Here is a 56647-nt window from a genome sequence, read left to right as displayed (position 1 = left end):
AAAATAGTAGTAAAAATACTACTTTTTTCCAAAAAATAGTAGTAGAAACACTACTTTTTTAAAAAATTGTAGTAGAAATACTACCTTTTTAAAAAAATAGTAGTAGAATACTACTTTTTTCAAAAAAAATAGTAGTAAAAATACTACTTTTTGTAAGAATTGTAGTAGAAATACTACCTTTTTAAAATAGTATCAGAAATGCTACTTTTTAAAAAATAGTAGAAATACATACTACTTTTTAGAAAAATAGTAGTAGAATACTACTATTTTTCGCGTTCGGGACATTCGTATTGCTTTCAGGAAAAGGCTACAATTTTGAATTTTAGTACCAAATGTACTTTAACAGCTGATTTTACACCAAAAAAGTACAATTGTGGCTACTCCATCATCACTGCTGTACATACACAAAATATGTATTATTATTATTATTTTGAGTACATACTATGAAAAGCAAAGAAGATACAGCAAAAGCAAAACCAAAGAAAAAAATGCAAAACAAATAAACAAAGCGCAACGTACGATTATTTGCTAAACCCAATTGGAAATTTAAGCCCTGCTGAATGTTTAACAATTTTGAAAAGTTACGAACTTTTTTGTTTTTAAATTTTATAGTTCTGAAACTAAATGTTTTCCTTACTGACCTACACATGCATTTGTATATTTCACCATTATCACTATTCAAAACTATTGTAATCAGTTGTTTTATATATTTTTTTTTATATTTATTTATTTATGTACGTTTCTATTTTTTAATTCCACTTTATAGATAAGAAATCTAAATGACTTAGTTGTGGTTTGCAAAAAAAAAAGACTTGAAAAGAAATCAAGAAAACTATTAATCAGACATCTGGGCAATTATTAAATAGAGCGTAATTTTTCGTCATATTAAGAAATTGTTGTTATAAATATTTTTTGTGTTAAAAATTAATACGCATTAATTTATTTTTACACTTTAAACGTATATTTTCTACCCCCCTCCCACTGCTGCTGCAAGAGTAAACAAAAAAAAATATTTGAAAAAATAGGCCACAACATAGATTGATTAGCGTTATCGTAAAGAAAATATATTCATACCTATATTTATATCATCTAATTTTATTACTTATACAACAAAAAAATTAGCATTTCACATTTATATTTATGTGTTTATGTTCGTTATTAAAAGGTAGTACCTATGAATGCACATTCGTAGTACGTAGATACATCTTGGTGCCTTTGATAAACATTTATATTTTCTAGGCACATACCTTTGTATTTATTGAAATAAATATATTGTACACAAAATATTTATGCGTATTTGGTTAAATTCTCTTTCAAAACTTGTTTTTTTTTTGTTTTTTAAATTGTATGAAGGCACGATCAACATATTTAAAAACTGCGTTACTTTGAAATAGAAAAAGATTCAAAATATGTATGTATGTATGTATGTATGTAGGCGGTTTATATTGAAGGCAAATTAACCACATATTAAATGTTAAATAAAAGCACTTTAATTAAATGAAATTAATTAACATTAATTTAAAAGTTTCTGGAAATTTCCTTTTCCACGATATATTTGCTTTTAGGCTGCCCCTTTATAAATTATTTAGTGAGTTTTTGCCAGAGCATCTGACCTATTATATATGAGGAAAATCAAACATTTTGGAGAAATGAAACTGAATTCAGATGTCTTGTATTTCATTTGGGTTTCGGTATCGGTAGACCAGATTTAAAAGTTATGGCCATTTAAATGTTGAAATTTTTAAAGTATCCTTTGAAACTTTTTTTAATTAATTTGATATCTGTTCTAATTATGCCCTTCACCATGAGTGGATATTTGTAATTTCTACATTTTTCATATTCTGGATCGTTATAAAAGCGGAGTCGATATTGCCATGCCCGTCTGTCCGTTTATATGTTGAAATTAACTTTTTCTAACCCCAAATTAGTTACATACATACTGATGGAAAAAAGTCACCACCATTTCCCTTTAGAATGTTTAAAGGACTACCACGTTATAAATATAATTGAAACACAAAATTTTATTTTTTCAACAAAAACAATAATTCATTTTAATTATACTTCAGTTAGAACAAGTCGTTTAACTTAACCTAATTTACAAAAACGTAGCGTGGCGGTCCTTTATACATCCTAAAGGGGAAATGGCGGTGAATTTTGTCCACCAGTGTACATGATTCATACATCAATATAGCCGCTCGGTTTTATTTAAAATCGAGAAAATCGACCCACAAATGGCTGAGATATAAGGAGAAAAACCAGGACAACCACAATTTTTGATCTATATCTGGATTACAAAGTCATTAATATAGACAATATCTATATCTAATGATAGATATTTCAAGGATCAGTGCAACGACGTATATAATGACAATGAGTCAAAATCAGGACAAACAAATTTTCACCCGATTTTTTTTTTCACCAAAAAAATGTTTGTCATATAATTTTTTTCACTAATAAATTTGAAAAAATATTTTTCTTGAAATTAAAAAATAATTTTAAAAAATTCTCTAATAAATAAAAAAAAATTTAAAATTAAAAACTTTCATATAATTTTTCTGTACGTGTGTTAGTTCTGAACTCCTCCCTGGGCGTGGCACCTCCCATACAAAGTAAACATTTCCTTGAAAAATTATCAGATACAGTCTAAATTTTTTAGTATTATCGCTTCGTTATGACAAAATTGTTAGTGCGTTTGCTCAGACAACTTTGTCTTGACAACAAACGTCATTATTTGTTACGATAAACATTTGTCAAGTATAGACAGGGAGTTAGGTCCGGCCTTGCAGAAAAATTTATTTTCCTCCCATTTTTATTGTTTAAAACGGTAATACTTAGTAATTTAGAGGTAACGATATTTTTGATTATTTCGTTAATGGTGGTTCTGCGGTAAGCTGTAGCCGCCAACCTTGATCAAAGCAAACCATAAATTAAAGACGATTAACAAAATGACTAATACATATTTTTGATGCGTCATAATTGTCTGAACAGATTTAAAAACCCACCAAATAATAGCCAATAACTGGATTTTTACCCAAAAACCGTTTAATAAGAAAAAGAATCCATAAAATGCCATTTTGTTTTTATTTTCTTTTAGATATTATTTATTAATAAAACGATCAAGAGAAAATAAATGTTAAGAATTTGAAATTGCAGTTTTGAAAATCCATACTATACATGTTTGATATTATTGAGGAATTAAAAAAAAAAAAGCTAAAAATCGTTTTCCATTAAAAAATTCCTCTAAACAACTAACATTTTGCATTCAAGTGGCCGGAATTTGTAATAACTTGATTGTTTTATAGCATATTAGTAATATAATTCATTACGATTCCGTTATAACTAATTGAATAAACAAAAGTATTCTTTTTCAAGGTCGATACTGTTCGATTATCTATAACTAGGTGGAATTATGACTGTTATCATGAAGTTGTTTTTCTCCAAACAAAAATAGAATGCGGTTTTTTTTACAACGGTCTGATTAATACAAACATCATGGGATCATGATCATACATGGGTTTCTGCAGTATTTCATGATATTGCAGTTATCTATTACTTCTTACTTATCAAGTACTTTTGTAGATAAAAACAGGACAAAATGTCTGAACTTGACCAAACAGATTTTATATATTTTTTACGATTTCAATAAATGTATTTTTGTCAATTTAAAAGAAGTTGCAGAAAGTTATGAAATTGCCTAAATTCTATTAAATTGAAGACAACTTTCTATAAAGTTGCTAGTACTTCCCTAAATTTATATAAAATGTATTGACGAGTATGAATATATTGATTGTATTTTTGCCAATTCTGGTGAAATGAGTTTAAGTGTTTATTTAGCAAAAGGTCAATGAAATTTATCTAAATAAATATGTTTATATACGTAAATAATAAATCCGGAATTTAAAATGACCTTGAAAAATGTTAAATTTTGTATGCCTTTTGCAAGTTCAATAATTTACCCTGCTTTAAATTTATTATTATTTCTTATGTGGGTATGTTTGTATGTATGTAGATGGCAAATAAATTGTTAAATATATTAGTAAAGAATATTTGTTGATAAGAAGAAATTATTTGAAAAAAAAACAGCAAAAACAAAAAAAACTTAGAAAAAGAAAATCAAACAACACTTACCTAAGATACATACGAGTAGTACGATTATAACCAATAACCACTACTACTACTACGGGTCCGGGTTGGTTGTTGTTTGTGCGATTTTCTAGCCCGATAACATGGTAGACAATCTGACGATTTCATTTTATTATTGTTGTTTTTTCTGCCATTTTAGGTTCAGAAGTGTGTTATTAGTTGTTATTGTTATTTTATTTTACAAATAATACCATTACTAATGCCCATCCATGTACAAACAATCTAATATATTGTAGAAGATTTAGTTCGGCAGTATGAGAGTATTGAGAGATGAACCCAATACTTTTCCGATTTGTCCATTTGCTGATTATTCACTATGGGGTGTTTTGTACCTTATTTTCGAATTTGTTTTGGGTTTTTCTTTTGTAAAATTTATAATGATGTAAAGAGATGGCATTAATATTTAATTGTGGATGAGTGTTTGTGAATATTTATTTATTTGCAGTGTGAGCTATTTAATTAAGGTTCAACATAATAAAAAGAAAGTAAGAAGTAATATGATTTCGTCCCCTTAATAAAACAATTTATAATAATTTTCTTGCCATTTCGAAATAATTGAGTTTAAAATATGTGTGTTAGTAGACATCTAGAACAAAAGTAATATTTCAATTGATCTTTTGACCCTATTTATGGAAGTAAAATTTCACCAAATTTTGACCACATATATAATCAGTTATATAGATTCTTATTATGCAATAAAAAAATAATGGTGTATATTCTTATATTGAGGGAACGATTTGTAATTTGAAAAATTTTAAAAAATCAATTATTTGTTAAAAAAAATTAAACATTTTTAACCAAATAATAAACAGTTTAAACAAATGTTTAAATATTTCATATTGAGGTCATGAGTGGAGTTTTTCTTTTCCCGGGAAATCGGTATTCATTTTGAAATTTCCCGGGATCCTGGGAATTCCCACCTAGAACAAATTATTAAATTTTAAGATGTAGACTTCGTTAAATATCTTAAAAATGTCTTTGGTTTTAAAATGTAAGTAATTTGATACAAATAAAAAAATCCAATAAAAATTTAATATAAAGAGATAAACTGACTCGATTTCTAATATTGGTTAAATACCTGTGTCATTTGTGTCGGAATGACTTCAATTTCCATTAGATTTTGTACTACCTTCGTTAGATTACAATTAATTCAGTTAATTCGCAAAAAATAAATTTGAATTGGCAATGTTTTTCTTATTAAATCAAAAATTAACCCTTTCGCTACAAGTTTTAACTGGAGTTGTTAATATATGTTCTAAGTATATCATATGGTTGTTATTGATATCAACATTGACTGATATTAATATTAAGGTCCTACGTGTCCTGCTTTATTCGTTTTCACACATTTTCAAATTGCTATCAATCGAACACGAATAGCGATAATTCAATGAAATAAATTATAAACATCAAAAAAAAGACTCAAAAACAATTTTTAAATAATATTCATAAATGTCAAAGTTATGTGCAAAAATCCAAAATGTATCCATATGGATACAATGTAGTGAAAGGGTTAAGTAAAGATGTTTATTGTTTTACTCTTTGTGAAAATGCTAAATACTAAAATAATTCCACTTGCGATCGGGGTAGAATTCTTTGGCAGTCCTGAACATTCTCGAGTTTTTGGAATAATTTCAATAATAAACTTGTTATTGATCTATTTGTGTTTAATCTTTTTTCTTGTATGAATCTTCTGCTTTTGTATTTTAGCTTTAAGCATCTTTTAGAGAAAGTCAAGTTCAAAAAACATCACATAAAAACTAAGGAAAATAATTCCCGAGAATTCTCGCACAATTTCGGTATTGAAAATTTTGCGGAATTCCCTTGAATTCCCGTGAAAAACTCTAGCCATGAGGCAAAATATGATTGATTCATTTAATCGTACTCTTTACAGTCTCTAAACAAATAAATGGGTTTGGAATTAATTCCTAGCAGAATTTATTCAACCTTTGAATAATTAAATTTTTTTAATTCAAATCTAATACAAATTGAGTAAAAATATTTTTTCTTCATTCATTTGCTTTGCTTTTAATCATTTACCAAATGAATTGAACAAAATTTACTTAAGACTTTTTGTAATAAATTTGAATTGAAGAAAAATGTAATCATTCAAAGCATTTTTAAAACCATAGCATAGCGATAACGGTAGCCAACCTTGTCCTTAACAGACAAATTACGATGCATCATTGTAACCGAAAGGCAAACTTAATTTTTGAAAAGTCCTTAACAGGTACCTACGCCCTGGAATGTTATTACGGTCTGCTGACGCCCTTCATTGGAAGATTGCCTACATATCGTACAACATAATCCATAGTGCTCTGGAATAAACCTCAATGCAGAACATTTTCCTGTCACTCTCAATTAAGAAAAATTTGAATTGAATATCCACAGACATAAATTCCCTATTAGTCTTTCTTATTAACTTAATATCCTTGCGACAACACAAAATGCACTGCATGAGTAGGAGTGATCCCTGGTTTAAGAAAAAAAAAAACTCACCTGCCTTTAGTTATTTTCCACCGGGTGTATAATTCATTATTTTTCATATATTTAATCTTATTGTAAGAGTGCACACATGCATGGTTCATGTGTGTATGTGCATGCAGTCGCGACGAAGATGTGTGTAAACGAAAGAGAGAGACCGAGAGTTCACTTTAATAAACGAAATGAATTTCGTACACAAACGCACACACATGCTAAAGCACAGAAAGAGTGAATTTTGTTTTGTTATTCTCCTCCATAGAGTTGGTTTGTTTATTTACACAGACAGTGTGTTTTTGTTTTGAATGGTGTTGTTTTTGCTGTTATTATTCTGGTTTTTCGTTTTAAATTTTGTGATTTTTCATTTTATTGTATTTTCTGTTATTTTGGGGGAAACAAGCCCACAATCTTAGCACAAATACGATTCAGTTTTTAGTCTCAATACAAAATAACAACAACAATCATCAACATTACACAGCACTGATGTCTTGAGGAAAATAAAACAAAACAAAATAATAATAATAAATAAATAATAGAAACAACAACAGCAATTATTTTAAAACAAAATACAAACTCAACTTTACTCAGCAACATATAAACGAGCAAAGACAATAATGCTGCTGGTAGATACTTCTTTTTGTTCTGCTGTCATTTTACTCTACTCTACTCAGCTGCGAACTGCTGCTCTACTACTCACTGTAAAATAAATACAACGACAACAACAATTTGTTTTTTACTTCTATACTACAACAATTGACTGGCTGGTTGGTTGGTTGGTGGTATACTGCAGCCAACTGCCAACACATCTGATCATTATTTTATTAGTTTTGAAACAGTCAAGATACAAAACAAAAAAATTCAACAAAAATTAATAAACTGACTAAAAAATATCCTCCTCAAGTTAAAATTAAAAAATACTAAATAAATAAAAATTATTAACTAATAATATAAGAATGATTATACAAAAAATAACATTTGACCACAAGAATTAATAAGATATTTTTGTATTTTAAAAATAAAAAAAAGTTTAAAAAAAAAATAAAATTGCAATAATCAGCTTGAACAAAAAAAAATTTGTAGAAATAATAAATTAATTAAATACAAACAAACAAAAAACTACATAAGAACTTAAGCACTATTAGTTAAACAGAAACAGCTGTGAAATAACAAGAAAAAAATACAACAACAACAAAAGTTTTATATACAAAAACTTTACCAATACATTGAAATAATAAATAAAGAGATACTTTTGCACATAAAGATACAAAAAAATAAATAAATAAATGTAAATGCAGTTTTTAGGTGATGTGATGATGATTATTTCAACTAAAAGTGAAGAAAATTGTTAAAAAAAACAAGAAGATTAATTTTGAAAAAAACATAAACCATTTCAATAAAATTGCGTTTTAATTAAAAATATTATTGAAAATATTTATAAACAAATAAATAAACTACTAAAACATTTTGCGTTGCTTGAAAATTATTATTATTTTATATAATTTAATAACAAAAACAACTCAATTAAAAATTAAATATAAAATAAATTACTATATTATATACCTACCTACAACTACAATTTGTTTAAACTTATATACCAAACAAACAAATGTATTCTTTATATGTTTATAAAATATCTTGTATGTATAAGTGAACAAAATATATAAAAACCAAACAGAAAAACAAAATTATCAGCTGCCAACTAGAAAAAACTAAAATATATAACTACAACAATAATAATAATAACAAAAATTACAACAATTGTTACTACTACCTACAAAAACAAATGAAATGAAATAAATTCAATTTCATTTCATTGCTGAAACAAAACTACCTCAAAGAAAGTTTAAAAATTTAATAAATAGAAACAACAACAAAAATAAATATTTTACTCTAAAAAAACATTTTTTATATACAAAAAAAAAGTAAACAAAAAACCTCAAAATATATATTTTATTTTTATACATACATACATACATATATGTATATTTATACAACAACAACAACTACTGCAACAACTACAACAACATTCTAGTAAAAGAAGAAGAAACAGAAGACGTAAAGAAAAGCAAAAAATAAAAAATAAAAACTACAACTTTTATGTAAAAGATACAAACCAAAATTAAACATTAACAAATTAAATAATAAATAAATTAAATAATTTGGTAATCATATGTAATATACATACATACATACATACATGCAAACACATACTACAACAACTACAACCACAACAATTACCAAATAAAAAACTACACTGACAGAAATTTCGTTTTATAAAATTTAAGGAAATACATGAAAAAAAGTGAAAATATTTTGAATTTCGTGCTAAAAGTAAAAAAAACTAAAAAAAAATTCCTTAATATTACATTGAATTATAACTTTACAATAATTGTTAAGAAATTTTCAAAAAAAAACTCCATATTTACAAAAAAATTTAAAGAATTTTTTTTAAAAAAAGTGTTAAAATAAAAAAGTTTTTAAAACAAATGAGAAAAACAGTTAAAATTTTGTACTTTTTATATGCATAAATCCAACTTTATAAAAATTGTTGAACAATTTTGAATTATTTTAAAACAAGTAAGAGTGCTTATTATTACTATATGTATTCTATAAAAATAAAAACCTATATACCCTTCACCTTAGTAAACTAAAAAGTAGTGCAAAATGTGTTAGTAAATTTGTTTTCTAAGGAAAATTTTTATAATTATATTCCAGTTATTCCTCAAATGTTTTTTTTGATTTTCAGAAATATCTAATAGGAATACAAATGGAAATTTCTAAAATACAAATAGAAATTTCTGAAAAACAATTGGAAAATGCTAAAACACAATTAGAAACTTTTTAAATATAAATAATAAATTCTGAAATACAAATGGAATTTTCTGTAATACATGCAATGGAAACTTTTGAAATATAATTGGAATATTCTGAAATACAATTGGAAATGGGTGTAGTGTTTTTTTCTGGAAATTGCAGACCATTGTCAAAATTATTTATTTTTGAATTAATTCAGGATAGATATTAAAAATTGTCATTAATATTAATCTAGATTCTAGAATAATTTATATGATAGATTGGGATTTTATAAGAAATTTTCATACTTGATAAAATTACTTTCTTATATCTCGGTAGATTTTGATATTTTTCAGCCAACATTTTTATTTGGTGAACTTCTAAAACTTGATATTTGTGAAATAGTTTTAGGTGAATAAAACAAGCAGAATCAGTCCACTATTCTACTTTTATTACGAAATTTATCCATAAATTATCTAGATCGTTTGGAAAAAGTTTGTAATAATCAAATTAAATTTTATCTCTCAAACATTTCATTAATGAATTCATTACGAATTAATTCATAGGCTTAATTCCTTAGTACATACTTCAAAAGTATTGAATTCATTATTTTGAGAATTCATTCTTTATAGAATTAATTCCTATTTAAATTTAAATCCATTAAAAAAATACTTTTGACTTTTAAAACTTAAAAAGTAGCAGATGCAAAACCGCAAAAGCGATAAACAGCTTCTGCTCCTTTTTAAAAGAAAAATATCAAGTTTTAAAAGTCTTTTGAAGTACTAAGGAATTAAGCCTATGAATTAATTCGTATTGAATTCATTACTTACTTTTATTACGCAATTTGTCCACAAATTATCAAGTCTTTGAATGAAGCTAATGAATTTGTTTTGTTGGAAAGGGTTTTATGAAATAAATTGCTGACATTTATAATTCTGAATTAAGTGTTTAATGAATTAAGCAAAAATTTAATTAAATAATTCGATAAATTTGGCTGTGATTTTCAATAAAGTTAACTTAAATTGTGATATGTATATATCGATGGCTTAATATAAAAAGGCCCTAACTCGTGTTTTTTTAAGTCGAGATGTTTTGGTTAATTATGATATATAATCAACCCATTTATCGAAATAAACGAAAATCTGGACTTACAAAAAAACGAGTTAGGGCCTTTTTATATTAAGCCATCGATATAGTTGTATAGAATTTTGGTTACTAAATTTTAGTTAAAGAAGAGGTAATAGAGATTTTTCGCTCATATCTTGGCCATTTATAAAACAATTTTGATGATTTTAAATAGCACAGTTCCTGACAGTACATCGATTACATGGATATAAAAATTGAGCAGATAAATTATGTAGGGGCCTTGGAAAGTTATTTAAAACTGATTGACATCATTATATCCACCACTCTATTATTCTTAGTTGGATATTTATTTAAATTTCTACATATTTTCAAGTTGAAATCTAAAAATCCAAATTAATTTTGAGAAATAACAAATTGAAATTTAGAATAGCAAATTAATATTGAGAAAAAAATAAATTGATATTGAGAAAAATCCAATTGAAATTGAGAAAACGGAATTAATATTAAATATTTGTTTTCTTATGAAATACATACTATGAGAACTAAATTTAAACTGAATAGAAATATATTATTTCTCAAGACCTGTTTCACGATGTCGAAAGAAAAATGATTCGAACAAATTTGTATAAAAACTATTCGAAAGAATTTAAAAAACTGAGTGTTTTTCATACAAATTTTTTCGACTCATTTTTCTTTCGACATCGTGGAAGAGGCAGTCAATATCAATTTATGTTTTCTCAACTTCAATTTGTATTTTTTTTGAATTTCAATTTTCATTTGCTGAATATTAATTTCGATTTCTGAATTTCAATGGGATTTTTCTCAATATCAATTGTTATATTCTCAATTTCAACTTAAAATGGTGTAGTTTTGATGAAGTCAATTTCTGTTTTTTTGTTAAATTTTGTTATTTATATCTCAGTTAATTTTGAATAATTCGATAGCGATTTTCAAAAGATTATAAGAACTGATATTTATTTAAAAATTTTACTCAAAAAAAAGTCTTTCGCTCATATCGTTGCATTTGATAAAACGATTTTTTTGATTTCCAATAGCAATGTTCTTGGAAGTGACAATAAAGCCTTGGAAACCTAGACCTAGATTGACATTGTTATATCTACTTTTCTATTTTTGTAGAAATGTAAATAAATATTGGGGAAATTACAAATGGAATGTCAAATTTACATACATATGTAGATATATATTTAGTATTTATTTGGAATTAAGGTGAAGGGTATAATAAAAATTTGCGACAACACCGTTATAAATATAGTTTTGAATATTTTGAATTTAAAAAATGTTTAAAAACATTTAATTAACTCCAATTAGCTTAACTAATGTAATTCCAGTATTAGTTAGACTTTTTTTAGAGATATTCAAATAATATTGAAATTTTGAAGGATTTCATAACTAAAACCTATGAATCTAACTAGTACTGGAACATAAATATATAACGATTTTAAATTTATGACGGTTTTGTCTCAAATGAGAAAGTGTTTTATTAAAAATTAAATTTTTTCCAATAATTAGATAGAAGATTTGAAGAAAAACCTTAAAAAGAACTATAAAAGAGATAAATTATTAAATTTGAAGAAGAAAAAACAACAACAACAACATCTACAAAAATTTGGAAGCTGAAAGAAACACAAAATTTGCAGTCTAACTATATAGGTACATACATATAAAAAATATTGAAAATATTTAAAGGATTTTATAAACAAATCTAAAATATTTAAATACAATAAGAAGGTTTTAAAATGAAAAGACTTGCTGTGTAAAAATGTTTCTTTTCAAAAAGAAAAAATAACATTGACTTTGGTGGCTACTAACAAAACGCTTATAAAACAATTACTTCTGCCAAAAACAACAACAAAAACATAGAAACGTGTTTAAATTTATTTAAAAAAAAACAATAATTTATTACAAATATAATAATAATAAAAGTGACATTACAAAACCCAGAAAGAAAAAAAAACGTAGAGTTTTTTTTTATTTTTAATTTCATAAGAAAACAAACGATTATTGAGTTTAATAATTTAATTTATTTTATACCAAACCAGAACGTGAGACTTTATTAAAAAGTATTGAAATTAAAAATTTTGAACAAACTACAACAACACAAATCGTGTGTAAAGAAATATAGTTTCCTATTCAAATAAATAAAAAATTAAAAAAAAAAAAATATCAAACATATGAACGTTATGTACTTTTAATACATAATATACTAGATACATACATACATACGAATGTACGTAAAACAATAATAACAACAACAACAAAATATTAGTAAAACAAGAAAAAAAATAGTATTGTGTATAGAAAAAATTATAAATAAATACAAAAATAGTAACATAGATTCACCTTGAAATCGTTTTGTGTTCACTTTGAAGTGCAGTTGACGTTTGGGAGCTTAGAAAATAACAAAAAAAAAAACACAACAAAACATATAATAATATATACAACAACAACAGCAAAAAAAAAACATTAGCAAAACAGGAGGAGTAGCAGAAATAAATAAATAAAATAAATAAATTTACAAACCAGTAGATTTGAAATTTTATATACAATAACTTTTTTTTTATTTTATTTTCAAATCTAACAGAAATTTTAAAACAACCTCATTTTATTTATTTTTTTTTGTATCTAGCTATAAAAACAAATACAATAAATATATGTATACATACAACAGCAACAACAACAACAACTTCAAAGACTCATATATCAGCTGAATTACAACAACAACAACCACAACAAGTAACAACAAAATTAACTGCATTAAACCAGGAAAAAAAGCATACAACACGAAAAAAAAACTCCTCTGGGTCTGACTAATCTTTTTTTTATGAATTACTCATACTTTTTTTACATACAACAGCAACCAAAACGTACTACATTTCTACATACATATATAAACGTAAACGTATGTATATAGTTTTATTTTATATACATTTTCAATTCTCTACAACACTGCCACCAAGGAGACTTTTTTTTTAAATATACAGTTCTTGGTTACACTAGACAATTTTTGCTAAATCGTCAAAAAAAAAGAAAAAGAAATATTTTAGAAAATTCGAAATCACTTAATATCAACGTGTTGCCAACCAACGTCTGTCTGTCTCTCTATAAATGTAAGTGAGTGATTATGATTATTATGAAATTTGAACTTCAAAATCCAATACATTTAACACAAAAGCAACCACAAGAACAGCAAAATTTTTTGTAAAAATTTTATAAGAAAAAAGTTATACATAAATTGAATTGAACATGATTTGTGAATCATTTGGAATCAATGATTTTAAAGCAGACGTTATAGAAGAAGATTTAGTAGAGATACCAATCACAACAACAACAACGGCAGCAGCAACAACTGGCGAAATTACCATAAATCCCTATATGATCACGGATTTGGAGCAATCGTTGATCGAGGAATTAATCGAAGAAGATTTCAAAGAAATTATAGAAGAAGACGAAGAACAAGCCCAAGAAGAATTTGAAAATAACTACAATATAAGAGAACAGCAACTGCTACAGCAGCGGCAACAACTACAACAACAACGTATAAAAATAGAAGAAATAGCAATAACTAAACAAGAAGTGGAAGACGTAGTAGAAGTAGAAGAATTAACACAAAATTCTTATACATATGAAAGATTATTACTACAGCAACAACAACAACAAGAGCAACTGCAGCAGCAGCAACAACAACAAGAAAAAGCTTTAATTATACACTATAAGGAAAATTTAATCAAAGCAAAAACACCAACAACAGCAGCGAAAAAATTTAAAAAAACTTTAGCAGCAACTGCCAATATTAGTCATAATAAAGTTACAGCTGGTAACATATGTACAACAACAAAAGCAAAAAATAAATATAAAAAACAACAAAACAACAATAAAACTGGTACCACCAACAGCAACAACCATCACAATATTTTTAATATTAACAGCAACAGTAACAGCAGTAATACAAGCAATACCAGCAGCACTGCTACAAATAGCAACATCAGCACTAGCACCAGCACCACCAGCAGCAGTAGTAATAGCAATAGCAACTTAAGTTTAACTAAAACCTCAAATCTAAGTACAACATCTACTACAAAAACCCTTAATACCGATGATAAAATAAAAATAAATTTTGAAAACAATTTAAATTTTATAAATTTCAATAAAAACTTTACAAACAGCAACAGCAACAACAACAATAACACAAATATAGTAAATCAAAATTTATATCAACAAACCACCAAATCACCACAAATTATTGTTAAAATGGAACAACAATTGCAACAGCAGCAACAACAACAACAATTGCAAATGCAAATGCAACATCAACAGCAGCAGCAACAACTAAATGTTGTCTTTGGCTCAGAACGTGTTAATTTGAACTCAAGTACCCCGTATTCAGATGCAACTCAAGTAAGTACAACCAACCAAACCCAACCATCCATCCATCCATCCAACCCACCAACACTCACACTCATACTTAAATGTTTATTATTGTTGTGTTTTCAATTTATTTCGATTTTTTTTTTTTTTTTTTTGTAAATACAGCAGAAAACAATATTTTAAAGAATAATATACAAAATTAACAACAACAATAATAATAATAAAAACCCCCACACTTAAAGACAAATATACATACAGACAGACAGACATTCAAATATATATTTATACATACATATATGCATATGTATGTATGCATATTAAGGTGGCCCCCAACTCAAAGGATCCTTACAAAGTGTGTTTTTTTAAATTTTGAAAAACTTTAAAATTTCAAAACAAATGTTTTTGATCAGGCATCGGTGCAGGTTCTTTATGACAGGCGCGGATACATGGGAGAAAAAATAGGAAATTTCGCCCCCAAAACCGAAAAGTTTTAATATAAAAAAGGAAAAAATGTAAAATCAATTTTAATTTATTTAAAACCCTTCCCCACCCAAATGGTTGACCTGGATCTGAGCTTGCTTAAAATGTGTAGCTTTGGTTTGTCTATTTTCAAGGTTCAAAGTTTAAAGTTTATATGAGAATGGTTTAAAATGGTTAAATTTCAATTGTATATCAGCCCAATTATGAATAAAAAAAAAAGAAAAATGAGAAAAGGGAAAAGGGAAAAAACTTCCGGGAAATTTAAGAGTACTAGAGATATATTCGGCTGTGCCGAATCTTATTTACCCTTCACCATATTATACTTCAAAATAAAAATTTTAATTATTTTTAGGTAAACAAAATTAATTTTTTTTTCAATTTTTTTGAGAAAAAAAATTTTCGAATTGTTTTTTTTAAATTTTAAAAAATTTTTTTTATTGTTTTAATATTTAGCGAAAAAAAACTTTTGGTGAAAAAAAAAATTCGGGTTTAAAAATATTTTTTCTGATTTTGACCCATTTTAGGTCCAACTTACTATGGTCTTATATACGTCGTTGGTCTTTGAAATATCTATCATTAGATATCCATATTGTCTATATTAATGACTTAGTAATCCATATATAAGTCAAAAATCGAGGTTGTGCTGGGTTTTTTCCTTATATCTCAGCCATTTGTGGATCGGTTTTCCCCGAGCAACCAAGCCGGAAGACTTCCGGAGATATTGATGTATGAATTGTGTATGTAAATTATTTGGGGGCTCCGGAAAGTTGATTTCAACAGACAGAAGGACATGGCTTAATCGACTCCGCTATCTATAAGGATCCAGAATATATATACTTTATAGGGTCGGAAAATTATATTGTGGAAATTACAAACGGAATGACAAACTTATATATACCCTTCTCACGAAGGTGAAGGGTATAAAAATGATTTGTTTCCTAATATTTCGAAGAATAATCAAAAAACTTCAAATATATCTCAATAAGCATTTTTACTGGAATTCAAGTGGAAAGCAATTGTCATTCAAGCCTTGTATTATAGTCAAGCAATTTAATTATAGTTGTATTACACTTTATATCAATGGAATTCTGCAGTAAAAAGTAAACAAAAATTCAAGCCATTTGTTTTTTGTTTGAAAAATATTTATAATTTTTTCTGAAAATATTAATAAGCACTAAAGCCCCAAAAATTCAAGCACTTGAACATTTTGTTGGAATTTGATTTGAATGCAAATGTTATTATAGGTCTGTTCATTTACTTTCCCAGTATATACTTGCAACGAGAGAATAAAATCAAAATTTACAAAATTACTCTTTTAAATTCTCAATAATAGTAAAAAGTAAATGAACGCTTTTTCAGTAACAATTGTTTTAAGGAGTGAGATCGAAAAATTCTTAACACACGTTTTTCATTACATTTTTTAACCCAAGTATTATTTGAATTTTTTTTTGATCAAGTTACCTTTGAAAAACATGTCAGTTATTATGTGTAATGTCAATTATATTAATTTTTTTGTTAATCTGATTAAAATGAGTGACCAGAAAAAAGTGCGTACTGAAATTATTAAATATTTTCAACAAAACCCAACTTGGTCTTACAAAAAGTTGGCCAAGCATACAAAGGTCTGCCGTCAAACTGTTTCCAATGTTATTAAACAGTACCGGGAGAACTTGTCAGTTGATAGAAAACCTGGTTCAGGTAGAAGGAATGGTCCACATGATGTTTCTAAAGCCAAAAAAATAGAACGCATTTTCAAAAGAGCTCCCAACACATCCGGTAGGAAAGCAGCCCGGTTAGCTCAGTGCTCGGACTATTTGGTACGAAAAGTTAAAGCTAATGCAGGTTTAAAAACATACAAGGCTCAAAAAGTTCCTGACAGGAACGCTACTAAAAATTTAGAGGCCAAAAACAGAGCACGGAAATTGAAGTCAAGTTTTATAAAAAAATATTCTTGCTGCATAATGGATGACGAAACGTATGTTCTGGCAGATTTTTCGCAACTTCCAGGTCAAAAATTTTATGTTGCTGATGCTCGAGGGAATGTTGAAGAAAAGTTTAGGACCCAAAAGCAGACAAAATTTCCCAGAAAGTTCTTGGTATGGCAAGCAATATGCAGTTGCGGCAAAAGAAGCCACTCATTTGTTACAACGGGCTCTATAAATACCGAAATTTACATCAAGGAATGTTTACAAAAAAGGCTGCTTCCATTCATAAGACTTCATAATGTGTCCACTTATTTTTGGCCTGACTTGGCATCCTGTCACTATGGCAAACAAGCCCTTGAGTGGTACAAGAACAATAATGTGGTATTTGTACCAAGAGAGGCAAATCCTCCAAACTGCCCGGAGCTAAGGCCAGTGGAGAGATATTGGGCTCTTGTTAAAAGAGAATTGAAGAGTACAAAAAAGGTGTCCAAAAGTGTGGTAGATTTTAAACGGAGATGGACTACATGTTCGAGCAAAGTGACAGAAAGCACTATAAAAACGTTAATGGAAGGGTTTCCGAAAAAGGTTCAAAATTTCATCACTAGTGATTAAAACTATAAAAATAATTTTTTTTGTAAATTGTAATAATAATTTCAATCAAATAAAAAAAAAATTAAAGCTGTAAGTTTAGTGGTTTCTTTTTTATAAACATATATGTATGTTAAGAATTTTTCGATCTCACTCCTTATACACACAATTTTCTTATTTTATTCCTTTTAAAATGTATAAATACTCACATTTTCTTCAATTTTATTGATAATTCTTTTTTTTGACATTTTTTCACCACAAAAATAAAATTGTAAATAAACAATAATACAAAACATTTGAAATATAAGCTGCTAACTATTACTAGTTCCAAATAGAACTTGTAATAGTTTGCAACGAGAGAACACTCTCTAAAATTTATACGCTCTTTTTTCTCTACTTGCAAGTTTTTTGAGTTAATGAACGCTTTTCCAGTAACAATTGTTACTAACTAGTAACAACTTTTAGTTATTGAACAGAGCTTATATTTCAAACTTGAAAATTTAATTATTTATGCTTCCTTTTTTACTGGAGAATGCTATTGAAATAAAGTGTACAACTGTAATCAATTGTTTGACTTTAATTCAAGGCTTGAATTACACTTGCTTTCAACTTGATTTCCAGTAAAAATGCTTATTGGGTCAAGTTCAAATCAAATCAAATTCCAAATTTTCAAGTGCTTGCATTATTCGGGCTTTAATGCTTATGGGAATGTAATTTTAAGCATATCTTTGTAATTAGTTGTAGGACGTATGACTTAAAAATTCGAGATTTTTTATTCAACTTGTTAGCTTTTATTTTGAATCATTTGTACGACATAAATTTATTCAAGGTATATGAATTCCGAGCCAATAGAACTGCTCATCTTTTGAGGCCAGGAACGAATAAAACCAATGTCGGATACTCTGTTCCGTCGTGAAGAACAAATAGTAGTCGGACGGGGCAATGTCTGGACTATAAGGCAAAACTTTCCAACCACTTCTTTCTAAATACTTTTTAACAGGTATTGCAACACGGGGCACAGTGCTTTGTTCAATGGACAAAAATCAAAAACAAGATTATGTCTTTGATGTTAATGAAATTTATATTTTTCAATAGACAACTAAATAACTCATTCGTGTAAAAAAGACATTTTTATAAATATCTCTTTTTGTCGTCACTAGAGGTCGCTAAAGTTAGTACATTTTCAACATAAATTTTATGGAGAAAAATATATTTTTTTTATGGTTAACTAAAATCATTGTTAAAAGTTCGTTTTAAAAGATATAAACTCGCGATTGGCTGCAAATGAAAGAATATGAATGTGGAATTATGGAAAATTACTGTTTTTGTCAAAAAATTTTTAACAGTTTAATCTGCGCAATTTTTAATAATTAAAATTTTTTTTATTGTAAGCCTGAAATTCTAAAACTTTGTTGGAATATTAGTAAAATACGTGTTAATCTATTTTGATTATGTTTTACTATAGAATAGCCATAAGTATTATCTATAAGAAAATGTAATCATTAGTTGTCCTTTCGTATGAAAACTATTAAAATTTTGTTTTCGTTTAAATGTATAAATTACAATTTCGTAAATTTTCAATTTGATGGTTTTGGGAAATAGCTCCAGATTTTTGGTTTTTTATAAAATAATACCGTTTTTTCTTTTAAATAACTAAGAAATATTGCGTTATTTAACAAAAGTAGTTTAATGGCATAAAGTGTATTAATAGGTCTTTATTTGGTTCATGATGTTGTATGTTTTTTTGCTGAAATCAAAAAAAAAATCCAAAGTTTGATTTAATTTTGAAAAAAAACATGTTAATCAATTTTAATTTTTCTTTAATTTTATCTAATGCCTATCTCTTATTTATTATAATGTGAAATCATTATTTGTCCGTTTTGACTAGAACTTTAAAAAAAATTGGTTTTTGATGGCACCCATAAATAATACATTTTTACCGTATATGTAACTCAATAATTTAATATAACCTACATAGCCTTAGATTGAGATATTAATATGAGCTTCTGCTGATATTAGGAACACTTAAAATATAATCCAACATCCAGTTTCTAATTTTACAGCTGAACCATAAGGCTATCAATACTTGAAAATGTCCGTCCATCCGTCCTTCCGAATTTAGAAAATATATAAACTATTTCAGTATTTTTTTTACAAAAGGATATTTGGCAGTTATGTAAATCCTTGCTAGAATTAAAATATTAATTACTAAATTAATCTGATATTATAAGAGAACAATAATTTCTGAAAATTAATAATTTTATTCAGGTTCATAGGTTTTTTAAGGAAAAGGATGTATGGCAGCCACCCGAATCCTTGCTGCGATTGTAATAAAAATTTTCACAAACAACAATAGCTTTATTAAAATGATTATAACCAAATTGGTTCCAAAATAAGAAACGATTTTTACGAATTTTTTAAAAAAAAAATTAGATGTTATACAGGATATTAAAATCTTGATGTCTTGGAATTATGAATATCCTTCCGATAAAATTTTCATAACTTTGCATCTAATATTATAAGACAACAATAATTTCTGAAAATTAATAATTTTATACAGGTTTATAGGTTTTTTAAGGAAAAGGATGTATGGCAGCCACCCGAATCCGTGCTGCGATTGTGATAAAAATTTTCACAAACAACAATAACTTTATTAAAATGACTATAACCAAATTTTAAAATGTTAGGAGTATAACTGTGAATTTTATTCAAAATTATATGTTCAGGATATATGGGAGGTACCCGTGTCCTTTCACGGATTTTTTCAAGAATTATATTTTTTCTTAATCTTACCAAAAGGTAATATTCCACTAATTTTTATTCGTCTGCAATAACTCCTTCTATTTTTGTCCATTGCCTATATGAAAACAAAGCACTGTGCGGGGCCTAGCGTAGTCATAATTAAATATTACAGCTGTTGTTGAGTTTTACAACAATCTTCATGGAGTTATGCCTCCAATTCTTGGTCTTCAAACATGTTTGGCTGGCCTGGGCAATATTTGTCTTCCTTATCACCTCTAAACCGCACAATCCATTTCTCGCATGTTGAAACCTTTAGTGAGTAATCGGTGTGTTTCAGAGGTTCTTTTTTACAAATTAAAGAAATAAAGCAAAACTTCCCCCATATGACGCTTTGTTGTCGATTTCATATAAAAGGGGCGACCCTAATGTTAATATGTAAATAAGTTTAATGCATTTTATTATAAACATTTGTTAAAAGTATGTATTTATGAATGTATGCATGTATGTACAATACAAATACAGCTGTTGTCCGCTAATTAGAAACGGGTCAAATATGGTGTGATCCCAATAAAAATTTGATAACTTCTGACGTTTGATATTTGTATTTTACTTCCTTAAATGCAAATTTAAAATCTATCTATTTAATTGCACATCATAAATAAATATGTAGAATAAATATCCCATGGTAAGCCAACATGTTTCAAATTGCATTATGCTGAGATAAAACTTTACTGTATATAAGGATTGCTAAGGATTTGTTATTAAATATAGCTTAACTCATTTACATGATTTTAATATTAATTGCCTTTCCAAAAAGTATTTCGGCTTTCAAGATTATAGGAAGAGAAAATAGTAATAATTTAATGAAATAGTTGTTAATTTTCTTCTATAACTTATTTGAAATTATAGATGATTAATATTATCGGGGGTAAGACGTTCTAGATCAGTGATCGGCATAAAGAATATTTGGATTTTTTCTATGTTGTAGTCTGAACAGCTATTTGTAGTGATTTTTGTTTCTTATTCAATAACGTTTATGAACTTCGTTGAAATTCGTAGTGCTTACAGATAAAAAAAAACCATATCATGTTCGCTCCCTGGTGGCTATAAGTACCGACCACTGCTCTAGCGTCTAGACTGACCAATTGTGTGCTTAAACTATGACTTACGAGTTAACAGTGTTAGTTCACATTGAAAATTATAAAGAATATTCTCAATTTAATTCTAGTTTAGCAATGAAATGTTTTTTTTTCAAAACCCCAAACATAAATAGTAACTGGGTGGGGTGAATGGCTCAGTTACTTAAGATATCTGTAATTCTAATTAGCTGACACCCGTTGTAGATTTACAATATTTCGTATATAAGTTTACACATGTACATTTGTCTGTATGTAAATATAATAGCAGACATACTCACTTTATTCTACACACAGTCATACGAAAATCAGCAAAAATAAAAAATAAAAATAAAAATTGTAAAAAAAAACAACAACAACACCACTTTGGACACATAGATTTTTATTAGATATTGCGCGTCTCTACCCAGTATACAAAAATGTTTGTTTGTTCATTCGCCTGTCAAGTGAATGAACTTTTTGTAAACTTTCGTTATGAACTTACTCATTTGATTGAAAATCAATTCAAGGCAAATTTAAATAAATGTTAATGCACCTTTTTTTTTTTTGCTTTTTTTGTTGAAAAATAATAATAAAACAACAAACAAATACATATACAAAATTATAAATAAATAAAACACTATAGTTAAATTTTAAACCTTGTAAAACAAATTAAATCAAACAAACCTACATAAACTCAATTCAACTCAACACAACTCGCTTCAATTTTTATTTTTTCAATTTGAATTTTATTTACTCAGAAATTTATAAACAAATTATTACCCTCACCCGCATGTGAATTTGCCCCGTTGAACGGTAGTTTTTGGTCTATTGTCAATAAAATTTTGTTTATTTTACGAGTATTTCCCAAACAATTACATTTAAATTTATTTTTAAATTATGTCCGTAAAGAGATTAAGATTTTGGTTTATGTTTCGTTTCAAGTTTAAATGTTTAAACAAATTAAGTTAAACAAATAAACATTAGTTTGTTTATCTCTCAGTAAAGTTCAATGTAGTGTTAAACTAAGTTTAAGGCTGCTCATTACGGTTTATTATAGGGTAACAATTTAAAAGTACTTTTGTATATTGGAGGATTTTGGGTTATTTTATGGTTTAAAGAATTAAGTAAGATCTTTATTTGCAATAAATTTTTTTGATTTATTAATGGTTTATAATAACTAGTTTGTTTTGAATTATTACTAAAGGTTTCATATTTATCTCTAACAAGTCTATTTGATTTTAAAACTAGTATTATTTTTATAACCTGGTAAATAGATAAGGTTTTTATACCTTTCACCATGAATGGTAAGGCTATAAAAATAAGTTTGTCATTCTGTTTGTAATTTTCATTTGACACCACATAAAGTATATATCTATGTATATGCTGGTACACAGCGTAGACGATATAGCCATGTCCGTCTTTCCATTGAAATCAACTTTCCAAAGACCTCAAATAACTTATATACATGATTCATACATCAATATATAGTCCAACTTAGGTTGTTATTGGGACTTAAAAATACTGAATTTTTTCAAATTTGTATCTTTTATTTTGAATCATATTTGGCCCTTAGGGCCAATAAATGAAATAAATAAAATAAATAACAATATATGAGGCTATCAGCTCAAAAGTGGTGTAACCCCAAAACATTTACTTGCTGGTATATTCAACTTACACCACTTTTGCTACATTATTTTGTTAAACTATGCTCTGTGCAAAGCTCAATCTGCTTTTGCCCTTACTTACCCCACTTTTGTATTAATAGTTGTTAATATAAGGTCTGTATGTAACACCAGATTAACAACTAAAAAAAAAATTGTGGGTTACACCACTTTTGCGCTGATGGCCTCATATATGTATTCAAAGTATTCATTCGGGCAACATATGGATTCCGAGACAAAAAAACTGCTCATCTTTTAAGGCCAAGAATGAATCAAGCCAATTTCGGATACTCTGTTTTAAAGTGAAGCATATCCCAGAGAGAGCTTTGTGCATTGATCGAAACAAATGGTACTCGGACGGGTCAAGGTCTGGACTTTTTAACAGGTATTGCAACATGTGGCCGAGCGTTATCATGATGTATTATTACAGTTTCATGTCTGACCTTATATTCTGGGGGTTTTTCGGTCAATGCTCGCGAATCAGTTGCGTTCGGTACAGGTTCCCTGTGATGTTTTGGTCAGATTTCAGCAGCTTATAATAGATAGGACACTTTTTCTCCCATCAAATACAGAGCCTTTCCTTAGCTCCATGGATATTTGGCTTTGGTGTCGATTCGGCTGTTTGGCCAGGCTTTATATACGATCTCTTACGCTTCGGGTTATCGTAATGGATCCATTTTTCATTGCAAGTAAGGATTTGTTGTAAAAATGATTTTTATTTATAGCGTTCAAGCATCATTTCGGACATGCAAAATAATTTTTCAAGGTTTCTCAGCTTCAATTCGTATGGTATCCAATTTCCCTGCTTTTGGATAAGTCCAGCTGCTTGTAAACATTTTGAAATTGCTGATTGAATAGCTCCCAATGAGTTTTACAACAATCTTCATGGAGTAATGGCTCCAATTCTTGGCCTTCAAACTTTTTGGGCTATCTATGTCTTGCGTGTCAAAAACACCTCACAAATCATCTCTCGCACGTTGAAACAGATGAAACACATTCACCATAAACTTTGGTGAGCAATTGGTGTTCTTCAGCGGCACTTTTTTTTCTAATTAAATAAGTAAAGCAAAACTTCCCGCATATGACGCTTTGTTGCTTAAAAATTCTACATTTTCGAAGCAAAACAAAATTCCAATAACTAAGTGAGAATAAATGACAGATATGTACCCTTCAAAATGTTATATAAGTTATTAAACACAAAAAAAACGCGTTCAAAAGATACGCCATTTGTAAATCCCACATTTATAAATCAAAATCATAACATTTCTCTACTGGGTTGTCAGATTTTTTTCACTTTCATCGTTAAATTGTATTTTCGAAATCGCTAAAAGTCGCTAAATTTTAAAAATGTTAAAATTTTTGATCTTCAAAAGTCGCCAGAAATAGTTGAAATTGATTGGGCTTTAAAAAATACATAAATATAAAGACTTTTTCAAACTTTTGAACTTAAAGTTTATCTTTGAACATTTGATTATTCTAAGCCCCACTCTTAGGAGTAAATTTATTCCATATTTTAACTAAAGACTTTAAAAATATATTCAAACATCGTTAAATATAATAAAATGTAGCCTACAAAATTAAAAATTCTATAGAGAATGTAACCACAAAATTTAATTTACATTCAATCTTTCCATTTCAAATTTAGAAATATAATCAGTTTTTTTTTTCTATATTTTCATATAAATTTGTAAAGATTTAAAGAAATTTTAAGCCAAAACACCCAATTATGTTTTTGCCATTAGGTTTAAAAATCGCCGGAACTGACAGACCTGTTTCTCTCTATGCTGTATCTGACCAGCTATTAATTCCGATATTGATTAATTTTTATGAACTTCGTTGACAGACAGATAAACGATTATGTTGGGCGCATGGTGCAGACCTTTGGTCTAGACTTTAGAGACACATGAAATTTCTAATAATTTGAATATTTTTCAACTGATTTTTAAATAAAAAGTCTATTATTTTCCTTACAAACATCAGAACCTACTACAGGGTTGGGTTTAACATTATCCAATCATGTTTATGTTGAGCAGAACATGTTACTAAAATTAAAAGTAGGAACTTATTGTTTCTATGAATCATAGCAGCCTTCCTCAATGTTTATTGGGTTGGACTAATGCACTGTGTCATACACTCGTACTATGAGCTGAATAAAATAAAACTTCTGGTTGTTACTTGTTAAAGCTTTTTATTTTTATTTCTATTTTTTATTATGTTTGTACGTATGTATGTATTTCATTTTGGAACTTTTCAGTTTCTTTTAAACGCAAATTAAGTAGAAGTAGTAAGAAAACTATAAAATAGAGAGAACAACAAGGAGAAATAAGTACAAGTTTAAAGAAGGCAAATGGAAAAAGATACAAACTCAAACACAGACAGAAACCGAAACAGCTAAAAAGAACCCTGTCTTGTCCGTGTCTATAACTATGTCTGCGTCTGTGAATATTCAATAACCTCAACAGTGGTGGCTTTAACTATTATTACAAAGTTTAAAGCTGACATTTCGTGGCATTTCTTTAATGACTCCTCTTGCGTATGATTCACGCTCACACGCCACCTTAAAAACAAAAAAAAAACTTAATGTTTTTAGTAAGAAGAATGAATGAAGAAGAATTAAGTCTGGTCTTTTAAAATCATTTAGAATCAAAGATTTTTGTTTGATTTATTTTTTTATTGGCTGTCAATGTCTGTTTGTTAATAATTTTACAATAGTTTTAATCTTTTTATATTTACAACAGCGAAAACAAGAAAAAAAAACATATGTATTTTCATTTGATTGCTGTGATTCATACATTGAAAATCTATGCTTGTAAAATGTGAATAGTTAGAGGATAAATGAAGGTCTTAACCCTCAAATGTGTGCTGGCCATCAAATGGTGACCTTTATGAAGTTAAATAAAAATTAAAACAATTTAAAAAAATAAATAAATTACACAAATAATTTGTGGTAATATGAGGTGAGGTTTTCCGTAAACATTAGATAACAACTCATTCATGTATTCTTAGAGTTGGTAATAGAAAATTGAAATAAATTTGCAAACAGGAAGGAAGTTTTAAATAAAATGTAATAAATTTATTAATGGTTTTGAATTAAACAGAACCATATGTCCTAGTTCTCTTATGCTAAATAAAATTTAATGAGGCTTTAGATTTTTATTTTAAAATATTGCAAGTACAAGTAACATCTGTCTGTCTTTCTGTCTGCCTGTCTCATAATTATTTCTAGAATGTCGATTTGATTTTTCAGTTTTCTTCAATTAAGGTGTCTCTGCCTGCGTCTGTCTCATATTTAAAAAAAAACCTGCATATTGCTGATATACATTGTAATATTGATGATAATCGTTTAAAAATCACTTCCTGGTTTGATAAGACTTTTTTTCAATTTACTACGTATGATTAATTGATTTAAATAAAATCAAATCAAATGAAATTTATATTGCATTTCATTGCATTGCATTGCATTACATTACTATACAAAATATTTCACATTTTCTGTTTTTTTTTATTTAGAATTTTAATTAATATGGTGTTATTTATTTTATTTTTTATTCACTTTTTTAATCGTTGTGTATTGAATATGGCCTTCATGCATTAGGCACATGTAGATTAATATCTGTCTGCACGAGCTGATCCATGACATCTGTTTTTGCAATTAACTCTATTGAACTTTCACTTAAGATCTTGATGATTTAATGTCTCGAAACTCTCATACAATCTAAATAGTAATACAATAATTGATCTAAATCCGGGCTATAATTTAGATCAATTACTGAAACTCTCTAACAATTTAAGTAATACAACAGTAATTTATCTAAATCGGAGCTATGATTTAGATCAATTACTGTATTACTATATAGTTTGTTAGAGAGTTTAACTAGGAACTGAATATCTAAGATATAATTAGTATTTACCCCAGAATTTAACCCATTTTCCAAATGTTTTATACTGTCTTTAAAAGTTTCTTTAAAATATATAGATTAAATTTCGATTATTCGTTCTCAATTATTCGAATAATTTTTTATTCGTTGTCAAATATAATTTTTGAAAAAAATTTTGTTATTTTACAAATTAACAGACAATTTTGTAATAAACTACTTTTTGTTTAACTGATTATTCGTTTCTAATTAAACGAATAATATTTTATCCGCCAAAAAATTTGGTTTTATTGAAAATTTTCCATAATTTTTTGTGATTTATAACAGGTTTTTGCAAATTTTAAACAAAAAAATTCCGATTATTCGTTGTCAATTATTCGAATAATTTTTTATTAGTTGTCAAATAGAATTTAAAACAAAAAATTTTGTTATTTTACAAATTAACAGGCAATTTTGTAATAAATCACTTTTTGTTTAACCGATTATTCGTTTGTAATTAAACGAATAATATTTTATCCGCTAAAAAATTTGGTTTTATTGAAAATATTCCATATTTTTTACGATTACAACAGATTTTGCAAATTTTAAAGAAAAAAAAATTCGATTCTTCGTTGTCAATTATTCGAATAATTTCTAGTTCATTATTAAAGTTGTATTTTATATTAAAAAATTATCTTAATTCACAAATTACTAGAAATCTTTGTAATAAATAGGTTCTTGTCTCACCGATTATTCGATGAAAAATATTCAAATAATATGTTTGGACCAGAAGCTCCATATCTTGATGTTATGCCTCAAGGGAAAATTTGGACCGGGGTCCCGCAGTGCACGGACCTCATTCCTAATATGAATTTAATTTCTTTAAAAAACAGCTGACTATAGCCTTTATCTAGCACAGCGGGGAATCAGTGAGCCCCAGGACATTGTCCTGTCTGGATCATTGGTGAGGTATCTTCGCTGAGTACGCTAAGGCTGTGGTTTCAATGGCTACAGTAAACGTGTACAACTATATTTGTTTTGCAATTGGATAGGCCCTTTAAATAGCTTTAATTTGATATTATTAATTGCAAACACTGTATTTCATAAAACCAAAAATAATGGAAAATGTCATATTTTTGCATTGAAATTGATGTATAAGATTTTCTTTCTCTAGCTTAAGTTACACTATTTTAATTAACAGCTTAAATTTAGTTTATTTTCAAAGAGCAAGAAACTCTTAATATCGCTTTGAAATTTAATGTAATTTTCTAATTGTTTTATTACTTTGAAACTTTAAGTAGAAAATAATCTACAAATTTGTTTCTTCGCCTAAAAATTTTTAGAATTCCATTAAAAATGTCAAATGTTGCAGTTCATTTCAGAAATGTTGAACCTTGTTTTGTGTTCATAATAAGGTTAATGATCTCCAGTTATTTCATTTTGTCTTATTGCCTTTAAAATTCTGGCTAATAAATCATTTTTCCGTTGAATTATTTCAAAATAAAAAAAAAACTGAAATAAAACGAAACATGATGATGTCCCACCCCCAAAAAATGAAAAAAAAAACAAAGATGAGTTTGTTTTCCCTTTGTGTGTAATCTTTTCAAGTTGTCCTAGGTTTAAATGCAAGTGTCATTGGCCTCCTGTACAAAAATTATACTACAGAACCTTGGAGTGAATGTTTTATTGTGTTTCTTTTCTGCCGCTGGTGTTTTTATACTTATTTTCATTTCATTTTCTAGAGAGAGCTGTATTTTTTGTTGTTATTAAACAAATAATTGCATTTTTATTAACACAATTTGATTGTAACTAAAAATACGAGTAAAAATAATAATAATAAAAGTACTTAATAAAAAAAAGACAGCGAGACGGGCGGACGGACAGAGAAATTTACACACATGTGTCGTATATTTTGTTGTTTTATTAATAATTAGGTAATTTACTTTATAAACAATAATAATAATAAGAATAATAATAACTTGACAACAACAATTGACAATAACATTGGCAATGGCAAGTGTTAAACAGCAGAAGAGAGAATTAATAATAAATAATTTCACAATCCTCCTCTACTATTAAAACGTAAAATATTGTCAGTTCAAAAACCTTTGGCGCAGAGAAAAAAAAAACAGCTAAACGAACTGAGCAACAGCAAATATAATATAAAATATACCTACTCAAATTTAAATTGTCAAATATAATTTTGGGAATTTTGTGCTGTTACATAGTACACATGAATGTAAAAATACGTAAGAAAAAAAGGTCAAAATCCTACAAAAGGTTAATATGTTCTTAACCCCACAACTGTCAAAAAAAAATGAATAAAAAATAATCAAAAATAACAACAACAACAGCCATAATAGCAATAACATTTAATAGCACATCCCCCATTAATGATGCCTCAACAATACTCGTCACGAATACAAACAGAACCATGAATGAACAACAACGAACCCATCTTAATTTAGATTTCTTAAACTGTAGTATGTAACGCCAACTACAACAACAACAACAATTACAATAATAACAATAAAATACATGCAATTTTTTCCCTCTACTACGACTGCTATATAGTTGGATACGTTACGATCACAGCTGCCAGATTAATTTTATGAAAACATTGGCATAACTTAAGAAAAATCGTAAATGTAAAAAATACTGACACAGGTTTTTAGATAAAAAAAATTATATTATTTTTCAACATAGTCTCCTTTGAGCTCTACACATTCGGCAATATTTTCATCCCCATAGGTATTTTTTCAAAATAGTAGGTATTTTTTGTGAGATGATTTCATCGTTGGAGTCAAATCCATTTTCAATGAAACACAGGTTTTTGGATAAAAAATAATTTTATTTTTCAACATAGTCTCCTTTCAACTCTAAGCTCTTCGACCAACCTTCTCCAATTTTTGTATCCCTTCCAAAAAATAAGATTTGTCGAGGTCATGAAAATAGGATTTTTTGTGTGATGATTTCATTGTTGAAGAGAAATTTCTTTCCGACGAGATATTTCTTCAGGTTTGGCATAAAGAAATTGTTACTCGGTGCTAAATCCGGAGAATTGCACATGAAAGCATCCTTGCATTGTCCTGGTGAATAAACTTTTTCTTGGCTAAATGCGTTCGTTTTATTTCAAATCAATATTTAATCAACCTAATAAGTTGGCTTAATATTCTCCATTGATTAATTTACCCTTTTGAAGGTAGTCAATGTGGATGAGACCGCGGGCATACCAAAAAACGGTCACCACGTTTATTGGCTAACAAACCCACCTTGACCTTCTTTGCCTCCGATTCACCCCGAGAAACCCACTGTTTAGAAAGCTGGTTTGTTGTGGCGGATCCACGTTTCGTCCACGGTTAGGAATCAGCGCCTAAACTCTTCCATATCGCAGTTCAAGGCGAATTTATTTACAAGGTGATGTCGGTGGCGAATTTAGGCAAATATGAGCGAATTCATGAATGTATACATGGAATTTGACATTCGAAACAATGAGAGAGTTATTTTGAATGGCAAACTCCATATATAAAAAATTGATGAATTCGCTCGTATTTGCCTGAATTTGCCACCGAAATCACTTGGTATATAAATTCGCCTTGATTGCAGTTGAACATCGCCAAACACTCCTGCGAAGTTGTCACACGATTGCGTTTGTGGTCGATAGAGAGCAAAAGCGACACACATCGTGCGGAAAGCTTTCTCATACACAAGTGATCATTCAAAATTGAAACCACTGAGCCATGTGAGATGCCTATGGCTTTCACAATCGTTTTTTTTTACAATTGTTTCGGGGCTAGAGACCACAACTGGGCTTCCAGAAAGTTCGGCATCTTCCGTGGAACAAAATTCAGTAAACCACTTTTATATCACTGAAATTGTTGTTGCATATTTCCTAGTATTTATCAAGCTTAGCCTTGGTTTGAGTGATGGTTAGTTCCGCAAAAAAAATATGCCGAAATTCACCTTTTTCCAATATCTCCTCAAATCACAAACTAAATGACGCAGTTTCTTCAAATTTTGACAGGAGTCAACGACAGAGGCATGTTGCAAGGAGCAGTATTGGCCTTTCAGTTGAGAGCCGGGAGGACTTATTGACCCCTTATAGTTTGACATTTTTATTTAATGTTGTTGTGTTTTAAGGATTATTTTAGTTTAGAAGGGCTGTGTGTGTACTGTAAATTACACTTTCACTCGGAGACCCATGAGATCATTTTTAGAGTCTAACCGAATTTCGGTTACGGATTAACCAAAAATCGGTATTCGTTCAAAATTTGTCCAAAAAAAACAAAAATTTTTTAAAGGGACAACATAAGTCATGGAATTTTAAAGTGGAAGCAATTTTTCAGTTAAAAAATCGTGAAATCTGGCAGGATTGTTTACGATATGAAAGCGAAATAATATAAAATAACAAACACCAACAACAAATTGAAAACAGAAGAAGAAGAAAGAATAGTAGAAGAAAAAAAAACAAATACAAACACAGACATTACACCAGACGTGCATAAAAATTCTCTTATACACTCATAAAAATACGTTTTTTTTTTTTTTTTTCATTTATTCCTTGTTATTATTGTTATTTTAGTAAACAATATTAAACAGTTTTATACCCTGTGAATTTACACAAAAAAACCAAACACCACAACACTGCCTCTGTACTGACTGACACCAACTATGCACAATATAAGTAGGAATATTGTGTGTTCTTGTACTTACTTGCACTCCTCGTACTACTGTGCTGTGGTCTGCTCTGCTCTGTTCTGCTTACGTTCGCTGCGAACTCTAGTACGTTTAATATTTAATACAGATGCCGTTCGCCACAGTACGTAGGAAAGTTAACGACCCTTTGCAAGGCCGTAGAATCTTTTTTTTCGTAAATTCGTTTTTTTTATTTTCATACAATTTATTTTGTTATTTTGGAATCTCTCTACTTTGATAAATTTAATCATGCGCCACTCTGCACACCTCAAGTGTGGGTACGACGACGCTTGCTGTTGTGGTTGTAATTGTGGGCAGTGGTTTAAAAGAATTTAAACTGGATTTAGATGAATTTCCCTATACTTCCTTTCGTTTTTATACATTTATTGAAGTATCGCCAAATTGGAATTACTGCGGAAATATCGATAGTTAAAAATCAACTTTTTAAAAATTCTTTGTTTCAATTGTTATTATAACTCCGAAACTACTGAGCCGATTGAAACGCAATATATATAAGGAAATTTGTACATCAATCCAAAGGAGAACATTAACTAGTCAATTTTATGTATCTCAAACTAAAAACTAAAATTTCTATGAAAATGATCGAATTTACTTAAATGTGAATAAATTCGAAAAGAATTCATCGATTTTCATGATCGATATTTTATTTTGTTCCTATTACATGTGGCTTTGCGATAAAATAATAAATATGAACAATTTCTGCCATTTTCGATTTTTCATGATTTTTTTTAACAAAAAAATTTTCTATTTTCACGTAAAAAATATTTTTTTTGCTTCAATTTGTTATTATAACTCCGAAACTACTAAACCGATTGAAACGCAATATATATACGAAAATTTGTGCATAGCATGGGGAAATTGTTTTTAAAATTCAATCAATCGAAAAGAGAACATTAACTACACAATTTTATGTATATCAAACCAAAAACTAAAATTTTATGAAAATGATCGAATTTACTTAATTGTGAATAAATTCGAATAGAATCTATGGATATTTATGATCAATATTTTATTTTATTCCTATTACATGTGGCTTTGCGATGAAGTAATAAATCTGTAAAATTTTTGCAGTTTTCGATTTTTCATGATTTTTTTAAAACAAAAAAATTTGCTATTTTCACGTAAAAAATATATTTTTTGCATAAATTTGTTATTATAACTCCGAAACTACTAAACCGATTGAAACGCAATATATATACGAAAATTTGTGCATAGCATGGGGAAATTATTTTTAAAATTCAATCATTCAAAAGAAGAACATTAACTACTCAATTTTACGTATATCAAACAAAAATCGAAAACTTTGTGAAAATGAGCGAATTCACTTAATTGTGAATAAATTCGAAAAGAATCCATCGATTTTTATGATCAATATCTTATTTTGTTGCTTTTACATGTAGTTTTGCGATAAAGCAATAAATCTAAACAATTTAAGCTGTTTTCGATTTTTCATGATTTTTTTAAAACAAAAAAATAGCTATTTTCATATAAAAAATATATTTTTTGCTTAAATTTGTTATTATAACTCCGAAACGACAGAGCCAATTGAAACACAATATATAAATGGATTAAAGGTTATGTAAATCTCATATTTTCTAAGTTTATTTTAATAACATCTGACTAACCCTTTTTGAGTTATCATTAATTATGTGGAGAAACGTCTAAAAAATTTATAATTTTTCTTAAATTTTTTTAAAAAAAACCTGTGCATAGAATTTAAAATTTGGACCATATTTGTACTACTGGAACCATAATACATCAAAATTGCGTAATGGTTTAAAAAGCCTTTAAGATTTATTCGATTTTGTTGCCTTGTGTCATATATTTGCCAGAAAATCGAATTAATTCCTTAACAAATCTGAGGAGGAGTTTTGAATGTAGTACAATTTGTGGTTAGAGTTAAAATACAATATAAATATGTAACTGCGTATCTTTTAGAGTAGATGAGTGAGTGTAAGTCTGCATATCTATATCGGAATATACTCGCAGTCATAAGTATGTGTGAGTTTTATATACAAAACAAATGTATCCAAAGTCTGGAAGTTCTTTGAATTTAGTCTGGCAGCAGTATTGGTGGAATTAAGTATCTGGCGCTGTCTGTGTCAGTGTCTGCAGACACAGATACACACATTTATACATCCATATGTATCTATGTTATTGGGTGTGTGTATGGACGAGTAATTGAGCCGGTGTCTGAGTATTAGTCTGAATAGGAGTCATAGTCAGAATGTTATGATGAGGATGGTAAAGTAAAGGCAATGAATGGTTGCTGGTGGTGATGATGATGATGACGATGATGCGTATGAGCGACCTGCTTGCCTGCCTGCCTGCCTGAATGACTGACTTACGTTTTGTAGTTGTAAGTAACAGCTTAAAGGATGATTTTGAATGATGATGATGATGAGATTGTTGTTGCTGCTGATGATTGAATACTGTTTAGTACGATGAATTGTATGGATGAGTGGCTGGCTGGCTGGTTGGTTCACTCTCCGCTTTATGTTGATTTTGGTTTAGTTCAGTGGCTTGCTTGCTTGTGTGACTGACTGACTGTATTGTCTTGCCATGTTTCGGGTAAATGACTGTATGGTGCCAATGAACTCTTGAACCTTGATTACCGTTACCTGCTAAATAAAAAAACACATACGAAATACGAATTCCCTAGATATTAATGAGCTCGTAGTAAGTAGTTGTGTGGCTGTTTTGTATTCTGTTTTAGTAGTTTTTGGGCAAAACAGCAAACGATAGAAACACACAAAACTGAAGAAACCAAAACCTATTTAGTACATAATTTCAATTCATTTCTTTCAAGTTCTTTGGCCTGTGAAAAGGAAAATCCTTATTGAAATGTGTGACTGCACGGATATCAGTAACATTAGACTAACGACTACCTGTATGAGTTTGTATGAGTTTTGGGTTCATGTACGGACTATTAAGAGATTAATGTGCATTGTTGTTTATTTTTGGAATTTAAGTGAATTTAATACGATTAATAATTTCTTATAAAATAATCGTACACATGTTCCTTTATACATATATACCTACATATGTATATCTATATAAATATGTTTAAATACTTCTTATGTATTTTCTTCTTGCTCCTATATATTTTAAATAAAAGGAAGCATCAACAACCAATTTCAAAATTTTCCACCAGGAAGTATACATAAATAGAAAGAATCATTACTCCGACATTGAATTGGAATTAAATTGTTGAAATTCTAACTCAAATGTCAAATTTCCACGGCCACGAACGCGACATTCGTACGCCTTTAAAGTGAACAAATTAATGAAATTCTAAACATTTTTGTTCTTATTTACATTTTTCGATAGCATATTTGTAGCACTGTGTTTTGTGCAAAAATATTAGCAATGGAACTCGTTTTCGACTGACGAATTGGAATATAATGTATTAAAATGGAATAGTTATCTTATTAACTTGTTAAAACGTTTGCCTTGGTTTTTGTTTTAGTATGATTTGTCACGCGACATATTTTTCCATCATTTGTAATACCGTTTAATCAAATACACTTACGATCACGAACAAGACACACTTTAAATATCAAAATAAAATGTTTAGTGTGTTTATTAGATGCAGTAAAATTTTTTTAACAAAAGCCACTAAATTTTGATTTGAACTTTAGTAGAACAATCACGGAGTACATATTGATAACAAGTACCGGAACGCGACATTGGAACATGAAAAAAATCAAATGAAAAATTTAACGTTAATAACGTTGTTGATAGAATTTTTTTTTTTTAATTTTTTATATTTATTAAACGTAATTCATTACAATTTCAAATTCAAAGCCTAAGCGCCATAAAGGCATTATTGAGGCGAGATATTTTATAAGATGTCATGGTATAAAAACTAAAAAAATTAATTTGAAAATAAAAAATTTTTTTTTTTTAAAATTTTTAAGAATTTTTTTTTTTAATTTTGTTTTCGTAAAAATATGTACATATACATAAAAACGAAATTATATACAAAAATTAAGTACAGTGGGTCAAATTTACAACCTGCGATTTAAAATCAGTTTAAAAAATTTACCTCCAACATGATTATAGAAACAATTTTGCAGCAACTTGTTTATGGGATATAGACAAAATGTTTCTGCAACATGTTTATAGCTAAAATTTACCTTCAAAATTATTATAGAAACAATTTTGCACCAACTTGTTTATGATATAATGTTGCATTTGCATTTATTTATAGACAAAATGTCACTGCAACATGTTTATAGCTAAAATGTTGCTGAAACATGTGTTATGAAATAAATGTATAGAAAACATGTTGATAGGTGCAAACATTATGTTGCTAAAGTACATTTATATGAAAATATGTTGCAACAATATGTTTACGAAAAAATATGTTGCTAAAACATCTTTATAAAATAAAAACTGTTTATAGAAGCATTATTAAGTTTCTACTCAAAATGTTCCTGCAATACATATGTTTATAAAAAATTTTGCTGCTGCATGTTTATAGAACATATTTAACATATACTATATGTATGTTTATAGAAAGTATTTCAAAAACATCATTATAAGAATAAAGTAGCAGCATCAAGTTTATTGAAAAAAGTGTTGCAGTTATACTATATTTGTATCATCACTATAATTTCAAAATTGTACTTTTGAGAGCGGATTTAAACTTAGGTAATTTCCTCGCACATAACTTTCTAAGGGAAATTACTTTATTAAAACTTCTTCTTCATACTTAAATAAATCAGATACTTGCAATATTTAATAACAAATTTAATATGCCATCTGAAAATCACCACCAACATTGTTAAAACTTATAAAACAAATAAAAGAAATAAACGGCCACAGAAAATCCTTGAAAGAGGAAGTAACTAAATAGATGTTGCCTTCAAAATAATCTGCGAATAAAATAAAATTAGTTGGCCTTACAAGAATATTAAAAAGCCAAAAAAAAAAAAATGTTACGTTTATGGACACGCCAGCCAGACAACATTAAATTAACACCAACATTAAGTTAAAGTTAAGCTGCGATTAAAAAGTAATTAACATCTACTAGTTTGTTTTAAACAGCCATTAAATGAAATTTAACAAGAAGTAGAAGAAAACTAACAACTCTGCTCACTCTCAAATAAATATTTAGAACCCAAAACATTTAAAGTGATTTAAGAAGCCAAAAGATTTTTAACTTTAGATAAATTACTTATTTTAATTTATGGCAAAAAATTCAAAATTCGTTTTTAATAAAAGATGTGCATAGAATGTCAATGTTTATTTAAAGAGAAAAAGAAGCAGCAGAGGAAGAAGTAGAAGAAAAAAACTGAAATCAACAATCGAATCGAATGTTTCGATGAAATCAAAATCCTTTAAGACAGTTTTGTTAACAATTTTTCTGCGTTGTGGATATTGGGTTGGTTTCTTTTTTGTTGGTGAGACAGACTCGTTTGTGGTTGCTACGGATGCATCTCTCATGTTGGTTTTCTCATAGTTCTTGTTCAGCACCTCTCCATGCTGGCCCTCATCCGTCACGTCATTCAGAGTAGATTCAGTTTATTTCACTCGTCGTATATTGTTTTTGTTTTTTTAATACAATTTGTTGCTGTGTTCGTTCGTTCGTTCCTACATACATTTATACCCGTACATTTAAGGTATTTAAACTTTTTCAAGGCTATTGATAATATTTCTTGCCATTTATTTTTTTTTTATATATTTTTTATAAATATATTTTGATATTGTTGTTGTTGTTGTATTTGCTGCTGCTGTTGTTGTATATTTTGTTTCTAGTTGTGTTTATTATTTATCTTGAAATTTAAGGTACGAGTAGATTTTTTTTTATTATTTACTGTTGCCTGCTCTCTTGCTTACGAGTATTTCCACTCTCCCTGATCACAGTCTGTTTTAAATTTTTATTTATTTTAATATAATTATTATCTATATATATAAAATAGTAACGTTACTGACTGACTGACTGACTGACTGACTGATTCATCATCGCACAGCCCAAACGGATGAAGCTATAATCATGAAATTTTAACTGTGGGTTCCTCCCTCCCCAAAACGATCCGATAAGAAGGGATTTTTGGAAATTCGAATGTTTAGGGGGTAAAAAAGGGTAAAAACGGGTAAATTCGGTAACCTTATATCTTAAAAACTAATAAAGATACAAAAAAACTTAAAATTGCATGTTACTCCATTCAAAAAATAAGCTGACAGGTGTTTCGTACTTTTTCGAAATTCGAAACTTTTAGGGGAGAAAACGGGTAAAAACTGTATTTTGGTACTTTTTTGACACCCTATGTATCTTTTAAACCAATAAACATAGAATCAAATTTTAAATCGTATTCTTTACTTATCAAAAAATAAAAAATATAAGTTTGGTACTTTTTGGAAATTCGAACCCTTAAGGGATAAAAATTGTGTTTATTTTTGGTACTTTTTCATAAAATATGTTTTTCTATAATTTGACATAGACATACGAATATTTTATTATGAGCTCCCACCACGTTACAGAAATTTATTTGAATAAAATTTTACCACCTCAATGGGGATAAAAAAGGTACCAAAAAGGGGATAAAATCGGGAAAATACATTATATTTGAAATTATTAAGCCAATTTTGATAATTTTTTTAACGTTGGTTCCTGGATTCATACAAAAATTAACTAACAGGGTGTTATTTGGAACTCGAGTACCAAGGTGTATATTGGGCCAAATCCGGGTAAACAGTTTGGTACTTTTTTAAAACATATTTATTCTTGGGCACATTAACACAGATTTTAATATTTTGAGACATGCCTGTAGCATAAACAATTTTGGCAAAATGGAATATTTTTAAATTTCAAACTTGAGGGGTGTTCAAGGAAGATAAGGGAAATTGGTACTTTTCACCTAATGGTACTTTTTTAACATTTTAAATTATTTCAGTTATCGGCTTTTAAAGTTAGCTGATATGTATCTGAGTGATGTTAGTGTTAGGAATAGGGGATAATATTTAGGTACCAAAATGTGTGAACTGAACTATAGGTACTTTTTTTGTTCTTCTAATGGTACTTTTTTGAAATTTGTATAACAATGGACTTAGAAACATAAAATTAAACATATATGGTACTAAGTGAGTGAGAATTCTAGGGGGAGACTGTTTGGTACTTTTTCTTTATTGGAATGGTACTTTTTGTAATTTCTTCGCCAATGAACCTAGAAACATGGTACTTTTTTGAATTTTCTATAACTATGGACTTAGAAACATGAAATTAAGCATATATGTTCCTAAGTGAGTGAGAATTCTAGGGGGAGACTTTTTGGTACTTTTTCTTTATTCGATTGGTACTTTTTGTAATTTCTTCACCAATGAACCTAGAAACATGAAATAAAGCTTATATGGAACCGAGTGAGTGGGAAACCACAAGTGTGGTTGTTTTGGTACTTTTTCTATATTCTAATGGTACTTTTTGAATTGTCTGTAATAATGGACATAGAAATATGAAGTTAAGGATATATGGTCCTAAGTGAGTGAGAATTCTAGGGGGAGACTTTTTGGTACTTTTTGTTTATTCTAATGGTACTTTTTTGAATTTTCTATAACAATGAACTTAAAAACATGAAATTAAGCTTACAAGGTCATAAGTCAGTGAGAATTCTAGGGGGAGACTTTTTGGTACTTTTTCTTTATTCTAATGGTACTTTTTGTACCATTAAAATAAAAAGTACCATTTTTGGTACTTTTTGTATATCCTAATGGTACTTTTTGAATTTTCTGTAATAATGGACATAAAATATGAAATTAGGCGTATTTGGTCCCAAGTGAGTGAAAATTCAAGGGCATACTTCGTGGTACGTTTTCTTTATTCTCATGGGTACTTTTTTGAATTTCCTATAATAATGGACCTAGAGTTTCCAAAAAATCGAAGAATTTCAAAACCGCGGTTTCGGTTTTAAAAAATTAAAAACCGATCGGTTTCGGTTTTGTGATAATTTATTTAATATTAAGTATTATAGAAACAAAATTAGTTGATAATATAGGAAATGATATACAAATCTAAAATTCAAACTATGGTTTAGTGAATGCGAATTTAAAAGTGATAATCAATGGTACTATTTCCTTATTGCAATGGTACTTTTGGAATATTTTATAATAATAATAAACCTAAAAATTTAAATTTAGAAACACATTTTGCATTTTCTATAATAATGGACCCAGAAATATGAAATTAGACATTTACAATTAGATTCACAAAGTGAGACTTGATAGTACTATTTCTTTCTTCTAATTGGGGTGGCGAAGCGCACCGGGTCAGCTAGTTAATAATAAAAAGTTTAAAAACAAAAAATAAAACAGAACAGAACACAAATAATATATAATATTAACATTAACATTAACAACAGGCTACAAAAATAAGCACAAACATTTTAGGGTTATTGACACTTTTGTGTATTTCGCAATTTAATTTTATTTAATTCATCTTGCTTGCATTTGTGCGAGTGTTAATTTAATTGAGCGTGTGTGAATAATGTATCTATAGGATTGTTTAAGTATAAGTGAGTACAATTTTGCTTTAATTTGCTGCTGTTGTTGTATGGGTATATTATGACGTCACTTCCTAAAACCAATTAAATTTGTTAACATCAATCATTAAACCCCCCCAAAAAAAAAGAACCACAACAAATGAAAATATATAAATTATTAAACTGGGAGGAGGCCAACGCCGTAAAATTTAACTGTAAGACAGTCTTAAACCACTTTAATCCCTCCCTCTTGGCCTTCCACTCCTTTACATCACCACGCACTCCTCGTTCACTCACTCACTCAAACAGTCACACTGCGGCACACTGTGCCAGAGTGTGTCGATGAATGAAATTTTAAAATACTTCAAATTATGGTAATTTTGTGTGTTTAATTTTTCGTTATAAAAGTTAAAAATAATTTAAATGTTGTTTTTGCTGCATGTTGTTGTTAATGACAAACCAGAAATGTCATTCATGATGTTACAGATGGGCTCGTATTTTTTATAAACACACTACATGCTCCCGGTACCCTGCATCATGCGTTGTAATTTTGTCGATTTGTGAAATCATAAATGCTTTATTGCGACATTTGGTGGTAAATTTATCATGTGTTAAAACAAAAAACATGAGTTTTATTTCAACATTTCCTACACAAAATATCAGTAATAGTAGAAACAATAAGGCTAAAATATTTTAGCACTTAAAAGTGAAGAATTTCAATTTAAAACCCTACGATTCTATGTATATTTTTATATACGAAATAGATGACCTATGGTACATTCCAAATGTCTTTCAAATTTCAAAACAATCGGTTCAGTGATTTAGTCTGTTATACACATAATTAATTATGAGAAAAACTGTTATACACTAACATTTCTATAGAAAAAACTGTTATACACAATATTTTTTATACAAAAACTGTTATATACACAATTTTTTATAGCAAAAAACTGTTATACTCATAACTTACTATCTTAAAAACTTTTCTACACAAACATTTCTATAGAAAAACTGTTATACACATAACTTATTATAGGAAAAACTCGTATACACAAACATTTATATAGGAAAAACTGTTATATACTAACATTTCAATAAAAAAAACTGTTATACACAAACATTTTCAATAGGAAAACTGTTATTCACCAATTTTTTAATAGAAAAACTTTTATATACACAATTTTTTTTAGAAAAAAACTGTTATACACATAACTTATTATGGGAAAAACTGTTATAAACAAATATTTCTATAGAAAAAACTGTTATACATAGACTTTTCTATATAAAAAACTGTTATACACAAAATATTCTATAGAAAAACTGTTATATACACAATTTTTTATAGCAAAAACAGTTATACACAAAACTTATTATGAGAAAAACTGTTATAAACAAATATTTCTACAGAAAAAAACTGTTATACACATAAAAATGTTTATAGTAAAAACTGTTATACACAAAATTTTCTTTAGAAAAACTGTTACATACACAATTTTATATAGAAAAAATCTGGTATACATATAATTATGGAAAAACTGTTATACACAAAATATTCTATAGAAAAACTGTTATATACACAATTTTTTTTTTAGAAAAAAAACTGTTATACACATAACTTATTATGGGAAAAACTGTTATAAACAAATATTTCTATAGAAAAAAACTGTTATACACAAACTTTTCTATAGAAAAAACTGTTATACACAAAATATTCTATAGAAAAACTGTTATATACACAATTTTTTATAGCAAAAACAGTTATACACAAAACTTATTATGGGAAAAACTGTTATAAACAAATATTTCTATAGAAAAAACTGTTATACACATAAAAATGTTTATAGTAAAAACTGTTATACACAAAATTTTCTTTAGAAAAACTGTTATACACATAACTTATTAAGGGAAAAACTGTTATACACATAAATTTTTATTGGGAAAACTGTTATACACAAACATTTTAATAGAAAACTGTTATATGCAAAATTTTCCATAGAAAAAACTATTGTACACAAAAATTTCTATAGAAAAAACTATTATATACAAAATTTTTTTGTGGAAAAAACTCTTATACACATGACTTATTATGGACCGATTTTCTTGATTTTAAATAGCAACCGAGCGGGAAGAATTAATTCCGGAGATATTGATGTATGAATCGTGTATGTAAGTTATTTGGGGGCTTCGGAAAGTGGATTTCAACAGACAGACCGACATACAGAAGGACATGGCTTAATTGACCGGCTATCTATAAGGATCCAGAATATATAAAAAGTACGATCGTATCTACTGGTCGTAACTGACTAAAATGTAAAAATATTACGCCATCTATTGGTCAAAAAGTGGTGTAACTCACAATTTTTTGTGGTTGCTGTTCTGATGTTACATACAGTACATACATTAACAATATCAATACAAAAGTGGGGTAAACTACCTTTTGGTATTCTGAATAAAATCGATTGTTAAAAGGTCAAAGTTGAATCACTATTATTACACAAAGAGAAAATTAATTTTTATTGAATAGTCTACGGGGCATATAGTTTGACATTTTCTAACAAAATTTAAAATCGATAAAAAAGCTAATTTAGTTTCTTTTCGTAACGGGGTTTAAAATATTTATAAAATTTACCATTAGTTACCATTTAAAAATGTGTAGATTTCAAAAACGCAATTAGGGAAAATAAAAATTCTTTATAGAACAACGGTAATTGAAGTTATTACGGTAACGGTAGAGGTAACAGCAGCCAAGCTTGCTTTTTATAACTAAATCTCTTAAAGGGTACTTTACAATTCCCCCTTGCCAAATTGCTACTTACTCATCCCCAGTTTTTGACATATTTTTAAGAAATGAAAATTTCTTTTTAAAATTTCGTAACTGTGTAAATTTTAATTTAAATTATACAGCACAACCACATCATATATTTTGTATTTAAAACCGTTACAAATTCGTGAACAATCAAAAAAAAACACAAGATTTATGTTTTAATGACAAATTCCGTTTTTATTTAAATAATTCTTGTGATTTTTTTTTTTTTTTTTTTGCTGAATTCGATTGAAACAAGATTTTTTTTTTTTTTGCTAATTTAAGATGGGAGAAGAAGTTAAACACAAATTCAGGTATTTAAACAGTCATTATGAAGTGAATACATTTATAAATGTGAATATGATTGTATAAGGGGTTTGGGTCAAACCGGTGTTTGATTTTAATAAACATTGTTGATATGAATTGATGATGGATTATTAAATATTTAATTTCAAAATAATATTGAAACATTTTCTCCACTTTTAAAACAGCCTCTCTTGTCAACTTGGGAAAATTCCCTCTAAATCATCAATTTTCAACAGAATTAAGGAAATTAAAAAAAAGAATTCTATTATATAAAATGAAAACAAGCATATTGTATCTTTTCACAACAATCAGTGTGACAATGTGTCTAGGAAAATTTCAACATGCAATTTCGATTGAAATGTGAAAAGTGATTTATATTAATTCCATATAAAAAATGCTAATAAATCAAGTGAATCACATAAAAATGCATGTCTGTATAACATACAAACATTACATGCACATGCACATCATTATTATTATTATTATAACTTATTTCTCTATGATTTTTCTCAAAAAAGGAAATTATGTATAATAAATTCATATAAAAATAAATAAATAAAATACGCGTATGTATTAACACATTACTTTTATTGTTCTAATAGACAGCACAAATGCAATGCGTTACAAGTAATATAGAGATAAGTTGTGTGGTTTATAAGGAAAATTATTTAATTTTAAATATTTTTTTGTTCCTGGACATGATGATAAACGCATTTAATGTCGAGCCAGGCCAGTCTGGCCTGTCAGTTTAAATGTTTTATTTTTCTTTTACACACAATTTCCTCACAGGTGCAATTTGTTCAAATCTGTGCATATGTACTCTACACAATAATGTACTCTTACGTACATTAATTCGTACTAATGTATTTATTCGTACAAAGTATGTACATAAATATAAATATACCATCTATATATGTATGTAGATATGTAGGAATGTGTCTTCATCATGTCAACCACCCACTAAAAGTATAATGACCATAAAATATGTATGAGCAAAAAATAATAAATAAATAAATTGTGTGGAAAAATTATTCTCAGAAATTGAAATAAATAAAATACGTTATAAGAAAACAAAATTTGCATGTAAAGAAAATTTCTGTGAAAAATGTATTGTACTAAAACAGATATTGTAAATTTATTAAGAAAATTGACAGATTCTAATAAAGATTTGCTTGTTTTCTTTTTGAATATAATTTCACTTGCATGTCAGACAATTTGGCGACATGAGATGAGGCAAGGTTGCATGGTTAGATTTTTAAAGTGTTTTTTGGTTGTGAATGACGTTTCATTAGATGACATTGACATAGGACATATACGACTTTTTAAATTTGTGTACTAATTAAACAATGAATATGTATATTTTTGAGAAATCTCTAGAAATTTTGGCATTTTACAAAGTTTTATAGAAAACAAATTTCAATAAACAAAATTTTAATATTTAAAACTTTTTTCTTCTGAATTCAATAATATTTGATAGATATGTATTCCAGGGTGGTTATACACAACTTTAAAATTTTCCAGAATTTCGAAATTTGCTTTAGTTTGTCAATAATTTTGGAACAGTTGGTCAGATTTTACTGCTTTTAGGGCCTTTCTCACTAAATGCGAACGAACATTTTCTTTCTTATTTTATATTGAAAACAATAAAAAAAAATTCAAATTTATTTGTTGTTTTCAATATAAAATAAGAAAGAAAATGTTGGTTCGCATTTAGTGAGCCAGGCCCTTACTTAATCTCATATTAAGGTTAATGAACCGTACACATCCGCTTCTCATTAAAACAGGATATATCATAGAAAATCATCCTTGAATAAAGGATATCTAAAAAAAATATCTTCCATTTTCCAAAAATGCTGCTTAACTAGGTTAGGTTCCATAGGCAGCCAGCCAATCATCAAGCAGCTCACTTCGGTCCCTTAAAAACTGTTTCAATTGTGATACCCAAGAAGTAAACAGCAGGATACTTATTCGACATCCATTGTTTCCAAGGTAAACAACCAGGCATCTCAGATTCATCCGTGATAACTCATCTAAATATGAGAAGAAGGGGGTTCCAAGAATATGTATCCTCAAGTTTGTCAGAGCCGGGCATTGGCATAATAGTTGGGACAAAGTCGCCTCCTCTTCTTCGTTTCGACAGTTTTTACAGTAGTCGTTAAACCCTAGACTCGTTCTTCTATCATGTGTTCCAACTATGAATTGTCCTGTAATAAAATAAACAATTAGCCTTATTTGCTCTTGAATGTATTCTATAAGTAGATTCATCCTGCCGGTCGATCTCGCTATAGTTTCTGCTGTACAACCATCATACATTTTGCAAGGGAAATATGTACCAGAAAAGGGATCAATCGACTCCTTAGCCATAAACTTTCCCCTTCTGGCCAATTCGTTTGCTATACCATTAACCTGATTTCCAGCGTGTCCAAAGATCCATATTAGAATAGTTGCCATCTTTCTGGCAACATATGGATTCCGATTCCAAAAAACTGCTCATCTTTTGAGGCCAAGAACAAATCAAACCAATATCGGATACTCTATTCCAAAGTGTAGAGTATCCCAAAGAGAGCGTTCTGCATCGATCGAAACGAATAGTAGTCGGACGGGACAAAGGCAAAACATCCCAACCACTTCATTCTACATACTTTATAAAAGGTATTGCAACATGTGGCCGAGCGTTGTCATGATGGAATATTACGGTTTCATGTCTGGCCGCATATTCTGGGCATTTTTCGGTCAATACTCGCTTCAAACGAATCAGTTGCGTTTGTTCAGGTTCAGTGTGATGATTTGGCCAGATTTCAACAGCTCATAATAGGTAGGACACTTCTGCTTCCATCAAATATAGGGCCCCCTGGATATTTGGCTTTGGTGTCGATTCGGCTGGTTACGTTTCGGGTTATTGTAATGGATCCATTTTACAATGCAAGTAATGATTTGGTGCAAAAATTATATTATCTCGGCGTCAATTCGTATAGTACACAATTTCCCTACTTTTGAATAAATCCTGATTTTGAAATTGCTGCATTTCTAACTCAGCAATTTTCAAACTGAAATCAAGTTTCCATAGCCCCTAAATAACTTACAAACATGATTAATACATCAATATATGGGGAATTCTCTTGGCTCGGTTGTTATTTAAAATAGAGAAAATGTCTTGCTTATTTTAGCTCTACATATATCTGGATTACTAGGTCATTAATATAGACAATATGGATATCTAATATTTCAAATCCAATGTTGGACCTACAATGGGTCAAAATCGGGAAAAATATTAACCCTTTTGTTTCACCAAAAAAATTAGTTTGGCATACATTTTTTTTCACTAATAAATTTTAACAATTTTTTTTTGGAAAAAATTTTATTAAAATTTTTTTTAACTAAAAATATTTAAATTTTGTATTTTAAAGTATAATTTGGTGATGAGTACATATGTATATGAAATTATGCGACTTTAAACCATTCTTATACAAAATTTTAACATTGAACCTCGATAAAAGACAAAGAAAATAAAATTTTAAATTTTTGAGACCCTTAAAATTTTGTATTATATGACTATAAATAACCTATGTACCAAGTTTTAATAAATTTGGAACGTGTAAGGATTTTCCGAATTTCAACTTGAAATGGTGTAGTTAGGCAAATCGCTTTCCTGTCCCTGTAAAAGTTTACCTACATATTACATGCAAATATATCAAAGTAGTATGTAAAAAATATGTGTAAATAAATGGTTATAGTAGCGTAGTAAAGTGTTGTGTATTTGAAATGTATTGTAGAATAATTGAAACATTTAATTAACATTTTCTATCTGCATAATTTCAACTAGATTTGCATGTTATTAACCAAGATTTCTAAGCTCAAACACACATGCAATGCAAATGGTGTGTGTAGGTGTATGAATAAATCTATAATCTAAGAAGTTTTAATTCTACATATTTATATCTAAACTGGGAGATATACGAGATGAACATTCATAGATACTTGGATACACATACGTTTAACCGACTGTAGTTAATATATTCCGCAAGATATTTGTTTTTTTTTGAAATGCCTGTATGGATGGATGGATGTATGTAGGAATGTGTTCGTTCAGGCTGTGTGTTTATATGGTTTGCACTGTAAATATTTAACTTTTTATTTAATGGATTTTTTTTTTAATAAACAATATTTAAATCAATTTATTTTTTATGGGTTTCTATATACAAATGATTTACACTTGATGTACATACGATATACATACATTTGTTCATAAGTGTAGTGTTGTTTATGCATTTTCTGATGTTGTTTCTTAATATTTGTTGTTGTTGTTATTGTTATTTTCATTATATTTATTATTAATTTGCGAAAGTAGCTGCATTTGACAATGAAGTATTTTCTAAGTCAATGAACTTTTTAGTAATCTTATCATAATAATTTTATTTATTTGAATTATTAATAACAATTTGTATAGTACATATGTATGTTTATACACAAACACTGTCACTCTCTCTCCTCACACATTCTAAGAAATATTGTCTAAATTTTCATATACTTTTGGGTGTATTTGCATACAAATACATCTAAATTCTAGTATATAGCAAGATTGATAGATAGATAGGTAGGCTTATGTATGTAGGTAGAAATGTTTTGCTTAAAATGCACTTAATTTCAATTGGAAAGTCCATGTTTGTTCTAGAGTGAGTGATAATGATAAAATGAAACCAATGACTGATAATGTTCTAAAGTTGTAAACAAATAGAAAGTCTGCAGGCTAATCGAATGTAAATTTTTGAAACAACTACCCCACTGTGCTATTAATCACAAATATCTAATATATCCCCCTTTTGTTATACTCTTTGCAGACCAAGAAACATTCACCCGGTCACATTAAACGGCCCATGAACGCATTTATGGTGTGGAGTCAAATGGAGCGCCGAAAGATTTGCGAAAAAACTCCCGATCTACACAATGCCGAGATCTCAAAGGAATTGGGCCGCAGATGGCAACAGTTGGGCAAGGAGGAGAAACAACCGTACATTAGCGAAGCGGAAAAGCTGCGCAAGCTACACATGATCGAGTATCCCAACTATAAATATCGGCCACAAAAGAAACTTTCACGCGCCAATTCGGCCGGTGGCAAGGCGGCTGCTGACGACAGCAACAATGAATTGAATTCCTCTTCCTCGTCCACCAATTCGCAAAGATCACAAAATACATCAAACACAACAACAGCAACAACAGCGGCCCCAAAGGCCACACGTAAAACCAAAAGGAATTCCACAAGCAGCACAACCACCACCAATTCCCTGAATTATGCCAGCAATGGTTCATCGCCCCCGTTCAAGAAACAAAGACACAACAGTACCAAATCTCTTAATCTGAGTACGGATTATGAAGATGACGATGTGATGGTGGATGCGGGTCACCATCATCAGCACAATTTGGATATTGGCAGTAGTTATTTGAATGCCACGACGACAGCTGGCAGTGATTACAATACGATTACCTCAAGCAATTTTTACACCTCAGACGATCTGAATGCGGATCTCAATAAGAATGTGATGCTACATGTTACCAATATGGATGACAATCAAACACAAAGACTTCCGGGTTTGACAAGTTTAACGGCTGGCTCGTTGCACTTCAAGACCGAACCGGATACAAAGTATGACGATAATTTTATGAAATTAATGAATCCTGATAGCTTTTTTGAAAACTCGATAGAAATGAAAGAAACAGACTGTGATGGCTTAGCGGATGTGTGTCCAAAATTAGGCCAATTGATAACATTGATAAATCCTTCCACGGACCTGCATACTACTCCAAATTCCCACAACACTCACCAACACCAACAACACCACCAACAACAACAACATCAGCAGCAACATCAATCACAACAACAACAACAACGTTACGTAAATGATCTCATTGATGGCTCATTCGATGCGGATGATAATGGCGGCGGCAGCATTGTCAATAATGATGCCAACCTGCATCCAGCCAGTCAGCAGTATTCAAATCTTAAGTTTTCCCTTTTCAACTGCGATAATCTTAGCAACAATGCCGACCTGCAGTCAACTGCCCATAACACATCTAGTAATTTATATATATGTGATGATATTCTTAGAATTGACGATGAATCGTCCCAACAGCAGACGGACCACCACCACGAATGTTTCACAACACTCTCATGCACAAGTGCTAATTGTAAAAATAACAATTGCAGCAACAAAACAAACCAAAATCAACAGAATAGTGCTAAAGACAACGCCGATCTACAGCAACAGCAGCCACAGCCACAACAGCACAGCCATCATCAGCACCATCACCACCAACATCACCATCATCTCAGCAGCAGCAATGGCGGCGGCGGCGGAGGGGGCGTCGATGCTAACAATGACTCGACACAAATGTTCTCGTTACCTCCACAGCAGACGGTGACAATGAACATTGAAATACACAACGGCATTGGACACTGCGTAAATAAGGATGACTCAACAACATTCCATCTAGACGATAATATGGCCAACGCCATATCCAACACCACGGTAACAATACCCTCTTGCTCGAGCGACGAGTGCTGTATGCTCAGCCAGCACTCAACCCATCACCATTCACCCCATATGGGTTTCTGTGGCCATTCGGCGTTCGCTGGCACCTCCGTCGAGGCAACGGTTAGTAGTATTTTCAATCCCGATCACAATTGTGATTCGGAGCCCAACATCAATGCGGGCCATCAACAAAGTGATCTCAACTATACGACATTTGATACAAATCGCACCCTGTTCGATTTTACTCACGATGATTTACCACCATCTCAATCTATAAGTAGCCATTTAGAATTTAATTATGATTCTAGTTTCCAAAACTGAACTAACAAATAAATATTTCAAAAATAAATCCTAGTTTTAAGCAAACATGATGTCTCAGCCGAGTTTACACTCCGGATCGAATGTTAATTGGATGATGGGTTTTAGCATTAGGAATTTGTTTTCAAAAGAATACGGCCACACAGTTTAACCAACAACATGAAATTTTTAACTAAATTTGTTGACACATTTTGTAAAATTGTATCTTAAATGCTGCCATTTTATTGTAATTTTCAATTTTCTAAAACCAAATTTAGCAGTTGTTTCATATTTTTTCTATTTATCTATGTATGTTTTGAGTGGATTCAAGTTTGTTTTAAGTTTAAACTTAGTTTAAACGTTGAATAGTTGTGATATCTTTGATTGTTGGTTAAACTGCGAGCTTTAGTGAATTAAACTGTGATGAAACTTTGTTGTTAGTATAAAAAAAAGGGGTTTTCCTAAAATAAAAAAAAATAAATAAAAAGTATTCCAATCTAAGGGATTTAAAAACAAACCTGCAAAGCTGTTTCGATGCCAGTGTAAAACGGTTAAAGTGGCATATAAATATTTTTTTTTACATAAATAAATTAGTCTTAAAATAAAAAATAAAATAAAAACTTTAAAATAATTTCTAAACATAAAACTACCGATCTACATCTATATCTATGTGTATTTTCTTATTTTTTATATAAAATTCTAGTTTTACGAGTAGAGATATATGTATACATAAATAGATATAGTTATTATTGCTATAAAATATAATTATTATTCATATTCATATACATATACAATACATGCATAATTTTTAATTATATAATATATAAAAATATAAAATTAATTTTAAGTTTTAAATATACTTATGTACATGCAGACAACATACCTACATACATATATATTCATACTTATATTATAAATCTAATATTTTACAGAAAAATATTAATTTTAATTTTATTATACATATTAATAATTATAATTATATTGTAATTAACTTCTTTTCCCTGAGAAATTGAAGCTGAAATTAAACCCCTCCTCCCTTAAAAAATTCAAGTCTTCTTTACTTGCTTTGAAAGAAAACCCAAAACAAACAAAAATTATAAAATTTTATAAAAATATATATAAAGTTTTTTTTATTATATCCATTAATTAATTAATTAAAATTATTATAAATATTCTTATACCAACAACGTATGTAGTAGTTTTTATAAGTTTTTAAAACCATTAAATTTTACATTTTCCAAAACCATCTCTTCCTCCCCATCCCCACGACCCTATTTTTAATCAGAAATTCTGCATAAAACTTATTATTATAAATATAAAGGAAAAACAAAAAATCTATTTCAAATAAATTTGAATTGAAATTTATATAAAAAATATATGAAAAATTACAAAAAAAAAAAACAATTAGTTTTTCTTAATGATCATGGAATGAGACATTTTAACAAGGTTGTATTTTTAGATCTTAAAATAAGTATATGTATATTGTAAATATGGCGGTCAATGAATGCTGTGCGTTTTTATTGCGTTTCCTTATTTTTTTGTTGTGTACAACAACAACAATCTAACAGAGATTCCCAAAATTGTAGCTTTAAATAAAAATATTGCGTATTATGTGGAAATTTATTCCATTACTTACACTGTGTGTAATTTTTGGTGTCATGGAAATGTAACCATATACGGACACCACTACCTGATAAATTACCCGTGTCTCCCTGTTTTACCCAAAGTCATGCCCTTTTTTATGGGCTCTCAAAGATTTTGGGCCTCGGTGTAATTTTTGCAAAAAAAGTGATAATTTTCTCAGGCTCATATCTTGCAAACAGTTTGGAATTTTGATTTACTCTCTAAGGCAAAGTTGTAGCCCTTGTCATAAAGAACAAAAATTGTGAACATATAAAATCAAAAAAACTTCATCTTCAAGATCAAAATCTCAAAAAACTTAAAAAAAAAATTTCAATTAATAACTGGCAAAGTCATCGGATCTTAACCGTTCGAAATTTGTTATCCTGGTTCTTTATGGTCATACACTATTTTAAGTTGCTCACAAATATTAAAATCGCTTTGGTTTGTCTTTTATCGAGGTTCAAAGTTTAAATTTTATATAAGAATAATGTAAAGTCGCTCAATTTTAATTGTATTTGTATAACTTTTTTAACCGCTTTTCCAATTTTTCAATATTGGTCTCAATTCGGGGTTGTCATAGAATCCAATCAGTGTCGAAATCGGTTTTGAAAACGACAAAAAAGGTACATTTGACTTATGAAATCCAATGTAATTTTTTGTTTAATCGCTAAAGAATTTAATTCTAGATCTAATTAAAAACGGATAACTTTCAATTTCTCGAGACCAATGTACTTTTTCTGTTGATTTCAAAACCGATTCCGACAATGATTGGATTCTATGACAACCAAGAGTAATGCATATTTTATTTTTACACCCAACATCAAAAAAGATGGGTTTTGTCACACACATCGAAATAGTCATAGGGTGGGTTGATTTTTTTCACGAAAAATCGTATAGCAGAAGCGCATTCTAGGAAAAATTCTAAGAAATTTTAACCAAGAAACCATAGGTCTAAAATCAAATCCTATCTTGCGCATTTCGTCTTTTATCCAATGATATTTCAGTATTTATTTTTTTTATTGGATAAAAGACGAAATGCGCAAGATAGGACTTGATTTTAGACCTGTGGTTTCTTGAGGAAACTTTCTTAGAATTTTCCGTAGATTGCGTTAAGATTTTTTTTTTTTTTGATCGTCCATACAATTCGACCCTGCCTAATATATATTCTGGGTGCTTACAAAATTCTAAGACTATCTAGCTAGCAATGTCTCTCCGACTGTCTGTTAAAAACACGATAGGGGAACTAAAGGAGCTAACTGGCAGAAATTTTACACAAATACTCTCTGTTGAGCAGGTTTGGTATTAAAAATGGGCAATATTGTGGTCCATGATTTCACCTAGCCCCCATACAAATGTCCTCCCGGAATACTGTTTGAGCAGTCATTAATAGGTTGATTATGCGTCAATGCTGATGAAAATTTGTACAAATTAGTTCTAAGTACATACTCTGAAATTATACTGTAAATGGCGCAAATAGGTCGACATTAGTCCCTAGAAAAAGACTTGAACATTCATAATTATCTTATAATAACACTGTGCATGAAATTGACACTTTTTTTCTGTCAAGATGGGCACCCAGTGGCTTAAACTAATTCGGGTACGCTGAATTCAGTGGTTAGGTTAGCTCGTATTTTCGAGATATACCGTTATTTCGAAAATGGAGGAGGTTGCACAACATATATTCGCGTAACTCAAAAACGGTTTAGTTTCTTAAATTGAAAAAAGTTAGGCTTAACACGTTTTTAATCTTCGCAAAAAAAAATATTTTTTTAGAAAAATTTCATTATTAATTAATATCCTGATAAAATTTTACATAATCATGTTTTATATGATCATAAATCTTTCTATTAATTTTTGTGAGGGTCGGTCTTGAACCATCCCCCCCCCATATAATCCCTATATCAGAAAAATATTGTATTGACACATTCATGGTGGGTATACAAGATTCGGCGCAAGATTCTTTGAACTTTGATCAGATGGAATTTAATTGAATAAAATGCTGTTGAAAATTATAATATTTTTAGAAAATGTGTTTCGCTGTCTACGTTTTTGATCAGATTTGAGTCAGATTAATTCTAATAAATATTCAAGTCAAGGTAAAAAAGAAAATTTCTAAATTTAAACTAAATATATTTTAAACTGTAAGAGATAACTTAAAATAAAATAATCAGAATTTTTACCTTCTTTGAAATCTGTCACATATTTGTACAAGACACAAGCTATACAAAGTTTTCTTATCAAAGGTGGTCGACTTTGACACCCTGCTTCTCACCTTGTATTCCAACAAAGTGGTCACACAATTTATTTCCTTAAAGCCTATGTCCTCCTCTACGATTTATTCATTGAGTAGGTTAGAAGATTCAGATTTATTGCCATTTTTTATTATTGATATGAAATTCCGAATGAATAAGTTTAATATAAATCGAAACAAATTTACTGAATTAAGATTGAATAGTCCATACTCCCAAAAATACATCCGCATTAAACACATTACACCTTCAAAGACAATAATTTGTCCTCAATTGATGTTCCAAGTTTCAAACAAATCTGACCTGTAGTTTGGATATTATTTATTACCATTTATTTTGTGATAGGACCCAGTGTGCATTACAAAAAACAATTAAACAAACAATTAAAATTTTAGAAATAAACAGGGTAAGTCCTACATGTTAATATTATTATGAATCAATTTTTTAACAAGTTCCAATTTGTTAGAAAAAAAAATTAATTTAATTTTCGAGTTTTAAAAACACTGTATCGTTAAGCCTAAAGGTATGCTTTAAAAGTTTGCTTAATTTGTAATTAATAATTGATAAATAACTCATCGAAAAAACAACTGGCAACACCGCGGCTGACATGATCAAAACCAATTTTTGTTTATATTAAGTTTTTCGTAGTTAGATTTGGGGGGTCTTCAAACCAATCAGTCCCTGTCAAAGCAATCAGTATCTGTGCCCATAAGAAATACTGGCCTGTTAAATTGATGCATATATTTTTTTGAACGGAATTTCAATTCCAGTGTAAATTGAGTAAAATTGAATACAAATTCTAAACTAATAATTACCGCTTTATTTCATACTATCTACTGACTTAAATGATTGATTATTTAAAGCTGCAAATTATTATTCATATTAAAGGAATTTTAACAAAAATGTGTTTATACAAACAATAAGTAGTCAGTTTTTATTATTTTTTTATTTATTTTTTTTTAATTTATGTATACAAATGAGTATTTATGTACTAATAAAGTAATTTAGTAATGAATTGCACTTAAAATATTTAAGGAATGTGAAGATTTTTTTAAAATAAAAATTCATTAAAATGGCTTGAAATAATGAAAATTAAACATTTAGACAAATTGTAACTTTAGCATAATATGGTTTTGGAGGGGGGGGGGTTTCTTTTTTCACTCCCTGGAATGGCGGCATTTTTGGACAAATATTACGAAAGATATTTGCGAAAAACAAAATAAAGTCAAGGTAAAAATCGAAAATTTCAAAATAGAAACTTAAATACCATTTAAAGTATAAGAGATAACTTAGTGAAGTAAAACGGATTTTTTAAATTATTCTATTTGCTTTATAACATAAATTCATTTAATATCTGTCCTAACTAGAGCTGGTAAACTTTGACACCCTATATCTCACCTTGTATTCTAATAGGGTGGTCACAAAATTAATTTTCTGAAAGCTTATGTTCTCCTGCACGATTTATTTGTAATCGGACCAATAGTTTAGAATAGACAGATTTATTACCAACTTTCTTACGATCGAACGTACTGTGCCGGATTTAAACGGAATTATCAAGGCTTTTGAGACCAGCATATGTTAGGAGACTCTAGTTGGAGTATCGTGAGGGAGACAAATGAATTTATTTATACAAACAAAATAAGTAATAGAAAATGTGCTAAGTAGCAAAAAAGGAAAGTTGCCAACTCAATTCTTCAAAACTGTCATTATTTATCATTATAAATAAAACCAAAGTAATAAAACTGAATTGACAGATTTCAAAAATATTTAAAACCAGGAACATTTTTTATGAAAAGCGACTTAGCACTTTTGCGCACTAAGCTAACGATATAATTATATTTAAAAATTTAAGAGGTCCGACTAAGTTAAATCTGGAAAAAAAATCGGAAACCTGGAAACTTTAATGAAATAACTAGGGATCCATCAAATAAGAGGAAAGTTTTGCTTAAAATTTCAATTTATTTTCCAAATATTTCTGTTAATATATGTAAATTTGATCCAACTTTTAATAAAGGATCTCATTTGAAAACAATATTCTGCATTTTTATCGCTTATGCTATGTTCACACTTGGGCTTTTAAACGCGTTTAAGCAAAATTTATTTAAGTTATCAAAGCCGTTTACATTACATTTGAGATGATTAAGTTGACACTAAAATGATTAAGTTGACAAATAAAAAACAACAAAATAAATTTATATTTCTTTAAGGCATTAAATATGAAAATAAATACTTTATTAAACATATCAGCAGATTATTTTAAACTTTTTAATTATGAAATTGTGAACATTGATGAATTATTTAAGGTTTTTTAAGGAAAAAAAAACTTCTGTCAAAATTTATCTATCGGTACTACACTAAAAGGTGGCCGATGCTACATCATCACCAGTTTAGG

General features: G+C 28.7%; 1 protein-coding gene across 2 annotated transcripts; it reads left to right on the top strand.

Moving 5' to 3' along the window:
- Positions 1 to 8162: 8162 nt before the first annotated feature.
- Positions 8163 to 51787, top strand: Sox14 (Sox box protein 14). Of its 2 annotated transcripts, XM_065514323.1 has the most exons (4): positions 8163 to 9198; positions 12031 to 12171; positions 13148 to 14916; positions 48398 to 51787. In XM_065514323.1, the coding sequence occupies exons 3-4, from the start codon at positions 13765 to 13767 to the stop codon at positions 50405 to 50407; spliced, it is 3162 nt and encodes a 1053-aa protein (XP_065370395.1). In that variant the 5' UTR covers positions 8163 to 9198; positions 12031 to 12171; positions 13148 to 13764; the 3' UTR covers positions 50408 to 51787. The 2 variants fall into 2 exon arrangements, with proteins under 2 accessions (XP_065370395.1, XP_065370394.1); XM_065514322.1 differs by lacking the exons at positions 8163 to 9198; positions 12031 to 12171 and having other exon boundaries at positions 12219 to 14916.
- The last annotated feature ends 4860 nt before the right edge of the window (positions 51788 to 56647 follow it).

The sequence above is a fragment of the Calliphora vicina genome, chromosome 5 (assembly GCF_958450345.1).
Source record: "Calliphora vicina chromosome 5, idCalVici1.1, whole genome shotgun sequence".
Taxonomy (NCBI): Eukaryota; Metazoa; Arthropoda; class Insecta; order Diptera; family Calliphoridae; genus Calliphora; species Calliphora vicina.
This window is presented reverse-complemented; position numbering and strand designations above follow the sequence as displayed.

What these genes read in the sequence shown, in the direction of transcription:
- Sox14 (XM_065514323.1), top strand. Translation starts at nt 13,765, where the DNA reads ATGATTTGTGAATCATTTGGAATCAATGATTTTAAAGCAGACGTTATA. An exon ending in CGTATTCAGATGCAACTCAA is followed by an intron (nt 14,917 to 48,397) that starts GTAAGTACAACC and finishes TACTCTTTGCAG; the next exon opens with ACCAAGAAACATTCACCCGG.